Source organism: Larus michahellis, chromosome 9 (genome assembly GCF_964199755.1).
Source record: "Larus michahellis chromosome 9, bLarMic1.1, whole genome shotgun sequence".
In the NCBI taxonomy this organism is placed as follows: Eukaryota; Metazoa; Chordata; class Aves; order Charadriiformes; family Laridae; genus Larus; species Larus michahellis.
Window position 1 is genome coordinate 21,583,786 of NC_133904.1, and position 69,319 is coordinate 21,653,104.

The window sequence follows — 69,319 nt, forward strand, 5'->3', positions numbered from 1 at the left end:
CCTGATCCAGAGTCCCTCCCCAGCTTTCCTGGAGCCCCTTTAGGGCTCTGGGGTTCTGGGGTCTTTAGGGACTGGAAGGGGCTCTGAGGTCTCCCCAGAGACCATCTGAATGTTGTGGAGAGAGAGTCATGCCGCAAGTGCAACTGACTGACCTAGTTCGTCTGTCTAAAATACCTTAGGAAGCGACAAATTTCTTCGTAGAACCACTTGGTACTCTGTAATGGATACAAAAGGGACACAATGAGTAACTTAGAAACTTCTAAACTGTGGCATGTAAAAACCTGTCTACTGAGCTGGTGTTGATAATTACACGTTCAAAATTAAATAGTCTTGAACCCAATGTTCATGTTGAGTGCAAGAAAAACTGGCATGGCATGTGGTGATTGTCCCATAGCTTGAATCACAATCAGCATCAAATGTGTTCTTCAGGATGCAGTTGTCTGTGGGAAGAAGACATTGTGAGGAATCAGGGTGTGTTGCACCTTCAGGCTTTTCAGGAAGTCAGTTTGTGTTGGGGGGTTCAGTCCCCTTCAACCACTGTGATGCCTACTCCACACGGTGATGAACAGTTGTACAAGAACATCTGTGTTTTCATTTCAGTGTCAGGTGACCCCCCTTCTTTGATGTCTTTTGAATGCTGCATTTTGTCTTCCTCTGCTCCTTTGTTGCTGGTTAATCAAACCACACAGCAATTGTCGTAAATTAAAAATAGCATTGCTAGCATCACCTGCTTGGTAGAGTAAGGTAATAATAAAGCTTTCTTACTGAAACATTGCCCGTACCCAGTGACACTGAATATGGATCAATTTGGATTGTAAGAGGACTTTTAACTCAAATTACTTGATTCCAGATGTATTTTTAATAAACTTCTGGAAGCCATCTGATCCAACCCCCTCACTCAAGCAGGGCCACCTAGAGCCAGTTGCCGAGGACCATGTCCAGGTGGCTTTTGAGTATCTCCAAGGAGGGAGGCTCCACAGCCTTTCTGGGCAACCTGTGCCAGTGCTTGGTTACCCTCACAGTAAAAAAGTGTTTCCTTAAGTTCAGAGGGATCTTCCTGTGTTTCTGTTTGTGGCCTCTGGTCCTGTCACTGGAGACGATTGGAAAGACCCTGGCTCTGTCCTCTTTACGCTTGCCCTCCAGGTATTTATGTATTGATAAGGTCACCCCTGAGCCTTCTCCTCTTCAGGATGAACAGTCCCAGCTCTCTTAGCCTTTCCGTACAGGAGAGATGCTGCAATCCCGTAATCATCTTTGTGTCCCTTTGCTGGAGTCTCTCCAGTATGTCCATGTCTCTCTTCTACTGGGGAGCCCAGAACTGGACACAGCTCTCCAGGTGTGGTCCCACCGGTGCTGAGCAGAGGGGAAAGACCCCCCTCCCTTGACCTCCTGGGAATGCTTTGCCTAATGCAGCCCAGGATGCCATTTGCCTTCTTTGACTTCTTCATTCCTCTTCTCCACCACCTCTGTGCCCTCAGAGGCACCTCCGTCTCCTGATGGTCCCTTGCTTGCAGGCTCCTCTCACCCAAAAAGCCCCATCAGCCCCAAAGCCTTTCCCCTTGTGCAGTGAGGTTTCAGCCGTGCTGCTGCACACTGGTGCTGCTCAGGCTCCCCCCAGGTCCAGCATGTGACGAAGCACCCATCCACCCCGCCATGCCCAGAGCTGGGAGGGCACCCACCCTCCAGGGGTGCAGCCCCCTTCTTTGCAGGTAGATTTGGGCGGCACAGAGAAGGAGCCATGTGCTCTCTTGCGGCCCCTACCCTGGCTCCACAGCATCTCTGCCCAGAGAGATGCCCTGAGGTCGTCCCTCTGCCCAACTTCTCCTGGGACTGAAGGAGCACCAGGGTAGCTGTGAGGAAGAGGAGGTGATGGTAGCTTGTGAGGAAGTCAGTGAATGCAGGTGTGTGAAGGGTTGGGGGACTGACCCGCCCATGGGACTTATTCACACGCGGAATTTTATTTCTAACTAACTGCCATTATAAATGTCGAATTTTACTGCAAATTCAGTTGCCCATGGGTAGATTTGGAGTTCCAACATCTGTTAACCCCAAACCTCGTTGGTGTTTCCCAGAGCAAGCACAGGCAGCTGCCATTTCGAGAAAGGGCCCTGTCACCACCGCCCTTTTTGTGCTGCCTCTCCCTCCGTCAGCGTCACTGTGTGCTGCCTGGCGCAGAAGTAGGTGGCTGTGTCTGAGGCTCTCAGAGCACCCAGCCGCAGGGAGACCTTGCCTTTGTCTTTATCTGCAGAGATGGTGACTCGGCCTTGGAAGGCTGGGGCGTAGCCTGTGTTATTCCCAAAAGGATAGATCCAGCCTAAAAACTGCAGCTCCCCTCCTGGGGCCTGTCGGACACAATTCCAGTCGTATCGAGGGCTATACAGAGGTGTTCCCGTTACAGTACAGGTGAGCGGGAGTGATCCGGAGACCCTCCCCTCCTTGGGACCAGACGCCACCATCTTTATGGGGGAAAGGGTACCTGGAAAGACACGGGGCAGGTGTGAGATTTGAGTGTTTATGAGAAAGTTCATGGGTGCAGTAGTCCATCCCGGGGCTGTAGGGTGCACAAAACCAGAACTTTGGCCTTTAGTTCCAGGAGTTATCCCTGGAGGCAGTGGCACCGCGGACCCATATTTCTTTGTACTGCCCAAAGGACACCCAGGAGAATCTGGGTAACTGCTTGTAAACATGCCATATCTTTAAATATGAATCCAGAAGTTTTGCAGAAAGAGAGCATGGAGTCCCCAGCCCTTCCCAGTCTTCCTGGTCCCTTCGCCAGCTATGCCTGGACTCACACCCCCATGCACAGAGAGGGCAGAGAACAGGCCGGGCATGGACACATGGAGAGCTGCTTTGTCAGTTGCACGTGAGCCCCAGAGGGACAAGAGGTTCTTAAACCTCCCTAGAAAATCCCAAGGCTGCTCAGAGTGGGACTTTGCGCAGCAGTTAGTGACTTCGACTAGGAATATCTTCCCCTTGCTCCACGCTCAGAAAAATCTCTGAAAACTTCCTGCAGCTGCACTGCATCAGCATCCCACCCCTCCTGACAAGGGAAGATGATTTCCGTGTGAGGATTCATCTTATGTAGTAGCATTTAGAGTTGGGCAGTAGCGAGCCGAGGTGTACAGGGGCAGCCTCAGCCTACTCAGTGCCAGTCTCTTTCCTCGTCCCTCACGGCTCTTACCTCCCAGCAGTGCCGTGCAGGACAAGGTCAGGAGTCAAGGACCCATCCTCTACGGGATCGTGGCCTTCTGTTCTGGGGCAGGGATAAGAGAAACTAAACCCCAAAGGGACACAGAGAGGAGCAGAGCCCAACTCTTGACTCCCAGCTGGGAGAGGCAAGACCTGAGCTGGGCAGACAGAGCCTGTGACCCTTCTGGCCCCACCACACACCCCCCAGAAACACTGGGAACACCAGCCCAGGGGACAGACCAGTCCCAGCCACTGCATGGGTAGAGGTGGGCTGAGCATGCTGGGCTCATCTTTGGTGCTCATCTGCACCCTTTGTGGGACTATGGTCCAAGTGTGCCCTGCAGCTCTGCAGGAGCACGAGTCAGAGCTGGGACTCCCCTGGGCCCTGCTGGGCTCTTCCAGCCTGGGCTCAGCAGAACGAGAGGCATCCCCTGCTTCACTCCCTTTTCCCCAGCAGTACCCCTCCTCTTCCTCCTCTTGCATCCACAGGAGTGTTTAGCTCTCTTTCCATCGTCTTTCCTGCGGTGCTTCACAATGGCCCTTGTGTAGGGGAGATCAGTGCCCTGGGGTGGAAACTGGAGGGGCTGGAGGTGGAGCGCAGACAGGAGCTCACTGGACCTGATAGTCCCAGGGTGAGCAGAGACCCAGGGAGGATCTTGCCTGGTCCCTGCCTGGCTCCTGCAAGCTGTGCTAAGTCACCACATGCAGAAGTAGTTGGTAGGGTTCTGAGGATGCAGGATGTGCAAGACCATAGATCTGCCCTGGGAGGTGCTCCTAGAGGTGGTAGCTTGCCTGTCCATGGCAGCCCCATATTGCGATGTGGAAGCACTGTGGTTGATGTAGGAGGCAGACTTGGTGCCTCCACACAAGGCATCTGTTGGTACAAGTGAAACCCAAAGGTCAGAGCCCTGGCAGGAGAGACACATTGAGCGGCTGGGTGCTGTCAGCCCCTCTCCACCTACCACCAGCCACACCTGAGGGCTCACATCTGCCAAGACACACGGCCACCATCACAGCAACAAGAGGATAGGTGCAAGGTGCCCAGAGGCTCCCTATCGCTTCCACCTGTTGTGCCCCTCACTCAGGGTTGCTCCCCACCACTGACAGACTGTCCATTCAGCCAGGGCATGGTGTTTGGCAGGGGGGGAGGAGAATGCTGGGGGGCTACAACCTGCTCCTATCCCTTTTATGGACGGAAGTTAAACCTTCAAAGCTGTCCCTGTTCCCCCACACAACCTTTCTCTCTCCATGAGCTGGATACCTCAACGTGTGGATAAGTGAGATGTGACAGAGCAGGAATGTGTGGGATAGGCATTACAGTGGGGAATGGAAATACCCAGGCACAGAAATGGCCCTGTGCTCCTGGGACCCCTCTTGGGACCTGCCTTACCTCCTACAGTTGCTGCCAAGAGGAGACATGACAGCCCCAGGACCATCCTGCCCCTGCTCCTTCTTCTCCAGCCAGAGCCAAGCCCAGAGCCAGCCTGGCTCCTCCCATTCCCACCCACATCAGGACAGTGCAGGGCTGAGCAATGCTCTGGGGATCTGGAGAGAGGGGTCAAGATAGCGTGGGAGGACAGAATTCAGATCTGCCTAGGTCAGGAAGAGCCAGATGGGGTTCCCATTCCTTCCAGCCCCGGGGCTGGTGACCATCTCTTCTATGCCTGGCAGTGGGGTACTGCAGGGCTATGTCAGATTTCCATCCTTCTATCAGTCCTCCAACCTCCACACATCCTATGGGAGGGCAGGAACTATACAGGTCCCTGGTGGAGGAAAAAAAAAAACCCACGTCCATGTTCTCTTCCCAGGAAAGGGGGGTGCTCACCTTTAAGGGCTGCAGCAAAGGTGATGACCAGCATCCAGAGGAGCATTGCAGGCTTCCCCAGAGGAATTTGCATGGTGCACCGTGAAGTGGGAAAGTAAAATTATGGGGCTGAGAAGGGCTCAGACCTTCCTCTGAGTCAGCAAAGAAAAGCCCTGTCCTTCCAGCGCTGAAGGCCCAGACTTCCTCGCCACTCCAAGCAGATTTGCAGCCTTTTCTGAGCAACACCTTTGCAGTTGCAGGTACTTCATACATGGGGGAGTCGGATCTGTTCGTCACTGCTGGCCTGGGTGGGGACAGGAAACCACATTCATTTTTTCGTACTGCTCAGCCCGCACAGGAAACACAGGGACCTCTCGTCTCCCCAGGGCCCCTCATACCGGTGCCTCTGAACCTCCTGGCAGATGCTGTGGCCCTGTAGATGGCTGTGGGCATGTAGACGGCTGGGAGGGGCCAGGCATGGTAATGTGGAGAGGATCATCTCCCGGGAAGTGATATCCTCCCGCCCTCAGCGTGGCCCAAACCAGTTGTCCCAACCCCAGCCAAGGCCCACAGCTGCCAGATCTGGGAGGGAGCAGGAGGATTTTCATTTCTGGCTCCTCCATGTCCGTATCACTGTGAGCTGTGTGTGAAACACTGGAACAGAGCAGACAGTCTTCCTGTGTGGTAAAGAGCAGGATCCCCACCTGGGAAGAATACCTGCCCTGGGCAAAATGGCCCATGTGGCTGTTGGAGAATCCTGTCCCCCGCCACGTATTGTGGGGGCCCACAGGGATGCTCTGGTACCGATGCTGATAAACGGGAGAGGGCTCAGAGCTGTAAGTCCATCAGAGAGCTCCTCAGACTCCTCAGAACTCCTCAGCTCCTCCACCAGCTCAGCGTGCGGCCTGACTCGAGTTCCATTTGGAAACAAAGCAGGGCTGTCTCTGCTGCCCCGCTCCATCCAGCACAGAGGGGCTGGCTGGGGAGCCAGAGGAACAGGGAGAGCTGCTCCGGGTCTTTTAAACACCCAAAAGGATTTTGGGGCAGCAAGGAGAGGTGTTAGAGGGGCTGGAGGCAAGCTCTACCCTGGGTTAGCACAGAGCACTCAAAGGTCTTTTGGGACACGAAAAACGTTGAGGCTTAAATCCTGCTCTTGGAGAGGGTCCAGAGGAGATCTGCTAAGACAGGGTTGGGGGCCATGTATGGAAAGGCTGAGAGACCTGGGCTTCTTAGGCCTGTTGAAGCAGAGGCTCGGGGTAGTGCAGTGGTAGGTTGAGGAAGCTTGAAAGTTGCTGGCAGAGATGACCGCATGTTCCTCTGGCTGTGGGAGAGAGTATGAGTAACGAAACCCAACAGAAACTGCAGCTTTGGAGGTCCAGACTGAACAGGAGAAGGAATAAATGTCTTTCAAAAGGTAGTGCTGTGCTGCTACAGGTGACGGAGAGGGCATCTGTGATCAGCCCATAGCTTTGTATTTCAAGGAACAGGCAGTGAGGACGGAGAGATATCAGTGAAATAAGGACATGCTGCGGTGAGAACAAGGTGGGGAAGTGGGAGAATGTCTGCAGCTTGCAGTGAAACCAGTGCAGGTGTAGAACAGTGTAGGAAAGCTTGCAGTGGAGATGGCTGAGGGTGCTGGCGAGGCTGGAAGGCTCCGACAGAACTGAGGTCTTTGTCCCCTTGGCTATGGCTGATGTCTCTGCCACCGCGGCCTACGATGAAACACATTGTCCTCATGGCACTGTGTCCTCATTTCCTCCTTGAATCCCCCAGGGAGGCTGGGGGGTATCATGCCTTTGACCTTTACTTGACATCACAAAGCCCATATCTTACTGCCCCAGGAAGAGCCCTGAGCCATGCCTGAGGGACAGGGTGTCCCTTCCCCGATCGGGTTGGTGGTCAGGGCTTGGTGCTTGGCTTGATGAACACATCAAGGCTTTACTCAGCATCAGAGCCACCTGCACAGTGCCTCTGCCTGCCTCTCATCACTGCCTCCAATTTTCTGCACTAACGAGGCCATGAGGAGGCTTTGTCAGTAATGGCCCTCTGTGGGGCCAATTAATACTCTAAGAAACTTCAGCATTTCCTTCTGACTTTGCCTTCTTGAGCAGTTTGTTCCATCTCCTCTCAGTATCTGATTTAGGACCAAATACACCATGGGGCTCATTACAATCCTGTAATTTTCTTCAAGACTTGTACAGCTAATTGGAGAGGTTTCAGGAGAGTAGTGAGCGATGAAGAGTTCAATGACCATTTAATAAGAAAGGACTTTTGCTTTCTAAAGCTATTTTTATAATTTTTCACTTTACAGGAGAAATGACAGCAGCATGATCCAACTGATCACCTAAGGAGCTCTGGGCAGGCAGGAAAAGCAGTGTCCTTGAGGCCGGACACTATATCAACAAACTTCCTCCTCACCTTCCCAAGCTTGCTGTTTCTGTCATCTGCCCCGTGGGACTTGCATCCCTCTTCCTTACATCAGATTTTTCCACTGAAGTCTGCGGCTTCAGCGTGATGTTAGAGCTCCTTTGCACAAACTCCCACCTGCTTTCCTCAGAGAGCTGCCTGCACACTGCCACAGAAGATTTCATTGTCAACAAACAAAAGTTACACACAGCGAAATTTAATGAACGGTAACGCTCCTTAACTGTACGCTAAGCCCAAGCTGCATGTAATGATGTCCATCTTCCACAAGGGATAGCCACGCACGAACTTTTTCAGGCAAGGAGGTGGGAAAGGCTAGATATACACACAGTGCAGTAAATTAAAGAGTAAATTAGGCTTCTGAGAGGTAGGGCAAGCTTCTAACTGCCTGAAGCTCAAAGCAGCAACTAGTTGGGAGGTGTCTAAATGAACAAAATGGAAGGGGAAGAGTGTCTCTGGAGAGCAATGGGAAGGGCACGTGTCCAGATAGTCTGCTGAAAAGATGCCCTCTTAAACATGCTCCTTTAATCTGGACAGGTGGGAACACCTGGAAGACGAGGTAGATTAAATATGCAGCGTAACAGCAGAGTACTGGTGGTGCAAGTGCAGGGGGAGATCAATATTTCTTCTCCTATGATTAATACACTTCCTGGAAATTCCCATTCTGGCATGGTGGAAAAACATTGCCATTTTATTAAAAGTACTCAATTGTTTCAGCTGATGAAAGTGTATCAGAATTTTTTTAAACGTCAAAAAAGTTGTTCAGCTTTCTAAGCAGACCTCATTTGTCTCACCAGTGCTGCTTTTGAGGGCCCCAGTGTGCCTTAGGTGTTTTCCTGGGACTGGAAACTATGACGGAGGACCTGTGGGACAGCAGAGCCCCTCAGGAGCTGCAGGTGGAGCCTGGGCAGAGGGTCTCAGGGCATCAATGCTGGCACCACGTGTCTGAGTTCCTGTAAGTGAAGAGATTTGTGTCGCACATCCAAACCCAGCTCTGAGCATCTTTCTTTTTCAAAGAAAGAAAAAGCACACACCATCCCCACAAAGACCAGCACATTTAACCAACAGAAAACAAAACCAAGAATAATTTTAAAAGCTTTGATTCAGATCTTAGTCTTCAGTTCTTCTTTGTTTCATTTTTATTGACATTAATTAGTATATGTCAGGCTAATAGCATTAAGAAAAGATTATTTTTTGTGTTACACAGAGTCCCATGCCCTCGAAACAGGCCTGGCCCAGGACTGTCCATGACAGTCTTTGCAGAGAGCAAGTCACACTGAGGTGTCGACCTCTCTTCACCGTTTTAGGTGTTGTTTTAGATGGTCACATACAACATAGGAAGATTCATGCCCCATAAACGTCTGCTCTGTACCCATCAGAAAAAGGGTCTGAGGGTCATAAGATAGCTCAGGTTGGAAAGGACGTCGTCAGGTTTGTAATCCAACCTGCCAGGAACACGGTCAGACCAGGTCATTCAAGAATTGATCCAGGCGGATTTTGAAACCCCCCAAGGACAGGGAGTGCACAGCCTCTCTTGGTGACCTGTACCAAAGCTTGGCTGAGCTCATGGGGAAAATTTTTTCCTTATATCCAGAATTAACTTCTGCTTTTTTACCTTCCAGCCATTGTCTTTTATCCTCCCAACATGCACCATGGTGAAGGGCCTGGCCCTTCATAAACTCTTCAAAGGTATTGGCAGGCTGCGATGAGGTACCCCTCAGCCTTCCCTTCTCCAGGCTGGATGAGCTCAGCTCCCTCAAACTCAGACCAAGTGCTCCAGCCCTCTACTGTCTTGGGCCCTTAACTAAACCCACTCCAGCTTCCTGATGTCTTTCCCGTATTTGGGATCTGAAATCTGGATGCAGTAACCTGGATAATCCCCTCCCTCAATCTCCTGGCTGTTCTCCTGGTCATACAGCCCAGGATGCTGCTGGCCTCCCTTGCTGCCAGGGCACATGACTACCTCCTGTCCCACATGAGTCTTCGAAGACAGCCGTGCTCCACGATCTGCTGTGGTCTGGGCCAAGAGAGGGGCTGGGCAGGTCTGGCCGTTCTCCTGATACGGAACCTGGCAGAAGGATGGAGGTGGCCTCACAGCAAGACTCACCTAAAAACCTGGGGTGAGTGAACACAGATGGAAAGTACTAGCGTGAGAGGCTGGAGTTGCAAAATGCCCTGGACCAACTTCCCAGACTATCCATGTGTCCAAGGGCACAGACTGGCCTCCTCTCTTCTGCACCTGCATGTCTCAGCTCCCTTCCATGAGCTCTGGCTCTGCCCTGCAAACCCACTGGTGCATGCCCTCACCTTGTGTGGTCACACAACGTGGCTGCCTTTGCTGTTTTCCTCTCCTGGGAACTTTCCAGCCTGTCTCACTCCTTACCTTGCTCTGCCCCCCTTCCCCTGCCCTCTGCCCAGCCTAGCACGGCAGCGCAGCCTGGGCTGGCTCCATGGCAATGCCCACTGTAGGGTGCTTCAGGGCTCTGGGCATTCACGCCAGAGACCCAGCCCCTCTGAAGGGCACAGCAGCACCTGAGGGGCAGAGAGGGGTGTCATTCCCACATCAGCCCAAGCTGAGGAATGGCCGTGATATGTGGAGACGGAGGCCAATGTCTCTCTGTGTCTCCTGGATCCAAGAAATCCTTATTGCCCAGTGCTGGCAGCTCTTCGCTGCCAGCCCGTCTCACCAGCACAAGGCTCCTGGCCTTGGGGCTCCTAAGGCTGCTCATGCTGCCCCAGCAACGGAGCAGTCTGCCCTGAGCTGGTGCATGCGTAAATAGGTTTATCTTTGTCATTTATTTCCTTGTGGAAGCACAGAATTGTTCCTATGCTCTTCCCCAGGGTTGTCCCTGCCACCAGAGAGCCTTTCCACAGGGAAGCGTGTCCATGCTGCCCTGGATGGCCTCTCCTGCCCCATCCCTGTGCTCACTGCAGGGCCCCAGGCTGGTGGTGCTGCTCATCAGGGCGAGCGGTTTTGTGGTGCCAAAAGGAGACAATCATAGGCAGATGCCTTGTGATCATCCACCTTCTCCAGCTGCACTGGGCACCCACATGTGAAGGCTCAGTCCAGGCCTCCTTCCCCACCACGTCGCCCCTGCCCTCCTCTCCTGAGCCCATGGAGAACCCAAACACAGCAACACAGCCTCATGGGGGACGATTTCTTCAGCCTTTTTTTCACTTCAGCTTCGGAAGAAAAGCCAGACACTATCACTGAGGAAATCCCTTTTATTACAGAGTTGTGATGTGGGAGGCCAGCTATACCATCGTACCAGACACGTGTGTACAAGGGCTGCTGTGTCAGGCCAACCTGGCTCATGCCTCTGGAGAAGTGCGGTAAATGCAGACATTGCTAGAAAGACAGGATTATTACAGCCAAAACGTGAAAAGCACGGGAGGTTCCCAAGAGAAGTTGGAAATCACTTCAGAAGAGACAGGGACATCTTATTGCTGCTGAAAGACAACCAATTGAATCAGCTTCTTCAGTGCATGTTTGAGCTCCTGGTTCCTCATGCTGTAGATGAGGGGGTTCACTGCTGGAGGCACCACTGAGTACAGGACTGTCACCACCAGGTCCAGGGATGGGGAGGAGATGGAGGGGGGCTTCAGGTAGGCAACCATGGCAGTGCTAGCAAACAGTGAGACGACGGCCAGGTGAGGGAGGCACGTGGAAAAGGCTTTGTGCCGTCCCTGCTCAGAGGGGATCCTCAGCACGGCCCTGAAGATCTGCACATAGGACAGCACGATGAAAACAAAACACCCTAAAGCTACAGAAAGACTAACCACAAGAAGCCCAACTTCCCTGAGGTAGGAGTCTGAGCAGGAGAGCTTGAGGATCTGGGGGACTTCACAGAAGAACTGGCCCACAGCATTGCCATGGCAGAGGGGTAGGGAAAATGTATTGGCTGTGTGCAGCAGAGCATTGAGAAACCCACTGCCCCAGGCAGCTGCTGCCATGTGGACACAAGCTTTGCTGCCCAGGAGGGTCTCGTAGTGCAGGGGTTTGCAGATGGCAATGAGGCGGTCGTAGGCCATGACGGTGAGAAGACAATACTCCCCTACAATCAAGAAGAGAAAGCAAAAGACCTGGACAGCACATCCTGAGTAAGAGATGGCTCTTGTTTCCCAGAGGGAACTGGCCATGGATTTGGGGACAATGGTGGAGATGGAGCCCAGATCAAGGAGGGAGAGGTTGAGGAGAAAGAAGTACATGGGGGTGTGGAGGCGGTCATCACAGGCTATGGCAGTGATGATGAGGCCGTTGCCCAGGAGGGCAGCCAGGTAGATGCTCAGGAAAAGCCAGAAGTGCAACAGCTGCATCTCCCGCGTGTCTGCAAATGCCAGTAGGAGGAACTGGGTGATGGAGCTGCCGTTGGACATTTGGTCCCTCCAGAACCCAGGTGCTGTCCAAGGAGGAAAAGACATTGACAGTTTAGCGCAAGCTTCTCTGAGAAAATCTCTTCTGATTCTTACAGAAAACTTCCATACCACGTCTCTTCTTCTCAAGACTCCCTTCATGTTTCTTTCTCTCTTAAGTTCTGATTTGCTCAGGCTGAATGTTGCATGAGGAGCAGGGGCCTCAACTGATGAGCTCCTTAGGAGTAAGACCTGCTCTACAGCAGTTTGTACACTGAAGTGGTAAAAAGCCCCACATATGAAGGAGTTCAAGGAGGATGGACACCCTGGGCTGAGTGCAGGAGCCTGGATGCAGTGACCCTGTGGGAATAGTCTTCACGTCCTGCAAGGGAGAGATTAAATTAGCACTTGAGCCACCTGCCTCTGGAAAAGTGCCCTGGGAGGGATTTATCTTTTCGAGTTTTACTTTTCTAAGCAGTGGTGTTTGTCCGGGTCTTATTCAGCCACCACTGAGACATACCCTGCCTGCCCATCAGTTTACCACCCTGCATCTGCAGGTGGGATCACAAGAGAGCAGCAGGTGAGCAGGGATGGACTATGTGCACATCCTCGCTCGGGAGGGGGCACCCATTACAGAGGAAGGCTGCTCAGCATCTTCCCACCCCGTGCTCGAGATCATGGGCTGTAGCACCGCAATTTAGTGATACACTTCCTTCATTTTTAGATGCCCTTGTCACATTGGGGGAGCATTCGTTGAAGGGACAGAAATCCTCAGCTTCTGGATTGCTCTCGGCATGAGCTCTAATGAGCTGTGAGAGGCAAAAGGATTCCCTGTGCAGAGTCAGGAGAGCTGGTGTCTCTGCCAGTCTTGTTCCCAGCTGCCCCATTCTGCCTCTCTCAGGTGGAGGGTGATCACATTCAGAAGTTACTCCAAAAAAAGAACTGGAGAGAGCGGGGTTTTCCACATCCAAAGGGCAGCTCTCCAAACTCCTCTCTATCATTTTCAGCCTAGATGAGCAGGGAGTGACACAGAAGGTATGGCTCCTCACTCAGATGACCAGACCAAGCACTCTGGGGTGTTGCGTCCACACCTGACTGAGGTCTCAACACTCCCTCTCTAGCCAAGGGCATGCAGGGCTCATGTCATCTGACCAAGTACCCACGCTGGAAAAGGCCCAGCAGTATTTCCACAGCCTCAGTATCTTCACTGCTTCACTTGTTGGGCTCTTAGCACAAAGATGCTATGGGAGCACTGCACCCTTGTGTTGAACAGCTGGACATGACACTACAGGGAGACAGTAAAGTCTCCTGAGGTGGTGCGGCTTTCAGAGAGAGTCTGCTTGTTTCCTAAACCCCATTGACTGCACTGCCCCAGTGAGGATGGGTTAAAAGACGGCGAGGCAGCAAAAGAAGGGATCTTCTGAAGGACCAGTTGGTGCATTCCCCAACCCCCCAGGTGGACTTGCCTGGGGTCCCAGAAGTCAGAAGGGGGCTGGGACACCTCATTCCCATGCAGACACAGCTGTGTCAGGATGGTCAGGGTCAGCGTCTGAGCTGCAGCTGAAACCCCCATCCCAGCGTGCCTGAAAAAAGAAACAGCAGCAGCACGGGCAGGTGGAGAAACACGGAGAAATACCATCATTCTCGTGCCAAGGCAAGCAAAGAGGCAAACACTCTGGAGTGTCATGCTCTCACCCAGCTGTGCACAGTTCCCCAGACATCGGCACATCGACTGCTCCGAGCCCTCTGTTACACAGGAGGAAACGGGCACGTGTAAGGAGAGAGGCAGCTCTCCTCTGCTAAAGCTCTGGCTGCAGAGGAGGTGGCTCATGCTCTGGCTGCCCCCGTCTTCATGGTAGAAGCTGTTGCGGGTGAGAGAGGGGACCAAGGGCCTTCCTCAGAGGAGGAACCGGCAGGGAGTTGCCCAAATCCACCCACCACAGCACTTTTGACAGCAGTTTCTTCTCCTCCCCTGACATATCTCCTCCACCTGGAGCTGTTTCTCTGTCTTTCCCCATCCCACTCACTCTGCACTCAGCTCTGCCCTGCAGAAACCTGCCAGGGGCACGATGCTGCCCAGGGGTGCCTCTGTGTCTGTAGGAGCTAAGGAGCAGGTTGCAGAAACCCTGGTGTGTCTGTAAAAGGGAGGTTGTGGCTGGGGGGCAGCTGGGTGCTTTGAGGTGCTTCTCCCAGATTTGCTCATCTCTCAGTGTAGAGATTGGGATTCTCCAGCTCAAAACTCAGACAACCAGGCAGAGAGTCAGGAAAGCTTCTTCTCTTCCCAGTTGCCCTTACCTGGATGTGCTTCTTGGAAAGTTGCCTCAGAAATGTCCTGGGGGTGATCTGGAGCCGTGAGCAGCCCTGATTCCATGCAGAACCCTCCTGAAAGCAGAAGGACCGTGCCATCCTCCCATGGCTTCTCCCCACAGCCGGGTGGGGAGCTGCCTGGGCAGGCTGAGAGCTGACCCCAGCAGGCAGCAGAGCCCCTGCCCCAGCACAACCCCCCCCTGGGGTGCAGGGACCCTGCTCTCAAGGACAGCCCTGGGCACCCCTGGCTCCACACCTAACTGCCATGCCCGGGAGAAGGGAGCCGTTGTGCCCAGTCCCTCTGACAGCGCGGAAGGGACACCCTGCTCTGGAGCATGTCCTCCTCCACACTAAGGAAACCCTGACAGCCGTCCTGACGGATCATATCTGTCTGGGGATATGCCACCTCTAGGACACCCTTCCGGGTTACTCGCGTGCCTTGCCCTGCTGCCAGAGACTGAGATTTCTCCCCCAGTGATCTCTCCTCTGCTGTTCCACCCCAGACTGCCTTACCTCTGCCCCACTCGTCTCTCCTTGGCAGCACCCATTCAGTTCCCTCAGCCCTGCTGCCCTTTGCAGAGGAGATGCTCCTGGGCAGAGCTGTCTCTCTACAGCACTGCCAAGTTGCCACGAACTCCTTCCATCCCAGGAGTCTGTTCCCAGCTCAGGAGCACCAGCCCAGGGCAGCACTTTCTCTGCCTCCTCTGGGCTCCCTTGAGGTGTCCCTGGGGGTCCAGGGGAAGCTGATGTAAAAGAGACTGCAGTGATCGCTGATGTTCCCTCCCTCAGCTGAGGAGAGACACTTATTTCCAGCAGTGTCATTACTCCTATCAGAGACAGAGTTAGGTCCAAGTATCAGCTTTTCCTGTCTTATTATTAGACAAGACACCCAGACACTGACGAGGAGGGATCTCCTTTACCTGTGCTGAGGGAAGGGATTCAGCTGAGTCAATCAAGGACTGGAGAAGAGAAGGCTCTGGGGAGACCTTAGAGCCCCTTCCAGTCCCTAAAGGGGCTCCAGGGAAGCTGGGGAGGGACTCTGGATCAGGGAGGGGAGCCATGGGACAAGGGGGAACGGTTTTACACTGCAAGAGGGGAGATTTAGATGAGATGTGAGGAAGAAATTGTTTGCTGTGAGGGCAGTGAGCCCCTGGCCCAGGTTGCCCAGAGAAGCTGTGGCTGCCCCATCCCGGGAGGTGTTAAAGGCCAGGCTGGATGGGGCTTGGAGCAACGTGTTGTGGTGGGAGGTGTCCCTGCCCAGGGCAGGGGGTAGCACTGGAGAAGAGAAGGCTCCAGGGAGACCTTAGAGCCCCTTCCAGTCCCTAAAGCCAGGGGGTGGCTTTAGCGTCCCTTCCAACCCAAACCATTCTGGGATTCTATGATTCTAAGGTATCTCATCTTGGGTTTGTAGTCCTGGGGCTGGAAGGGCAGTCAGCTCCCTCCAGAGCCTGCCACAAACACACAGGATGCAAGATTCCTCTTCCCTCACCTGTGCACAAAATGGGCACCTGCTTGTGAACTGCTTGTCTCAGCTCCCATGCTAGTGAATGGATGTGGAGGTCAGGAGTGAGTTGTTGAGGTGCAAACACTTGGTAACATTTGAGGGGCAGGAAGCAGTCCAAAATATGTGCAGGCAACTGCAAGCTCTAATGGAGCAATTCTGAGGGACGAGGCATGGAGGCTGGAGAGAAACCCCTTTGGCCCAGTGAAAACACAGCAGATGCCCACATTTAGTACAAGCTAACGTGTCCCTAACCCTTATTATGAACATAATCCATATGTTCAGGGCAGCTGATAGAGGTCTTCATCTGACCAAATAATGTGCCAGAGAGAAAGAGTGCTCAGTCCCTCCCTTTCTCTCCTCCATTAACTGTATTTACTAGATGTCCAGTGACTATAACAACAGTAGTCTCATGGATGACTACGGTGCTTCACCTAATCCAGTCCAGCAGCTGAATATATTAGCCAAATACAGGCCTGTAGTGCTAATTCACATACGAAAACCATCCACCACAAGCGGAGCACACAGCCGACAAGGGAAGCACAGGACCTATGGACAGCTGTCCCCATTCAGAACTCAACAGATACCACGGGTCGTCTCAGACAGATTTGGTCCTTATGAGCAAGTGATTGGTTCCCACCACTGCCGTGAGACAGGGCCTCTCCCATCCCTTTCCAGTAGGTGCTGGCAGTGCTTCTCCCACATGCTTTAGTCATCCCCTGGGTGATACAGTCAAGGAACAGGTCAATGATTTTCACAATGTTCCTGGGTCATAGGATCTCTGTACCCAAGGGTGTTTTCGGCAGCACCTTGTCCTTCCTGGAGACCATCTTCACCTCCCTCCATCACATGCCCCCTAGGCCATCACAGAGCGCAAAACCTATTTCTCTCTGTCCTAGTGGACAGCAGGGTTTGGTCTTTCTGTGCACACCCTATTTCAGCCGTACATTGCCATCTGCCATCTATGCCAGCATGTCTCTGCTCTGAAGTGAAGTCTTTGTTTATGCATGGTATTGAGTGAGGGAGAGCTATGATTTTGTTTTAAATGCTGACCCAGGAGCTGCCTTCACCTGATATTTGTCCCACAGGTTCCCTGGACACATCAGGGACGCAACAGGGTGCTGTGAAGGTGCTTGTGTTATTGTGAGCCTTGGACGGGGCTGCATAACTGGCAGGCTGGCTCTGGAGTCCCTGCCTGCCACTGCAAGTGCTGCGGGGCACACTTTCCGGTGCCCCCACACCTCCCTCCTCCCTCCATTGTCACCCGCTGCTGTTAAACCCCAGCAGAGCCCTTCCTAAGTCCCTTGGTCTGTGTCAGCCACACACACAGATCTAGAAGGCGTCTCAGTTCTGGGCATCTCAGATCATGGGAAGTAACTGCATGGGGATGGGCAGCTGTGCTGAAACGGGCCTTTCCACTGCACACAGCAGCGACCAGCGTGACTGGCTGGCACGCAGACTTCTGCAAGGGATGGAGATCACCTTTCATCAACATTCCCCTTATTCCGTTCACAGAAAGAAAACTGAGAACATTTCCACTGTACATAAATAAGGAAACACCAACTGGCTTAAAAGAAAGAAGCAAGACATTAAAGAAAGGAGCGTAGTTTACCCAGGTAATGCCTGCCCCCTTTTCAAAGGAAATCTCTTCCCCTTGGCCCTTCCCATCCCACAGACATGCTCAGTACTGCACGCTCCCAAAGCAATGGCTGGGGCGTTGGACACCACATGCCTGTCAAAGTCCTACCTACTTACACAAACCAAAAGAACAAATGATGCATTCCTGAAGATGAAACATGCACCGTGCACCCTGTGTGCTGGCCATGGCTTTCTTGAGCACTTTCCTCAGGGCCTCCCTGACCTACCTGTTTCTCAGGCTATAGATGAGGGGATTGACCAGAGGCGTCAGGACGGTGTAGAAAAAGGAGAACACTTTGTTGAGCTGCCTCAGTGGAGCTGTTGTGGGCAGCAGGTAGACAATGAAGAGGGTGACATAGAAAATAGTGACAACAATGAGGTGAGAGGAGCAGGTGGAGAAGGCCTTCTTCCTGCTCACACTGGACGGGATCCTCAGGATGGTAGCTACGATGCACACGTAGGAGACCAGCGTGGACAAGAAGGGGAAGATAATGCTCAGGAAACAGACGATGAAAGATACGAGTGTTACCACACTGGTGTCACTGCAGGAAAGCTCCAGCAGAGGGGTGAAGTCACAGAAAAAGTGGTCAATTGTCTTAGGGCCACAGAAATTAATCTGTGATAAAAAGGCTGTGACTGTTGCAGACACAAACACACCCACTAGCCAAGATGCAGCCACCAGCTGTAGACAGACCTTCCAGGTCATGCGTCTTACATAGAGCAGGGGCTGGCATATGGCCAAGTACTGGTCATAGGACATGGCCCCCAGCAGGTAGCACTCAGTAGCTACAAAAGAGCTGAAGAAGTAGAACTGAGCCATACAGCCATGGACAGAGATGGCCCTGTCCCCAGTTAGGAAGCTGGCCAGCAGCCGGGGCAGGGTGGTGGAGCTGTACCAGGTCTCCAAGGAGGACAGAGTGCCCAGGAAAGTGTACATGGGGGTGTGCAGGTGCTGCTCTAACACCACCAGCACAACTATGAGGATATTCCCAACCACAGTCACCAAATAAATGATGAGCAATAGGAGGAAGAGAGGAATCTGGAGTGTGGGCATATCCCCCATTCCCAGCAGCAGGAACTCCGTGGGTGATGTATGGTTGTCCCTTTCATGTTTTTCCATACAGCTTTGTTTATCTTTCTTTTCACACTTGCCAGGAAGGAGGCCTGTGAGAAAACACATTTATTTCTGCATTAAGTTGAAGAAAAGCCATGAGGGACATTGCTGCTAAAAAACCCCAAACAAACCGACATCTCATATCCTTTGCCTTTGTTCATAGTTCTTTTTTGCTTCCCTCCGCATCAAGAGGAGACAAGAGGGCAAACCTGCTTGTCCGAAGAGCACTCCCTCTGACCGCAGGAGTGACTTGCCCCATGGGGCTGCCTCTTCCTCACACTGGAATAAAAACATCATATGCATTTGCTCACATTTTGACCCGCGTTCTTGTGCTCAGTAGTTTTCCCGGCATAACCAGAATAAACTGCTGAGAACTGAGATCCTTTGTTCTCAAGGAAAACCAGTGCCATGACTTGAAACACATTGTTTCTGTCAAAATATCAAGGCATGTAAGCTGTCTTCAACTAGGAGAAAGCTGAGTACAGCAGCGGGTGAGTGGTTTCAGCTGTCTGAAACGCTGCTCTTCAGAGATTATTCCTGCCCTGCACGGGCCAATTTCTTACATTGACAAAGAGCAGGTCAAGAATTTCCAGCTTAGATGAAGAAGGGCTTTTCAATGAGTTTATGACAGAGGTCACTTGAACCCACATTATGTGTGAAACAGTAGAGGAAAAGGTGAGAAAGAAGGAAAAAGTAAATTAAGGAACAACTGTAACTGTGCATCAATCAGGCAGCATGGAAGAGACAGGGCAGGGGAGAAGGGAAAAGATAGGGAGGACCGTTCACTTCCCATACCCCTCTCTTCAGCAGTGGTTCCTGGGGCTTTGGGGCTGGCCCTGCCCATGAAGCCGAGCAGCAAGACCTCAGCATGGCCAGCTGTACTCATGGTGCTCCGCGCTCAGCACGGTTGGCCTCCGGGAGGAGTGTCCCTGGGGTGGCTGGGCATGAGGTGGGAGAGGAGCAGGGTCAGAGGCATGGGCCATGCCCAGGACATGCCTGATTTAATGGCTAGGGAAAGTCCGTGCCTGTGATACCCCTGGGCGGTGCTCCTTGAAATAATTTTTACTCTAAACATTGTCAAACTCACCTCCTGAGCTGGGATGGTTTGCTTCTGGAAGTGATGAAGACAACTGGCTTTAGCAGAGCTGACTAGGATTAGCAAAGCCCTCCCCGCTGGATGGCCTGAGCCCAGTGGGAGGAGACGGGAAGGGCTCAGGAAATCTGGTCTCAAACACCCTGCCCAGACTCATCCCTCATGCCTGCCAAGGTGAGTGAGTGTCCCCAGCTCCAACACGCCCCAGCCCAGCTGCGACTCAGCAACCCCAGCAGCGCCGGGGCTCGGGGTGTCTGGGGGAAAGCGGGAGCTGCGGTGGGGACACGTGCAGCAAAGGACAGGGCTAAGACTCAGCTTGTACTCACAAACATTCAATGCACAAACATACAGGAGCAAAATCCTGACTCAGCCCACCCAGCACCCACCTGCAGCCCTTAGCACGAAGGGGTGACCTCTGGGCTCATGGCGCCTAGGTACAAAGACCAAGGTCGGGCTCTCACCATCTGCCTCTTCCCAACCATGTCCTTCCCTTTCCTGGGCTTTCTCCAACCCCTGGGACAGGGCTAAGGCATTTCTCTGACCTTGCCGCCTTCTCCCTGCAGCTCCTTCAGTGATTGCACAACGGCGTGGGGTTGATAGCACCAACGATTCCTTTAAGGACCAACCCACAGGTCTGCTCTCCTCAGGGACTGCAAAGAGCCTCGCTTAATTTGCTCTCAAAGGAGGCTGCAACTTCTGAACTCCTGGAAACTTGTTAAACTCCTCTGGCAAGCCCTGCCTTTTCCCTTAGCACTGTCTCCTTCAACTCTGTGTCCGGCTGCTCTAGAAAGCAGACTGAGGTAGGGCAACCATCAGGACTATCCTAACTCACTACATAGTCATAGAATCATAGAATCATTTAGGTTGGAAAAGATCCTTAAGGTCACCAAGTTGAACTGTTAAGCTAGCACTACCAAGTCCACCACTAAACCATGTCCCTGGCATTTGCCACAGCTACACAACTTTTAATTACCTCCAGGGATGGTGATTCAAACACTTCCCTGGAAAGCCTCTTCCAATGCCTGACAACACTTTTGGTGAAGAAATTTTTCCTAATATCCAATCTGCAGCTCTACTGGCACAGCTTGAGGCCATTTCCTCATGCTATTGCTTGTTACTTCACAATAGAGACCGACCCCCCCGGCTACACCCTCCTTTCAGGGAATTGTAGAGAGCGAGAAGGTCTCCCCTCAGCCTCCTTTTCTCCAGGCTGAACACCCCCAGCTCCCTCAGCTGCTGCTCATAACATTTGTGCTCTAGACCCTTCATCAGCTCCATTGCCCTTCTCTGGATCCGCTCCAGCATCTCAGTGTCTTTCCTGTAGTGAGGGGCCCAAAACTGGACACAGCACTCGAGATGGGGCCTCACCAGTGCCGAGCACAGGGGGACGGTCACTGCCCCAGTCCTGCTGGCCACACTATTCCTGATACAGGCCAGGGTGCTGCTGGCCTTCTTGGCCACCTGGGCACACTGCTGGCTCATATTCAGCCGGCTGTCAACCAACACCCCCAGGTCCTTTTCTGCCGGGCAGCTCTCCAGCCGCTCTGCCCCAAGCCTGGAGCATCCATGGGATTGGTGTGACCCAAGTGCAGGACCCAGCACTTGGCCTTGTTGAACCTCATGCCATTGGCCTTGGCCCATTGATTCAGGCTGTCCAGATCCCTCTGCAAAGCCTTCCTACCTTCAAGCAGGTCAACACTCCCGCCCAACTTGGTGTCATCTGCAAACTTACTGAGGGTGCAACTCAATTCCTTCATCCAGATAATTAATAAAAATATTAAAGAAAACTGTCCCCAATACAGAGCCCTGGGGAATACCACTTGTGACTGGCCACCAACTGGATTTAACTCCATTCATCACAAGTCTCTGGGCCGGGCCATACAGCCATTTTTTTACCCAGTGAAGAGTACTCCTGTCTAAGCCATAGGCAGCCAGTTTCTCCAGGAGAATGCTGTGGGAAATGGTGTCAAAGTCTTTATTGAAGTCCAGGTAAACAACATCCACAGCCTCTCCCTCATCCACTAAGCCGGTCACCTTGTCATAGAAGGGGATCAGGTTAATCAGGCAGGACCTGCCTTTCTTAAATCCATGCTGACTGGGCCTGATCGCCTGGTTGTCCTCTATGTGCCGTCTAATGGCACTCAAGATGATCTGTTCCGTAACCTTCACCGGCACTAAGGTCAGACTGCCAGGCCTGTAGTTCCCTGGATCATCCTTCCGGCCTTTCTTGTAGATGGACATCACATTTGCTAACCTCCAGTCAACTGATGTTGAACTGTGATGTTCTCCTGTGAGGGAGTTATCATCCCAACCCTTCCAAATAACAAATCCCTTTGATGCCCCAGGTATAGCTGTGGTGAGTCCCATTTGTATAATATACATCCCACTGTTTTCAGTGTCCCGTAGTTAAATCATCTTGGAGGTAACACCATTCTGGGATAGCAACAGCTGCACATTTTGTACGTAAATCCTCAGCCAATGTCAATATTTTCCAAGTGTTAGGTCTATTCCACAATGGTTACCTTGGAACCAGAGACCAGAAACTCCCATTTATGGACCAAGTTATTGTTCTTTCCCAATGATATAAATATATGTGCTTGCCATTTCAACCCTGAATTGAGTAATCATTTTTTTCCCCTTGTATAAAGTTTCTTCGAAAAAGTCCTGGAGGTCCCCACCCAACAGGGAGTATGGGTAGATGATAGCCATGTGATGGAGGGGCTTTTGTGCTATAGGGATTTTGGGTAGTCATACTTGTAGTGTTTAGGGTAGGGTGTGGGGTAGTTTCTGGGACCAGAGGTAGTGGTACACAGTAGGGTCCAACTTCTCCCTAAGCAGAATCTCAAAGGAAAATTTCATAGACCTTCCTGGAGCTATTTAGACCATATGTCCCTCCTTGCCACTAAGGGATGTATTTCTTTTTCCAAATAGTCCATGTCTGTACTTTTTCAAAGTTTACAATTGCTGGTCTGGTCTACACCTTTATTTCATTTGGGATGTTATTAAATAATCCCTCGTAAATTCATGCTACTGATCTTGGCATCAGTCGTCCATCAGTTAGGATGATCTTATAGAGGAGACTAAACAAATAGATCCATTTAAACATGTCGAGTCGATCTGATCCTCTAACAATGTTAAAAAAATCTAATGCATTAGGTGTTATGATTGGCTTTGGGTCTGGTCCAAGACATGTTTTAACCTGTGACACTAATGTCATCCACTGCCCTCTAACCTCACTTCCACTCTCTTCTCATAGAATCACAGAACGTGTTGGGTTGGAAGGGACCTCTAAAGGCCATCTAGTCCAACCCCCCTGCAGTCAGCAGGGACATCTTCAACTAGATCAGGTTGCTCAGAGCCTCATCCAGCCTGGCCTGGAATGTCTCCAGGGATGGGGCCTCCACCACCTCTCTGGGCAACCTGGGCCAGTGTCTCACCACCCTCAGTGTAAAGAACTTCTTCCTAATGTCTAATCTAAACCTGCCCTGCTCTAGTTTATAACCATTGCCCCTCGTCCTGTTGCTACATGCCCTTGCAAACAGTCCCTCTTGATGGTCTTAATATCAGAGGACGTGAGGCTGGCCTCAGCTCTCTCCTTCCTTACGAACAAGGAAAACTTCCCAAGCTGGAGTCAGACATGGTGAGAGCTGCCCTCCTGGGGCACATGACACCTCCATCCCCAGCTCTCTTGCCACCCACAGTTTTACAGAACGCTCCTGGCTGAGGAAGACAGACGAACACTCACTTTTTCCACATTTCACTTTCAGGCCAATAAGTGGAATAATCAAGGTCCTTACTCTCATCAAAGCTTATGGAGTTGCTGGATTTGTTGCAGGGAATGACATCTGGAAAAGAGGAAAAGCAGCTTCCACTCCCAAAGGATGGGGAACCAGGAGGCCAAGGGGAGGAACGGGGCATGGTGGAATCTGCTGCTCGTCCCAGAGCTGCTCCGGCAGGAGGGAATGGTCCTGAGCAGGGAGTTGGCTGGGGGAAGGAGAAGCCAATGTTTGGGGTGGGCAGGGATAGGCCGGCAAATTGATGGCTGTATAAAATCTCGAGGACAAAGAAAAAGCAGGGAGACAAAATAATAAATTCTGCTCCTGCCCAGACAGCTGATGGCAACGCATGCCTTGACATGTCCAAGATTCCTTGTTCTGCTCCTTAACTACATGTTCTGATTATCAGGGTAATGAGACACAAGCCAAAGAGATTTGACAGTTTGGTCTTGTTACAGCATGCTTTGGGTATCAAACACAGAGACTAGTTAATGAATGCACTGTGAAAACTGAAGAACAAAAGCCCTCTTATTATATGTAGCCTGCACCCTTCCACCTTGAAATAAACCCCTGGATGACAGCAGTACTTGTCCCACCCCCATTCCAGAGGCAGCCCGGGCACAAGAAGGCAGGGGTTCATCTCACCTGCGCCATGTCACATCCCCTTGACTGGCCCGTGGAGAATCTCACTGAGGGGTTTGCAGGAGGAATGCCTACAATTGCTCCCAACTGCCACACAGCCACTTCTGTTCCTTTTCACCATTTCCCACCTGTGCAGTGCCTGCCTTCTGCTTCAGCAAACTGCAGATGCCACGAATGCGCTGCTGCTCTCCAGCTTCACTGGTCACCCTCGGAGCCGAAAGGGACCCCTCCGGAAGAGCCCACATCCAAGCTGCCTGCAGCGTCACCAGTCCTGCAGCCACTGTCCCCGAGACCTGCTCACAAAAAGCTGGGCGTTTTCTGCAGCTGGGGAAGCTCTGCTGCCCCAACTGCGGGCTGGCAATGCGGAGACAAAAGCTGAGCACTCTGTCTCTTTCCTCCGTAACTGTTTCGCTGAGAGGCCTTTCCAGCATGCTGCAAGATACAGCAAGAATATCGTAAGATAACATATACGTGTGTGCACTATGTGTATATGCAATACAGTATAGAAAATGTATGTTATCAGCTCTTTAGAGAATCCCACGAGGGTCCAAAACTAAATGCAGTAATATTGGTGGGGACCGGTAATTCTGAATGATCTCTCTACCCATAATCCACTTTCTTGCTTCAGTCAAGGAGTTGCAGGAGAGACTTGCAGAGGTCCCTTCCCGCTGATGGGATTCTGTGTTTCTGTAACACCTTTCCCACGACTCATTCCCTCTGTCACAGGCATAAGAACCAGGACACAATCACACCTGCTTTGGGGCTGCTCCATTATGACCATTTCTTTCAAGATCACTTTTTTGGTTGACTTTTACTGTGCACCAAGAGATGCTGCAGGCAGGTTGCAGATAACTGCTGTGTACACGGAAATTGGCTATTGCACTCACTGGATAGCAAAAAGTAACGAGGCTAAGCGTTGATGTGCTCACTGCCCCAGTAAGACAACCAAAGTCTTTGTCTGTGAGATGGAGGAAAGTCAGCCTCCAGTGCTCATGGAGAGAGATTTCCATTTTCTTCACTCTTTTCTCTTAATATTTTATAGCTCTTCAAGCCAGTGGATTTTCTCTGGCATCCTTGAGCTATTAATTGTTACCATCTCAAAAAAACTTACCTCCCCAGGTGCAGGACTTTGCATTTCCCGGGGCTGAATTTCATGAGGTTCCTCTCAGCCCATTTCTCCAGCCTGTTGATGTCACTCTGGGTGGCAGCAGGGTGGCAGCATGTGAACAACAGGCAACCAATGTGTCAACTGATCCTTCCATCTGTGTATCATCTGCAAACTCGTGGCTGCACCCCATCTGATCATGCAGATCATTCACGAAGATGTTAAATAATACTGGCCTCAGATTCAGGTGCACCACTGCTGACTGGCCTGCAGCTGGACTTCACGCTACCGATCACAATATTGTAAGCTTGGCCATTCAGCCAGTTTGCACTCTACCTCACTGTCCACTGGTCTAGCCTGTACTTCATCAATTCATCAGTGAAGATGTTGCTGGAGACAGTGCTGAAACCTTTCCTGAAGGCATGGTAAACAGTATCCACCCCCCTCCTCTCATTCACCAAGGCAGCCAGCTCCTTGCAGAAGGCTATCAGCTGCAGGAGTCATGATTTCCCCCTTCGTAAATCCATACTGGCCACTCCCTAAATACAGAATCATAGAATGTGTTGGGTGTGAAAGGACCTCTAAAGGCCATCTAGTCCAACCCTCCTGCAGTCAGCAGGGACATCTTCAACTAGATCAGGTTGCTCAGAGCCTCATCAATCCTGGCCTTGAATGTCTCCAGGGATGGGGCCTCCACCACCTCTCTGGGCAACCTGGGCCAGTGTCTCACCACCCTCATTGGAAAGAGCTTCATCCTAATGTCTCATCTAAACCTGCCCTGCTCTAGTTTATAACCATTGCCCATTGTCCTATCGCTACATGCCCTTGCAAATAGCCCCTCCCCAGCTTTCCTGTAGGCCCCCTTCAGGTACTGGAAGGGGCTCTAAGGTCTCCCCAGAGCCTTCTCTTCTCCAGGCTGAACAACCCCAACTCTCTCAGCCTGTCCTCATAGGAGAGGGGCTCCAGCCCTTGGAGCATCTTCGTGGCCTCCTCTGGCCCCGCTCCAACAGGTCCGTGTCCTTCTTGTGCTGAGGGTTGCAGAGCTGGACACAGTACTCCAGTACTCTAAATACAGAGAATCATATATATATATATATGCTAATATATAACAACTGCCGAAACCAGTTGGCAGCTACCCACAGCATAGGAGGGGTTTTGGTGTTCGCTCATGTGCTGGGGAAAGAGCTGCTGCTCCGTGGCTCATGGGCACTGATGCCTGCAACCAACCCTTCAGCATGTGAACCACACCTAGTCACTGGCCCAGATGGCAATCCACCAGACTGTGAGGACTGGCTGATTAACTCTGATATTCAAAGCCATGAATGAACATTACCTGCATAGCTGTGACAAATACGCAGAACGTAGTGCTTTATGCCTAATGCTAATAACCAAATAAAAGAATCAGTGACATGAGTCTGATTAAAGCAAACAGATAAGCAAAGAATAATCAAAATGTGGTGAGCACCTAATAGTTTATTGACAAGTGGTGTTAGAGAAAGAAAAGCTTTTGAGATGGGGTACTCAAATTCTGAAATGCAGTTAATAAATTCATGCTTCTGGCAAGAAAGGAAGTTATTTACCAGAAATTTAATTATGCATTAAGCACTAACAGATGGCAATTAGTGACTCCCAAATAATTAACATAAAAACGATCTGATGCCAATGCTACTTACTGAATGATGACCCTCTACTGGGACGGGGTGGAAAAGAGGAGGCGGCATATTTTTCATCCTCAGAGTCTCTAGGTTTGCACCAGAAGATCCCAGAATGGGTAACAACAGCAGCAGAAACCATGTTCTTTAGGGCCTGTTTTGCTTTATCTTTGACTGACCCTTAGCACTGCCCCAGATGCAGCTGCAGCACGCCGTGGAAGTGCATATCCACGTAGTAAGAGAACTCTTTGGGCATAATGTGTGCCCTGCTGTTGGGAAGCACATTGTCATAGTAATGATGGGGCAGGGAATGGCCATCAGGATGCACGGAGAAGGGCCAGAAGCCGTAGAGTGTAATGCGTTCGCACAACTCCAGAGCAGCATTCACTAGCATGAAACCTGAGGAGAGGCGACGAACATGAAAACCATGATCATGCCAGTACTTGCTTAGAGCACTCAGGTACCGAGGGTGGAAGAAGATGGCATGTGACTGGGAGGCAGAGCCCTGCAAGGCATAGAATGCTCGGTAAGAAGGCTCAGTATTGCTGGAGTAGGAGAAAGCCGGGAGGAGGAACCAAGTCTTTCCATAGGAAGCTGCTGCCTTTACAAATGGCAGGCGCCGACGATTCAGACCATTAAATCTGCAAAGTAAGAGATGTGGGACCATCACCCTCTGCCAACCCCATCCTCATTCCCCCCTGCCCTTCTTATGCTACTCTGCCCCAGAGCAGTGAAAAACCCGTCTGACTCTTCATCTCTGTGTTCCCCTTTTCTGTGCCTTGTGGGTGATCTGAGTTCAAAATTCCCAGGTGCAGCTTAACACAGGCCAGAGGAGCTGCTTGAAAATATCCAGAAGTTTTGCTAGTGACTAGTTGGTTAAAACGCTGGGAAGAAGTCTTCAAATGTAAAACCTTAGTGGCCCCACAGCTCACAATTCATGGAGAATTAATAATGGTGGAGCAGAGGGCTGGGAGAGAACTCATGCCATCTGCCTTTAGAGATCTACTACAGAGATATCTACATCTGAGCTAATTGTCTAACCGTCCTTTGCACTCAGTGGAGGGAAACAAGCACAGCTGGGTCATAGCTGATCTGTCTTATTTTAGATGTCTGGTGCAGGACAAGGAGCACCTATTTTCTACACTGAACGTAAAGATCATTTATGCAGCTAGGATCACAATGAGATCAAATCGTTCCCATCAGAGCTCCTCCTGACAGCAGCAGTACAGAGTACAGCTGAGCCTCCCTGCCTGTCTTAATATGACCCTTGAGAGGATCAGGCCACTGGAAAGACTGAAAATGCTATGAATTTCTAGTGGTAAGATAAAAAAAACCCCAGCAACCAAGTCTTGTACAAATTCTGCCCCAAACAACTCCAAGACTTGCAGTCTTCCCCTGTGTACCTCTGCACAGAGGGCAGTAAGTGCCAATAGCTTTTTTTTTGGATGGGCCTTTGGTAGCAAAGGCCTGTCTGTTTCCTGGGGCCCAGAGCAGAGGCAAAAGAGATTGCCTCTTCAAGAACACAATAATGGGGGAGAAACAAGTCAGAAGCATTTCTTTCCATTTTCATTACCACACCTATTACCTATGCTGAAGGATACTAGGATTCACAGTGACGATGCTTGACTTTCTGCCCACATCCTCAGGGAAGTCCACAGAAGGCAGGTTAAATCTGATTGAGGTGATAAACAAAGGAAGTCTATGAGAAATAATGCTCCATGATATCCTCAGAGCTTACCCATCCCTCTGTGACACCCCTCATTTCCCCAGCCCCTCACCTTCAACCCCAGAACATTTCCTCTGTCTCCATTTTCTCTGTCCTCACCCTACTGCCATCAAAACCCCCTCCTCCTGCTGGTCTCCTACATCTCTCCTGGACAGGCTGGCAGCAATTACCTGATTACAAACTGGTGCCTATCAATTTCAGAGCCACAGCTGCTGTTCCTGAGGATTCCTCCATTTCCCACTACAGCACAGGTTTTGTAGAGAGGGTCCCGAAAGGGGGATTTCTATAAAGAACAACATGTAGAAATTCACTCACCTTTAGAGAATTATAGTAAAGACCTACCATAGATCGTCCAGCTAGACATATTCCAGGGCATATGAGAGAAAACATGCAGGCTGTGAGTCGTATTCCCCATCAAAGAGCCCTCTGACCTCTGGTAGCATCTCCAGCAAGTTTCTGTTGACTGTCAATCTCTTTGAAAGCTGCCCATCATAGACAAGCTCAGATCCCAACGGCGTGTTGTCTCGTGTTGCAACCAGCCAGGCTGAGGCATTGCAGCAGCTCCCGAGCTTTTCCCTGTAAAGGGGAGAGAGGGGAAGAGAGCGAGCAGAGTCCTGAGGACGGGGCGGAGGGGATCTGTAACGGAACAACAAAGGAGGGAGGGATGAGAACGAGAAGAGAGAGCTTGGCAAGGTGCTACCTTAGAAGCAGAAGTGAAGGATTAGGTAAGCAAGTATCGCAGCGTAAAGGGAAAGTGAGCTTGGGAAAGCACAGGGAACACAAAGAAAGCATTGTGTCAGTTGGAGTATGCACTCATCATGCACGTGTCATACACTCTGTTCATCCATCTCCACACATTCTTCATTTTCTTCTTCCTCATCCACATGCATTTCCAGCCATTTTCTATGTGTTCTTCACTCTTTAGCCTAGCCACTACTCCAAAGCCCTTCCTGCTTGCTTCAGCCTCAGCTTCACCCCCGACCCATGTGCGCCTTCATCCCTCCCCACATAAACTCGCCAATGGGCGAGATCACAGGTCAGCACAAGGGATGCCGCAGGGCAACGCGAACCGATGTTATGCGAGGGTGGTGGGTGTGGGTGTGCCTGCATGTCCCACCCATACAACCTGACCTGGAGAACAACATCGCTTTAGATATGATTCTGAGTGTAGAGTGTGTGTGAGGATCGACCCAATAAACAGCCAGTGGGCTGTCAGTACTGGGTGCAGCAGGCAGGGACCCCCAGCACGGGTGGCGTGCTTATGTGGATTCATGGGGTACTTCTTCGCAGGCTTGGGGCTCAGCAAGTCATAAGGGGTTCCCACGAATCTAGAGCACATGCACATCCTGTGAAGAGAAGCCTGTGCGTGTAACGGTGTGTGTGGCTCTGCGTGATTAGAATTCCTTGGGCTTATTTGTAGAAGGGTGTTTAGAAATGTATAGTTGCGTATTGACATTTTGTAAGTGTCTAAAATTCTGGTTTATCTGCTTTGTTATTGATATTTGATCCTGAATGTCTAGTTCACCCAATGTGGATTAAGCATGTGTCATCAATAAATTAATAAACCACTTTGGTTGAGATTTTATTGGAAATAGGTGAACTGAGTAGTTTCCCCCTGTGAATTGTGGACATCACCTGTACTGGGCCAAGGCAGTAGCATTGAACTTCCAGCGGCAGCTTTGCATTAACTTCACATGTGTCAGGCTCCAGTCTTCATTCACCCTAGGGCAGAAAGAGCTCTTAAGCAGCTTGAATGCTCTCACAAACACTTACTGTAAACAAATGACTCTCTGTTGCATCCCTGCCTACCCCTTGGACCTTCACTGAGGCCACCAGGTGACCCAGTGTAGCCAGTTGCCTGTCTTCCCCTGCCCAGCACAATTGTGGCCACGACTCTCACATCTGAGGTTGTGTTATGTTGCTCAACAGTTCTTGACACACTTCTGCTTCTGGAACCTTGATGTCAGGTCTGCGAAAAAACCCAAAGGGTTAAACTGAGACAGAATATGATGTCCTCCCACAGCTTTCCTCCATCACTCCACCCCAGCAATCCCATACCCCAATGTCTCCCCTTGGCCATCTCATGGCCTAGCCTTCAACCACTCCCACCCTGGGCTTTCCACCTGAAACTCATTGCATCCATTCTCTATGCTATCTCCATTCCTACCCTATTAATTCCTGCCCTGGAGACCTTCTGGAGTGATCCTCCATGTTCCCATTTCCTTTCCAGGACTGAGGGGACACAGTTCCTCCATCCTGTCCCTCACTCACCTGTCATTCAACGCCAGAAAGCACATGGAAGCGAGTGAGATTACAGCTATAGCCAGCAACATGACCCATAGCTTGTACGTCTTCAGTAGTCCTGGCTTCACATATTCCTCCCTGCTGATGCTGTTTGGCATTTTGGAGAATGCCTGAGAGAGGAGAAGAAATGAGGAAGCTCCATACCTGGGTGTAAACACCCAGCCCAGGGCTTCTCTGGCACTGGCCCTCATTGGAAGTTTGCCTTAACTCTCTGAAAACCAAGGGAGAGTAGGGAACTCATTTCTCTTGGGCTATGCTGAAGCATGCCATGGGGTTATCGCAGGATCCTACTGGACCCTGTTGGAAGGCATCATGGGCCAATACCAATCTGTAGGATTCATTCCCCTGTAAAGCTGTCCTCAGCTATTCCAGGGCAATGGTTCCACTGGTATTATTCCACAGTCTTGGCTCCAGTCCCTGACACCTTCGCCTTCTCTCTAGCAGTTATCTAAAAATGTCTGCACACAAGTTCCTCATCATCTATGTTGGAAAGAAAAGGGCAGGAGGGTTTTTCTCCTCATTTGCTTTACCCCTCTGCACACCAGGGGCCATGACCAGCCCCAGTGATCAGCGGCATAGAACTGCAGTGCATCCTGCTCATCTCAACGGTGAGCCTTTGTCCTGGAACGCTGTGGTTTTGCCTGTTTGCAAGCAGCCACCCCAATCATGCCAATTCTACATCAAAAGAGACATGTCATTGGATTGTCATGTTTCTTCAGAGGCACACCTTTATATGCTGTGGGTAAGAGAAACAGCTTTGCAGAATTTTCCAAACCACATCATTGGTTTCCACATGTCCTTTACCACCTTCTGATCCTTGGTTGAGGAATAATTGTTCTGGCTCTCTCCAAAGAGCAGCATAATCGCAAGGTGCAGCAGAGAAGGGAAGGAGGAAGCAGAGCTTTGTTGACATTCCTTTTGAAATTCTGCCTCTGAGTTTGCTGTTTTTCAGGATGTTTCATCTCTGTTTACAGGATGTTGAATTAGCCTAATCCAAATCTTTCCAGTGGAAATTTTGAACCCCCGCAACATTCCGGCTGCTAAATTGGAGAGATATGGCTTTGATGGATAAGGAACTGTCTGGATGGCTGAATCCAAAGAGTTACAGTCAATGGCTTAATGTCCAAGTGAAAACCTCTGATGAGTGGTGTCCCTCACAGATCCGTCCTGGGATCAGTACTACTTAATATCTTCATCATTGACATAGCATGATTGAGTGCACTCTCAGCAAGCTTGCGGATGACATCAAGCTGAGTGGCGTGGTTGACATGCCTGAGGGACAGGATGCCATCCAGAGGGACCTTGACAGGCTTGAGAAGCAGGCCCATGTGAACAAGTTCAACAGGACCAAGTGCAAGCTCCTGCACCTGGGTTGGGGCAATCCCCCATATCAATACAGACTGGGGGATGAAGGGATTGAGGGCAGACCATCAGAAAAGGACCTGGGGAAACTGGTGGGTGAAAAATTGGACATGAGCTGGCAATGTTCACTTGCAGCTGAGAAAGCCAGTTGTATGCTGGGCTGCATAAAAAGAAGGATGGCCAGTGGGTCAAGGAAGATGATTCTCTCCACTCTTGTGAGAATCCACCTGGAGAACTGCATCCAGTTCTGGGGTCGCTAGCACAAGAAAGACATGGACCTGACGGATGGGGTCCAGAGGAGCACCCCAAAAATGGTCAGAGGGTTGGAACACCTCTTCTGTGAAAAAGGGCTGAGAGAGTTGGGGTTGCTCAGACTGGAGAAGAGAAGGCACCGGGGAGACCTTATTACAGCATGTTAATGCTTAAAGGAGGCTTGTAAGAACAATGGAGAAAGATTTTTTACCAGGGCCTGTAGTAACAAGACAAGGGGCAATGGTTTTAAACCGGAAGACAGTTGATTTAGATTGGACATAAGGAAGAAATGTTTTACGATGAGGGTGATGAGACACTGGAAGAGATGCCCAGAGAAGTTGGGGATGCCCCGTCATTGGAAGCACTCAAGTTCAGGTTGGATGGGGCTTTGAGTGGTCTGATCTATGCCCATGCCCATAGCAGAGGGGTGGAACAAGATGATCTTTGACAGTCCCTTCCAACCCAAACCATTCTATGATTCTATGAATCTTTGATTTTATGATTCTATAATTCTATGAAGATGGAAACTTTAGATTTATCAGGATTGTGATCACCAAGTGGCCTTTTCACAAGGAAAACAAAAGCTTCTTCTTACCAGTATTGCTTAGCAACGGACTTTTCCTCCAAAAGCTGGAACCTGACTAATCCAGCCCCAGGCAAAATGAAGGTAATCAGAATGCTGATTTTATTGCTGTTAGTGAACAAGTGCACTTCCTGTTACCTCGGTTTTTTTGGTTTGGGGGTTTTATTGAGCTAGGTTTCTTCAGTTTGTTTGTTTGTTTTTTTTTTCCTAAGTAACAGCTCTTTTCAGGGGAGAGTAATATTCTCTGTAGGGCCCTGTGTCTGGGCAAGCATATTGTCAGCTCTCAGAAGGGATAGTTGCTGAAACTCAATAACTTAATACAAGCACTGCACTAATTTTTAGCACCAATTATATAACAACAGCCTAGAAAATGAGAATCCATGGTTCAGTTTCCAACCCCAAAACTACGAGGCTAAATCGACTATTTCAATAAAATAAAAAGGCATGGAATCTAAACCCAAGAAAGTTAAAGCTCACATACCTTTTAGACCAAGGCAGCTATGAGGCACACCTGTTTGATCCTGAAGCTGGATTCAAGTGCACCGTTACCTGGGATGATGCAGTTTTGCCACACCTCAAACCTCCAATCGATCTGGAACTGCCCCCTCAGGGGGAGGAGATGTAGTGATTTCTTTCTGTCGGCGTGACTCATGCGTTTCTTCAGGATCGCAACTAACTTTGAACTGTGTAAAGTCCTTCTAATAGTGCTCAGTGCATTTTCATCCAGATTAAAGGCCTTTCTTGGCCTTGTTTTTATACATTGCGCCTCCTGTGGTACATATGAAGGTGTCTTGTCTGATTGTTGGAGCATTTTGCAAACAGCTGCTGTACAAGATGATGTGGACATAAGAAGACAAGGGTCTTGAGTGTATACAGCCAAGACCTCAGAATACTCCTGCAGAGCTGGGAGAGGAGCTAGCTGCTGGGCTTAGTGCAGAGGCTGACTGCAGTAAACCATGCTTAGACCTACAACTCCCAAAACTGCTCAAAAGATTGTGGAGCCTGAAATATCCCCACAAAATCAAGCTCCACTAGGTGTGCAAGCCCTTGCACTTACAAAGCCTCCCTCACTGCTGCTTCCTGTGACTGACACTATCAAACAAAAAACCCAGCAAAGTGGTGGGATTCACAAAGGCTTTCTCCATCAGCTAGGTGAACCTCCTCATCCATGTATCCCCAAGCGCACTGACACAACAGCTTCTGGAGCTGTGGTCCCCTGCACAGCTGTCAGAGTGCCATGGGTACAGTGACCTTGCGTTATAATCCACACAGGCAGCTGCACACATCTGCACATCCCCTTACTGCAGGAGCTCATGGTCTTCAGCAAAATGGATCCAAACTTGTCAGTCAGAAACCACATGCTTATCAATCCGTGGAAAAGCTGCTCTTTAGACACCTTTTAGAAAATCCTAGGCACATGAGATTCAAGCCACATTGCGGCAGATCTACGAGCAGAGGCCTGCGTACGGCCAAAGGCACAGTGAGCAGAGCACACAGAAACAGGAACGCAGCTGTCGATACAGATGGAACGAAGAGGAACTTGTCCAATATAAACACGGAACAGAAAACAGCTTTGCGACGTAAACGTGGAACAAGAAAACAGCTTAACGTGCTTATCTTAGTGGGAACTGAATAAGGTGACTGGGTTAGTGATCTGAAATATGTGTCTACTTGCCTAGCAGGTGCATGGCAAGTTTTAGGGCTCGGGTGTAAACGCCAAGGCTCGAGAAGCAATAAATGATTTCGTGCATATCACAGGCTGAGTCCGTGCCCTCATACACCACACCACATGACTCAAGGCCTGGCAGTGGCAATCTCAGGTGATGGTATTGCTGCTGTGAGCCACTGTAGCCACCCTGTCACCTTCCAGGGTTGGTGCTTACCATGAATATGTCTTTAGAAGAGACAACCCTTATTTCTGGTGCCTGAGGTTGTCCTATGCCTGACAAGGCAGGCCAGAACCCTGGAATTGATGCTGTCAGGTGGGGTGTGGGGAGAGTGGAGACAAAGAATCCCACACACATGCCAGGGACCATGTCTGGTGCCCAAAACCAGATTTCCCACCACTCCAGACCCCACCTCTCCCAGTGGTCACCAGTGCCCAGCTCCTGGCATTGCCCCAGCTCTGCTCTGCGACCTGACTGCACGTAGGGCAGAAGGAGAACACACTTCCCAACACCAGGCTGTGACCTGACTCTTGTCCATTCTGTGGACACCACCATTCTGTGGTGATGGAGGGACCCTGGAACACTTGGTCACCGGGCAGGGAGCCCAGCAGGCTTTCCTGGCTCTGCCCAGTACATGGCTACAAACAGCAGGGACAGTCCAATCCCCTGGACACAGGGACTGCATCAGGGCCACCACCCCAAAGACCTTCTTCCTCCCACCGATGCTGGGTAGAGGGGTGGCAGCGGGGGCTGTGGTGTGGCCCCAGGCCTACGTGTCACAGTATTACCCCCAGCAACACAGCCCCAGTGTCCCGGGCAGTGTGAAAGGGGAGTCCTCCCATGCCCAACCGTCATGTTAAAGCCTGTCTGAGCAAGGAAAAGGGCAACCTTCTCTAGGAAGTGCCCCAGGATGCCATGATGGGGTTGGCGAGAGACAGCTCTTTGGGAAGCTGTTCCTTCAGGAGGAGGAAGAGAGCTTTGCCACAGTGGAGAAAGACCTTTTTGGCCTGGAGAACTGAAGAAAACCACCATTGAGAATACAGGCAGTATGGGACCCAGGGAGGCCTCTTTATCAAGGAGAGCAGGACAATGGGCCTGGCAAAGCAAGGAGATGCTACTCTTCAGTGTGCTTGTGTCAGGAGGAAGATGTGGCAGCCCCAAAGCAATTGTGGTCATAGAATCATAGAATTGTCATGGTTGGAAAGGACCTTTGAGATCATCGAGTCCAACCAAACAACCTACAATCTCTGCCACTAGAGCATGCCCTGAAGTGCCACATCTAGATGTTTCTTAAACTAGTCCTGAGCAGCTGGCCTCCACCTCCCACCAGGATGGCTCTGCAGGACACTGACCACCCCCATGTCAGCCTTACTAGTGTCCCTGTGCAGAAAAGCAGCCCCTGCGATGCTCTGGCTCAGCACCTTCTGCCCATGTCGCTTCTCTGCCATTCAACAGCCTCCCCTCCTTGCGTACTTATGGACCCTTGGTTTTAGTGACTGCTAGGGTTATGGGCCCCTGGGGTTAATACCACAAAGGGTTATGGGCCCCTAGGCCTATGGGCCCTCATGGTTAGTGTCCCCTAGAGTTAGAACCATGTTGGCTTAATGACCCTTAGGTTTATTGGCCTGTATGGCTATATGCTCCCATGATTATGGTCCCCTTAGGTTAGCCTCCCCCTAGGGAAAGTACCCCCAGGTGTTATGGGCCCCTAGTTATCGATGCAAGCCTTAGGGTTATGGCCCTCTTAGGTTATGGGTCCCTCTGGTTAGCAGCCCCTAGGTTGATAGCACTACAAGGGTTATGGGACTTGAGGCTTAGGGACCCTAGCTCCTTTGAAGCTCCTGGGGTCTATGGGAACCTGGAGGCCTCTGAGGCACACAGGAAGGCACTCAGAGAGGTCTGAGCTGCACAGAAAGTCACCCAGAGGTGACTGGGCTATGCAGAAACATAGTCAGTGGCCCCTTGGGCACACAGAAATGTGGTTGGAGGATTCATAATTGTAGGGGCTGAGAACCTCAGGGGCTCATACTTATAGGAGTCAATAACTCCAGGGCCTGTAACCATAGGGACCCGTAATCGCAAAAATGCTAATCATAGGGGCCCAGAAATCTAGGATGTGCTCTTCTTTAGTGACACTCCTGCTCCCCAGAGAGTCTTTTTGCAGGTAAAAACGAAACCATGTTTCTGGATCCCCTCTTCTGTGCAGGACCCCAAGCTGGCAATGGTGCTCAGCAGAGTGAATGGGGTTGCGGTCCAATTCTCTCCCCTGCTCCAGGTCCAGAGTTGCATTTCTCTGGGGCTGTGGGGTGATTCCACACTGGTCATGTTGGTCAGGGAGGGAAGTGGACCTAGCCAGATAGAGCCACTGCCTATTATCGCTCATTTTTAGGTGTCTGTGGCCATGAAACATGCTCTGAGGAATCATGAGGCATTTCCAATGGCATGAGATGCACTCAGGTATGCTGCTAGATCCAGCCTAAGGTGTTTAACTGAAAATGGTATGAATTGGTCTCCATTCTGCATTCACAGGGAGTGCTAGGACTCTGTGCTTGTCACCCTGAGCTCATGGAGAACCCAAGGAAAGCAGCGGGTCCTTTAGGGTGCAATGCTTTGAAGCATGTTCTTGCCAGCAGTGTTGTAAGAAAAGCTAAGGCTTCAGGCACTACGCTGAAACCCCATTACTGTGGAGATGCTGTAATAGGGAGGCCAGAAGAGGCCAGGCTTTCTTTAGCATTGGTAGGATATGTGTGTAGTCACGGGAGTGCTCATGCAGGCACCTCAGTGCCAGCACCAGCTTACAAGGGCAGTTAGACCATATACATGAGAGGGGCACAACAGGACAGAAAAGAAGTGAAAAGAGATCATTTCTGAAGAGACCAGGTTTCAGCGAACGCAGGCCCAGGAAAGCAGGAGTCCTGACTGCAGCAAGGAGATGACTGCTATGGCTGTGAAAGCAACGCAGTGGCTGGAAGAGGGGCTGCCCCTGCATGATGTGTCTGGACCTAGAACAAGCCTAGCAGAGCAGCTGATCTAAGCACTGAGCTGTCCCTGGATTTCCTCTGCCAACTTCGTCGTTGCCCCCTGAAAAGATCCCAGCTGCAAAGGAGTAGGGATGCAATAAAGACAGCATGGGAATGAGAGCATGAAGTGAAAAAACAAGCGATACTGCCTGCTCCTACAGACACAACTGATTTCTACAGTGTGAGGATTGTGGAAAGGGGTACCTGCTCCTTTAAGGGTATCTGGTCAAGGACATTTTCAATGCAAAAATGAATAATAAGAAAAGGAGGAAGCTATAAACAAGAACATAAAGAGATATGGACTAGACGAAGAAACCGTAAGGGAGGAAGTGATGAGAAAGAATGTCGTCAGTCACGCTAATTGATACATTCAGCGAAATTATCTAAGAAAGAACTTTGTCACATGTGATACTAAGGAAAAGGATGCAGCCATAAACAAATTAGACAGAGAAACAAACCTGACAGTTAAACATAATGAGGAAAAAGATACATAAGAAATCTTGTCAGTCACACTAATTGATGGGCTATCAAGAAATTGCAGGCAAACATGGAGTTTGCAACCAATAAAGATTCAAACCTGAGGGTGCAGGATGTTGGAGGTGGTTGGTGGGACTGTGCAAACTGAGGAGGGAATGTGCAGGGGCAGGAAACTGAGGGGGAACAAAGGAGGAATAGACAGAAACAGGTGTAAATGAGTGTTGTAAGTTGCGTGTAGAATGGAACCGATCAGTATGCTTGTGTGGCCATGAGGACAGGCTGAGAGAGCTGGGGGGGTTCAGCCTGGAGAAGAGAAGGCTCCGGGGAGACCTTAGAGCCCCCTCCAGCCCCTAAAAGGGCTCCAGGGAAGCTGGGGAGGGACTCTGGATCAGGGAGGGGAGCCATAGGATGTAGGGGGAAGGGGTACAGTTTTACACTGCAAGAGGGGAGATTTAGATGAGAAATCAGGAAAAAATTCTTTGCTGTGAGGGCGGTGAGACCCCGGCCCAGGTTGCCCAGAGAAGCTGTGGCTGCCCCATCCCTGGAGGTGGCTGGATGGGACTTTGAACAACCTGGTCTGGTGGGAGGTGTCCCTGCCCATGGCAGGGAGGTTGGAACTAGGTGATCTTTAAGGTCCCTTCTAACCATTCTATGATCCTATGATTCTATGAACAAGGCCTCCACCTGATCATTGCAGTCTGTCCTATTTTCTTATTACATCTCTTCTTAACTATCTGTCTGCGTAATCTCACCCTCTGCCCCATGTGTGGGGGTGCTGCAAGGACTGGGTGTCACCTACTGGGGGACCAGCATGAGTGGACTGGGTGCCAGTTACTGGCATCAGACCAGGGGTGTAGGCACCCCCAGCCTGTGGTGTCAGCTACTGGTGTGAGTAGGGGTCTCGGCCACCAGCTGGTGGGGCAGGAACCCAAAAAACATCTACTGGGGGTGACTGGGGTGAGGGAGGTGAGGGGGGGACTCCAAGCTGGTGGCTGGCCACAGCCCATGTGCCTGGTGCTACCTGCTGTGGGGGGGGTGAGTGTCTATATCTTCCCCAAGCCAGCCATGCGTGGGGTGTGCATGTGTGTTCACCAGCAAGCTTCAGGTTGGACCAGGTGGTGCGTAGAAGGACCTGGGTCTTCGCAGGAGGAGGAACTTCTTTCCTGTGAGGGTGTCAGAGCCCTGGCACAGGCTGCCCAGAGAGGTGGTGGGGTCTCCGTCTCTGGAGACGTTCCAAACCCGCCTGGATGCGTTCCTGTGCCACCTGCTCTGGGTGACCCTGCTCTGGCAGGGGGTTGGACTACATGATCTCCAGAGGTCCCTTCCAACCCCACCATTCTGTGATTCTGTGATTCTGTATTAGGTGGACAGAGGGTCCGTGCTGGTCCCCAGGAGGACCCGTGAGTGTGGAGAACCTCTGGGAGCAGTGCGTGAGCATTTCCTCTTTGCGGCAAGCATCAAGCTGGACCAGTCAGTGAGTAGGGGACCCATGGGGCAGGTAAGAAGGTTAGAGGAGGGGTACTGGGCGGCAGACCGGCCGTGCTGCTGCTCAGGGGACCTGCAAGAGTGTGTGTGTGTGCAGACTCCAGCAGCCAGGCAGGAGGGAGTCTTGGGTCCAAAGCTGTGGCAAGTGACAGCCACTCTTAACATCCCTTAACATATAGGACAGGTTGCTCTTTTATAGCTCCATGCTTTAAGTTGCATTTATTTGAAAAGTACAGTTTAGAGGTAGTTACACGGATTGCGAAACTTGAATTTTCCCTAACATTCTGCCCAAAGCCGTTTTCACGTCATTATTTTTCAGGCTATAGATGATGGGGTTTAGCATGGGGGTTAAAATGCTGTACTGGATGGAAAACAGTTGATCTAGAACGAATGACGAGACTGAACTGGGTTTTGTGTACTGGAACAGAGCAGTTGCGTATAGCAAAACCACTATGATGAGATGGGAGCTGCAAGTGGAGAAAGCTTTGTGCCTCCCCTTTGCAGACTGTATCTTCAGGACAGTAGAGATGATGTAGATATAGGAGATGAGAGTGAGCAGAAAGGAGCTTGACCCAAAGATCGCAGCAGAAGACAGAAGAACAAGTTTATTGAGGAAGGTCCCACCGCAAGCTGCAGCTAAGAGAGGGGGCAACTCACAGCTGAAGTGCTTAATTTCTGTGTACTTGCAGAATTGAACGTTTAGCATTGGCAGTGTGTTTATGATGGAGTGTAAGACCCCCATTGCCCACGCGCCCCCCACCAGCTGGCTACAGACAAGTCTGTTCATAACTTCTTGGTAGTGCAGTGGTTTGCAGATGGCAACGTATCGGTCGTATGCCATTGCTGAGAGCATGAAAATTTCACTCCCAGCTGAGAGAAGGATTAAGGACATCTGGATAATACAGGTACTGAATTCAATGGTTTTCTGCTTCACTAGGAAATTCACCAGCATATAAGGAACAATGGTGGTGGCATAACAGATGTCTGTGAGGGCTAAGTGAAAAAGGAAGAAGTACATAGGGGAGTGAAGGTGGGTATCAGTACTTATAACAATCATGATCACCATATTTCCAAACAGAGTGATGAAATAAATAACTGAAAACACAAAGAAGAGGAAGCTTTGAAGGTGTGGGTCACTTGTAAGTCCCAAGAGAACAAACTCACTTGCACTTGTTTGGTTTTCCATTCACAGTACCATACCTGTAAGAGGAGGAAAAAACATCATGTCGGCAAGTGGCGTGGGGACGTACTGAAGTTGCAGTAGCTGACTCCCAGGTACCAGAGACAGGCAAGCAACCAGCCTTGTGCAGCATTCGAAGTCAGGAGCAAGGGCTGGGGTGCAGTCAATTTCAGTCCTAGCTGAGAAGCAGGTTTTGCAACAAAGCAAATGCTGCGGAGACAGCATTAGATGTGAGCTGTGCTCCCCACAGAGCCCAACAGGCATCTCCTCCTCCTCCTTCATCTCCTCTTACAAATGCCTTTCAAACTCCACACAAGGGGGAGGCCTGGGAAAGAAGTCCTTACAATCCTCTGACTTCTCTAAAATACCTTTTTTCCTGACAAACAGGCTTAAGTCCCAGAAGTGCCCATCACCAAACATGGGAGGATGACAGCAATTCTGCCAGGACCGGTCTGTCCCTCTGCACTTATGACCTTAACCTTGAACTAGATGCCAGGTGCCAGGTTGCCCCAGTTGTTAGGAAGTCTGTTCTGTGTTTCTGGTTTGGCTCAGGACCAAAATGTGATATATCCACAGGCTGTGACTGCAGAACACCCCCACAGGCTCCGTGTTCTGGACATATAGACACAAACATGTTTAAGGTCTCCGCTCTAAGCCAGGGATAAGTGGAATTTTGGGGAATTACACATTCCGATGTTTACTGACAGCAGGTTGACGACAAAACAGATAATTGTATTGTAAAGCAGAGAACTTCCAAGGAATATTTCCCACACACATACACTTTCCTAGAAGAAGTTTCCTGTTACACTCTCCAATACATGAGTGGGGATTAATCAGGAAAAGTAGTAGTCCAAAATATAATATTTTCCTCATTGTTGTGGTGTTAGTCACACAACTGAGAGGTGTCACAAGATGCACAAACATACGATGCATCTCATCTAAGTAGGTGTTTCCAACTCAGAAAGCAGTGTAGACGGCTGTCTTGGCCAATAATTGAGATGGATCGTATTCACCTTTCCTTTGGTAGTTTGTAGAGTTCAGGCTCGAGTTCTCAGAACCAAGTATCTCCACCCAGTTTGCACCTTCAGCATCTCAAGAAACAGATCTACACTATGAGGCAGCTCCCACGTCTTCCTCCCCCACCCTTTCCTTTGGTTGCCTCTCATAAAAGCCAGCTGGTCCACTCCTGAGCTCCAGCAGAACCAAGCCATACTTTTGGCACTCAGGGAGATTAGATGCAAGCGTGAGTTTGATCTCTGAGCTATCATGACGCTAGGAGAAGCTCAAAGGCCTTAATGGTGTGTCACACAATGTCCTACAACACAGCAATGAATTCTTTGGCTTAAATCATTACCAACATCTTGTTTTCTTTCATTTAGGCACTTGACTCTGGAAATGGGAAACTCATTACTTCTCAGAAAATTCTTGTTATCAACAAGTTCTTAGGTAACAACTGGTGGGAAACTGTCTCACTATTGGATTTATCTAAAAGATATTCACAAAAATCAAAACTAGTTGCTTAGATCCCTCCATTATTTCATCAGGAAAAAAAAAAAAAGGAATGTCTAGAAGATGATACTTAAGAATGAGAAATAAGTACACGTTTTATAACTTTTCTCCCCTTTCCATTTACAGAAGAGAGACTCCTTGATGTTTAAAAGAAAGTGAAGTAAAAAAAAATCCTCAATGGAGAAGATTTTATGATGACTTCTAAAAACTGTACTATGCATTTAAATGAATACAAACTAGTTCTGTGGAGGGAAAAACATCCAGCAGTTATTAAAGAATCATTTTTTTTTTCCAAATGTCAAATTAAAACTATATTTTGCTCAACAATTCTAGTTTGGAAAGCCAAAATGAAAAAATAGATAAGAAGATGGGCTGAGATAGAGACTCGAGTCATTAGAGTGCAATTGATTGTGGAATTTGATATTAAAGGTGGAATGCCTTTTACCCTTTTAGTCTCCTACACCACTGATGACACTAGTCTTTGCAGACTGACATTCTAAACCCATTGGGAGAAGATTTTTAGTGCTCTTCACTAGTCTTATAATGAATTTAATAGCATTATTCTTACATTTGTATTATACCCACATTTATGAAGGAATGCAACAAAAATCATAGTACTATGAAAGTTTCAATTTTTTTTTCCCCATGAATTTTTAAAATGAGCACAGAGCTCAGTTGTAGCAGATAGCAGATAAAATAATTAGTGGAGACTAGCACCGTTAATGGCAGATTCATTCTGCCTGTCTCAGACACATGTGGCCAAATTGTTTCCTTTGGCCATTCAAAGAGCCTAGATCATGAACATGAGCATGAACGCTAACTCATGATACTTCAAAAAACTCCATACATTCACTGAATTACTTGGTCTGGTATTTGTGTACTCATCAAAGAAAAAAATCTGCTTCTTTTCTTGAGATGTCATTTACCTATTTGCAATTCTTGTATCCTCTTCCTGAAAAAAGGTACTAAAATGTATTGAATGAGTTTGTTAGTAGAAAATACTGTCATGAAATAATAATAAACTAACATTCATGCATGCATACTCTCAAATCCCTATAAGAGAGCAAAATAACAGTGAACTGACAGAAAATATAAGTCAACATTTCCCAAAATACAAGATAAAGCTTTCTTGAAGTTCTCTCATTTGTCATCTACATCTCTTGTCTTTTTCATCCTCACTCTCAATCTCTGCATCTTTTAGTCAAACATTATATGTAACAACATTCAATACAGTTTACCCAAGGAAAAGAGATGCTTCTCTGTGTTTGTCCTGGTGATGTACGGGGGAAGAGTCTACAGCACACCGCTTCCTTTGCAGCTCATCTCTTTTCATATTCCTAACTCTAAATTCTCAGCCTTACTTTTGAGGCCTAAATATTTCCTGGCTGCCTCTGGGACAATTATCTTCTGTGTATGAAACCCTGAATATTTTGAGCCAGGAGCTAATAAGAAAAATAAAATAAATAAATAAATAAAGCTATTAGTTAGTTTCTTATATTCCCAGTGCTGCACCTTATAATTCCTTTCATTAGCCATTCTGTTTTGAAGACTGCTGTGTAACTCTGGCCTCTGTGATACTGCAAACACAAACTGTCTACTAAGTAATGCTAAGACCAAGTAAAATAAATCATCATAGCTTGGATATGTTGGTTGAAATGAAGAGATTAATTCAAAGCAGTGATCCTTAATATTACAGGCATCCCTCCCTCCCTCCCTCCCAAAATCTTCTGAGAGAAGCTTCACATTGTGGATTGCTTATCTCTTGTCTAAATGATGGACTTTATTCTACTAATCTTTGGTGCCTACGATGCGAATAACAACTGAGATAGATAGCTACTTAATGGACCCGTACCTTAATGTCCCTATAGCTCATATAGAAATATGGTGTCTGTAATCTGGATGTCTAAATGGGAGCAGATGCATCCCATCTGAAAGAACTACCACACACCATCAGTACAAAGGGATGACATAGCTTCTCTTTTTTTTTCCTGTGCATCCTTTCTTTGCAGTTTACTGAAAGCCTTTTTGCCTGAGCTTGACTTTCTGTAATTGTGTGCATTTTGCCTAGTGTGCCAAAGAAAGAAGCTATTAATGATTTATCCCCCTTCGGCATCTTTGCAGCTGTGGCGTGGCAGTCATCCGTGGGTTTACCACAGTTTTACAAAAATACAACTGAGATGACGTTTGTGATGGACATTCAGGACTGATGTTGTTCAGTAGTCTTCATCTCCTATTAAGCACGCTGCAAAAAAAAGAATTTGCATCATGAGCATCCTAGCCAGAAGAAGAAACTTGGTGCATGAGCACCCATTCAACCATGGTTTTCTCTGAAATTTTTCATTTCCATGTAGGTCCTATGATGCCACTACTATGTGACCAAAGAAATCAACAAGATTCTCTGTCATCCTGTATTTATCTTTATTGTCAGCCTTAACCTGATTCAAAAATTCAAAAATTTCAGTAAACAGGAAAAAAAAAAATCTTCATTCCTAAATTAGAAGAATTAGAATTCCTAAATTAGAAGAAATCTTAAATATTACTTCACTGGACTTTGAATAAACTTTAGGTAAACAAATATTCAAATATGTAGGTGGATAGACAGAAGAGGGAAATGGGAGATTTTTTTTTTTCCCTTTACTGTGTTTAAAGTCTCTCATCCAACACTGTCCCTCCCGACACCACTTCACTTGCACAGATGCCCACACACACACAGGTCCACCCCTAGAGACTCCCAGACCCTGCAGTCCCTCTGGCAGCTGGATGGGACTCCCCTGGTCCCTCTGGGAATAAGGTCTTCAACTGGGATGGAGTTCATTTACCTACATGTGAGATAATGTTCTATGCTCCCACTCCTGCAAGGGGGAAAAAGAGACACATCTGAGGTGCAGCTTATTTCGTCGTTCATAGCAGTCTCACTGCCAAGATGAAGTTCAGGATTCAATATGTGCGTGGTTCCTTCTTTTACTGCAACATGCACCCCTTGTTTTAGCAGCACGGGAATGACAGATCTCTTCAAGGATCCTGTCTGGCCCCTTCCCAAATAAGATTTGAATATATTTTAGTGGTATCATAATTCTTGTGACCTCTTTTGATCAGCAAGGGTGGGACCAGACGCCGTCTTTCCCATCTTGGTTTTATCTTCTGATATTATACCTCAACGCTTTGTGCTTTCATGGCACACTTCCTTTCACAGAGCACACATCCACGATATCAAACCTGGACAGGACAGAAGAATATTTGACACTGACAGAGGTTCTGTAGTCACCCATTAATTTTTTGCTAGCAAATTAGTCTTTCACGGACAGGATACCGTGGTATTATGGAATCAACTGAACACAGATATCCTGATAACATTCGTAAGAAAATGATGGAGAGAATCATTGCTGGCATATTGAGAGGGTAAGAATCTGACAGACACATTTCTGGATTTTTCTGCGATAGACTAGCCTGGCTGTGGGAGACAAGATCATGGCTATTTATCTACATAAGGACATTATGATCTGGCTGGGTGGATAATAAGACACGTCAAAAAACCTGCTTGGAAGACTGGGGTCAGAGGGTAGTTGTTAATGGGTGATATTGTGCCGGGAGGCTGGTGACAAGTGGAACACCTCAGGGACGCATCTTGGGACCTGTTGTGTACAACACCTTTATCAATGAACGAGAGGTGGTTCACTTTTCTCAAGGCTACCGATGACACCATGCCGCAGGGACCAGTCAGTATACTTGAGGACAGGTTTACTGGTTTTGCCTGGGATAGAGTTAATTTTCTTCACAGTAGCTTGTATGGTGCTATGTTTTGGACTTGTGATCAAAACTGTCGGTAGCACGGGGATGTTTGAGCTATTGCTGAACAGTGCTTGCGCGGCATCAAAGCCTTTTTCTGTTTCTCACTCTGTCCCTCCCGCAACGCGTAGGCTGGGCTGGGGTGCAGAAGAAGTTGGGAGGGGGGACAGCCAGGACAGCTTACCCCCAATGACCACAGGGATATCCCATACCCTATGACACCACGCTCAGTAATAAAAGCTGGCGGCAGGAGGAAGGAGGGCCATTCAGTGTCGCCATGTTTGTCTTCCCAAGTAACCATTACACAAGATGAAGCCCTGCTTTCCTGGAAATGACTAAACGTCTGCCTGCTGATGGGAAGTAGTGAATAAATTCCTTTGCTTGTGTGCACAGCTGTGCTTTACCAACCTGTCACGCCCCACTCAGAAAAGAGAGGAGGCAAGTGACTCAGATTCGCAAACCCGCAGCAGCGCGGGCTAAGGTGAGACAACTCTCAAGGTCCATATACAAACATTTATTAAATTCCCATAGTGATTAATATATGTCTTGACTAAGTCTAACTAATGATAATTGGTTAGGTATACAAGAATTTATGGTGAGCGGTACTTAACAACAGATATACCATGAATTATGGCGAGTGGTAAGGTATGCCTTGCATTACATACTTAACAACTTTAAAAGAAAAGAGAAAAGAAAGAGAACCAGAAGGATAGAGAAGGAGGGAGAGAGCGAGACAGAGAGATAAGGAGACCACTGGTCCTGGTTCCACGGCTGTTCCTGCCAATGGTGGGGTAAAAGCACTCTTCTGTGTATCCCCCAGTGGCACTTATTTTCCCCTTTTATGTTCACCACTACGGGGCAGTTTCAGCTCAGGTTTCTGCTTCCCCCCCAGGTGACATGTAGCATGATTTGGGTGGAGAAACGAGTGCTGTAGTCATATATGTTTAGCATGATTTCGATAACTTTCATTAGCATATACAGGGGTGTCAACTTTAATATGCATTTCACGAATAATGAGGCAAAGGTCATTCATCGGGCACAGTAGCCTTTTGAAGAAACAAAGCACTACAAGAAACAACAAACTACGCAGATTCCTGTTATATTGTCCTTGCCTAAAAGCAAGGGCTTGTCCTAAAAGCAGGGCTGTCCTGTCACACCTCTGGGCCCATCCTGCGCTCTCAGGCCTCCCCATGAGTCATACAAGAGATAAGCAGGTTTTAGCCTTATCAGTTCTTCGAGCAGAAGGCCTGCATTGTCCAGACTCCACATTATCCATCTAGACTTGCTAGTGTTTGAGACATTCCTCAGGAAGGCTCAAGGGCCTCCTCCCCCTCCCCTTCATCTCTCACCATCTGTTTCATGCTTCCCTCCAACTGCTTCTCTCAGTCTTTGTTTAGGGGAAATTACGAGTCTCTTACACAACCCACGAGCTTTTACACTTTTACCCTTCCAATTCTCTCCCACATCCCACCAGCGGAGAGTGAGCAAGTGGCTGTGTGGGGCTGAACTGCCTGCCGGGGTTAAACCACAACAACAGGACTGTCAGTCATTAGGATCTAGACAAACTGGAACAATGGGCCAACAGGAGCCTCATGAATTCAACAAGGACAAATGGAAAGTCATGCACTACAGGGGGAAGAACACCCATGCAGTGATACATGTTGGGGACTGAGTGGCTGCAGAACATGTCAGATGAAAGGCCCCGAAGTTCCTAGCAGTCATTAAGATCATAGGGCCAGGTTCTTCACAACGGGCAAGGCACAACAGGCATAAGTTGAAGCAAAGTGGTTCAGGCTGGCTACAAGGGAGAAGTTTTTCATGACAAGGACAGTCAAGCAGGGGTTGCTCAGAGTGGCCGTCTCCATCCTGGGAGGTTCTCAAGACTGGACTGGAAAAGCTCTGGGCAATCTGCTCTGATGTCCTAGGCAGAGATCAGGTACTTCTAGTGTGGCATTGGACTAGAGACCGTCTGAGGTGCCTTTCAACCCGAACTATCCTATAAACAAATGTATAATACATAAATTGGCTTTATATATCACCTAGGAGAAGATACCTTTTGCTTAACAGCAGTTACTTATGAGCCAGAAGTGTAGTCTCAGTTGAACACTTCAGATCCCTCTTATAGTCAGTACAGAAGGATAAGAATATCTGTCATGCGTTTCATGTCACCCTCACAGATGAGTCAAGCTCAGAAAGGTGTATCTTCCTCAATGACAACTTAAAGAACCAATAAAATCTCAGATCATGATATATCTTACAGAGCATGAAAGAAAATTAGGTCTTTACAACAAAGCCAGTCACCAGCGTTTCTGTTATAATCAACAGAAAGAAACAGTAATTTCTGTAAGGCAATTCAATTTACCTGTTTTGGACCATGGTGTACCTTGGTGATTAGCCCCAATGCAGAAGTTAACAGATCCTACACAACTAAAAGCAGGGATCTGCTTTGGAGCATGATCCCTTGCTCCCTGTCCTGGTGTACAGTCACTCATGTCTACCCATGCTGACGGCTAACCTCCTAACGTTGTGTCCACGCTGCATAACTCTTGGCCCAAGTGTCATTTAGGCACTGTGTGATATTTCTGCTTCTCAGGCATAATGCTTCTGCATGTACTTATTTTTCATTCAAAATGCTGAAAACAAAATGAATGGTAGACTGCAGCCCGTCAAAGTACCGTTTTTATATATAATCTGATGCTGAGGATGTGTGTGTCATTCCCAAGGCCATGCCAGGGGGTTTTGTGCAGGTGTTGGAGGGCAAATGACTGATGAAGTAGTTGTGGAAGACTGGTTTTAGTGAAAAGAGTGAAATCTGGCCTGATGTCATCCACTCTGCTAACTCATAAGTAGTTCTTTAAGTGAGCTATTTGTAGAATCACACCCAGATTTCATTTCAGAGGATAATATTTCATTCTTTCTATCTATCAGGGCAATCAAAAATGGACTAGCATTTTTGTGATTTCAATGGCTATAATACAATAACCTCAGAGAAACCTTGGGGTTAAGTTATTTAGCAATGGAGACGCACCCAAAGTCTAAGCTTGTTTCTCTGTATGCACCGGAGTTGGTCTCATCACCTAGCTGTCATGAATCCTGATTTAGATGACTTCTCATAGTGTTAAATTATTGTAAAGTAACAATAAAATGTGGTTTGGGGATACATTTTCTTCATAAAAGGCAAATACACTTTTTGTCAAGGCATTAGTTTCACATGCCCCAAGTGAAGTATAAGAAAAACGGAATGGCGTTTAATCTGAATCAGTGAATTCAGAAAACTGACCAGGCAAACCAAGACAGAAATCTACAAGGAAGGAAACATATAAATATTTTGTAAATTTAAAATTAAATATTAGCCTTTGAATGTTCATGTGTATTTGTGTCTGTGCACTAACAAGAAGAAAAGGGCAATTCAGATAGTAATTATAATAGTAATGAAAAGTAAATGAAATGGTGTGCAAAGAAAGAAGGGAAGAGGAAAAAGAAGAAAAAGAGGAAAGTAAAACATTGTATAGTCCGGGAGACATTTCAGTTTACAGTAATAACTGTTCTGTAATCAAAATACAACAAAGAACCTGAACATCAACAACAGTCAGTCTTGAAGTGTTCCCAGCTACAAAGAATGAAGACGATGGTGTCTGATGACAACTTGTCCCAGGGCCTTCTTGAATGCCTTGTTTCTCAAGCTGTAGATCACTGGGTTCAGGAGGGGTGTGACCACTGTGTAGAGCACAGATGCAGCCTTGTTGAGCTCTGAGGACAGGTTGTAGGTGGGACGGACATACATGGAAATCATTGTACCATAGTATATAGTCACTACCATGAGATGTGAGCTGCAGGTGGAGAAGGTAACTCTTTTTCCAGAAGCAGAGGGTATCTTCAGGATGTTGAGAATTATAAGTAGGTATGAGACAAGAGTCAACAGAAAGCAGCTGGAAAGGACCAGGAGAGAGAGGATGAAGATGACAGCTTCTGTGACAGTGGTGTCTGAGCATGAGAGCTTCAACAGTGGAGAGATATCACAGAAAAAGTGATCAATGAGGTTGTAACGGCAGAAATGCAATCTGGAGACCATCAGACAGGGCAGAAAACCAGTAAAACCACCAGTGACCCAGGAGCCCACAGCCAGACAGGTGTAAGACTCAGCAGTCATGGCTACACCATAGTGCAGGGGTTCACAGACCGCAAGGAATCGGTCATATGCCATCGCCGACAAGAGGTAGCACTCAGTGGCTCCAAGGGAAACGAAGTAATAAAGCTGTGCCATGCATCCTGAGAAAGAGATGGTCTTCCTCTGTGCCAGTAGATCGGCCAACATCTTGGGTACAATTGTGGTGGTGTAACAGACTTCTAGGAAAGAGAGGTTCTTGAGAAATTTGTACATGGGCGAATGAAGTCGTGGCTCAAGTGTCACCACTGAAATAATAATCATGTTTCCCAGGATGGTGAGAATATAAATAACCAAAAACAGGGTGAATAGCAGGATCTGGCAGCGTGGGTTGCTACTGAAGCCCAGTAGCCTGAATTCCAGTACTGCTGTGACATTTGTCATCTCTTGGAAAGAGCTAGGAATTGTCTGCTAAGGAAATAATCAATATCAGAATATGTTAACTTTCAGGGGTGAAAGCACTATCTATAAAGGTTATGGCTCGCAAATAAACCTTTGGGAACAGCATCAAAGTCACTACCAGTCTGTCTTTCTTCTCTCCCTCCCTCCCTCTGTTCCTCCCTCTTTCCCTCTTCCCTGCCTCCCATCTTGCTCTTTCTCCCTCCTGAAATGTAAGTTTTAACATGTATTTCATGAAATTCACATAAACAATTATAGAATGAATTGCAAATAGTCCAGTAGACAGCCACTCTCCACGCTTGCACACAGGGATAAGTGTAAGAAAGTATATAAATATATAAAGGTATCACTTACACTAATCCATAGTAAAAATGTATACATAAACTTACATGTATATAGCACGTGAACTCAGACACAAACACACCAAAGATCTGCTTTTCATTGAAAGAAATATAAAAAATTATATACATAATCAACAGTGATTATTGCATTGAAGAACCCCACTCGTTAATACACACGTGATTTTTTTATAAAAATGTAATACTCATTTGCATGGTCCTGAACATACACATACAAGGGCACATGTAAGAACTCTCTCAAAATGCTCTGTCATGGAGGAGTACAAACTTGCACACTGATTCACCATCAATCTTATAATTTCTTGTTAAATACCATGAGTAAAAATATAATTTCTACCCCAAGAATGGAAACCATAGAGAATAATCTGTTACTAGAAATTGATTAAGAGCAATGTAGTTCATAAGAATAAACTCCATTTCCCACATCCATAATAGAGCTGATGCACACAGCAATGGTATCTAGTTACTTACATACGAACCAATATGCATAATATTGAGTATATGCCCAATTTTTACAGCTCTGTTTTCCAAGGTGTGAGCACACTAGGTAGTGCGAGGTTTCAGTCTGCATTCAGGTCCTTGTCTCGGACTGGATACTTCAGCCACTTACGTTTTTCTGGTTGAGGCGCAGTTAATGTCAGTATCAGAAAAACAGTTACCTGGTGAATTTAATCATCCTTTACTCTGTAGTTTGAGTCTCATTACTAAACTATTGCAGTGACTACAACATCATATTGGATAGAAACCCTTTTAGACTGAACTACCACCTGGTCAGTCTTGACTTTCATAAAAATGGATAAAGATAAAGCCTGAACTGTACCAAGCATTGATTTCAATTGTTGTTGAGGATCTCTGGGGAGTAATCCCATGGGTGGAGACTCACCATGGGGCACCCTAGCAACATGAACTGATGACATATCTGCAAGGAAGAGCTTCTTCATAAGAGAAGAAACCGTCTGGAAAACCTGCATCCAAATTTCACCAAAAAACATTATAGAACTTTCAGCTAACGTCCCCTCCTCCTCTGAGGCTGGCAGAGACAGGAGGTCACTAGCGCAGGCACAAGCTTACACACATTCACAGGTCCCCTTTGCATCGGCATAGCCTCTCTGCTGGCCAGGACCCCTGCCTGGGCACCAGCCCTCTTCCCCACCCTATGGGTGCCCCATACACCAGCTGGTCCAGCTTGAAGCACACTGCAAACACCCAGCGCATCCCAATGTCACCCCACACTCCCAGGTCCCGCCAGACCCCTTGGAGCCCAGCCAAGGCTCGAGTCTTGTCTCTTTCATGTTCTAAAAGAAAGCCTCTAATTCCCACTCCAGTGCCTCAGGGAAGGAGATTTCTATCCATCTTTGTGGGGCTCCCCTGTTAAGTCAAGTAATGCAGAGCTCCTTGGCTTACCTTTTCCTCTAGGGTCCCATTCTCAGGGCAGAAATTGCAGTGTTTGCCCTCCAGCCTGCTCAAGAATACCCCCAAGAGCAGAGGTCCCCACCCGGCTCGTTGATCTGGAGGAAGGATTCTGTGTTCAGTTTCAAGGTGACCTGGATTCAAAAAGAAAAAGGGACAGTCTTCCCCCCGTTTCCTGTCTGTGTGAACAGCACAGCAGGGGTGTCCAAGATGCTGTGGTAACTAAATGCTTCACTGGGAGATAGGGCCACAGGAAATACACATTTCTCACATCCCTGGTCATGTTGGCGGTGTAAACTCACCCTTGAATAGAGGCACAGTTCATTCCTACAGGAACAATTTCAGGCCAGGAACAGAGCCTCGTACTACTGGCTTCTTCCAGGAGTCAAACAAGAGCACAAGGGAAGCCAGTCTCCTTTGTAGAAGACTATGTGGAAATTGTGCTGATGATCTATAGCTCAGGGACAGAGGCAAACAACTCAGGTGCCAACACTGAAGAAAGGTGATCAGAGAAGTACCAGCTCATCAGGCAATAGTGGGAAAGAGGAAATACTCCTGTCTCCTGCCTCCGTCCTCGTTGTAGCCCCTACCCAGTTTGTGTTGCTTGTTTGTGTTGTTGCTCAAGAAGGGCTTGTCCTATGCGCTAGCGTGACATGAGAAGGGGGAGAAGATGCATTGGCATGCCTTAGTTGCACTTTCTCCTCTGATAATGAAGACAACAGAAGCTGAGACAGAAGAGGTAAGATCAGGGAAGACAAGTGTGTTTGTATGAAGAGAAGTCAATCTAATGCCTTCTAAGACTGATAGGGACAAGGTTTAGTGGTGGCTTTGTCAGTGTTAGGTTGATGGTTGGACTCGATGATCTGAAAGGTCCCTTCCAACCTAGATAATTCTATGATTCCAAGATGGAAGTGAGGAAACATGCCTAAGACAAAAAAAAAAAAACAAACCCCAAATCAACAAACCAAACAAAAAAGTTTGAAATGGCTTCTATGCCTGAAAGACTGTTGACGCTTCCAGTCAGACAGCCTGACTCAGAGTCCAAGGGTCTCCCTGTTTTTCCCATGACCTGCTGATGGAGACATTCCTGCCCTGGGATGGGTAGGATGCAAAAGGTCATGCTGGCCTTGGGTCTTTACTGCTTTTCTCATCTCAAAGCACCTGTCGTCTTCTCAGCCTCAGAAGGTGATAATGGGGAGCTAGGAACCAAGATGCCTTATGTCTGTCACGTGTCCAGAAAGGCAAGTGGCGTAGAGCAGAGGATGACAAATGGCAAGAGGAACTCAGAAGGGCCCATTTCCCCACGCTGTTTGAGGAATGAAGAGCTGTAAGTCAGGATGGAGTGACCAGAGGGAGTCATTTTGCCACACCCTCTCAAGAAGCCTTCTCCAACACACAGCTGGGGCTGCTACCTGTGTAGCATAAGCACTTTTTTTCTCAGTAGGGAGCAGCGTTTGGGTGCAAATGAGCGATGGCCCAGAGTGAACAGTGGCCTTGAGCCTACACACTTGGACTGAAAAAAAAATCAAACCATTATTTTTCTGGCCACAGAGGAACCAACCATGTCATTCCTAAGCCTCTTTTTCCTTCATTCCAAGCATGGAGCTGTGGATTGTTCCAGGCCATGTTGAAAGATTTTTTACATCCTTGGCAGACTATAAGTCAAAAGGACACACTGAGGGCTTTGCTCTTTGTGTATCCTTCTTTCCTCTTATCCTCCACAGAGCCTTCAACCTAAAAATGCTATGGGATTTGACAGTTTGACACAGAAATGCTTCTCATTAACAGACTTCACTGCCCCAGTGTTCTGGAGTTCAGGAGTTTGGAGTACCTGGAGATCCATGCTTTCAACAGCCAAACAATGGAGAGACAAATTGTGTTCTGAGATGGGCAGTAAATCCCAGTTTATCTCCCATCTCAGCTTAATCACACAGGTCTCAGGAGAGGTTGCTGCAGAGCTCAGGTGTTGACCATGTGCCTTTTCTGTGATTTCATCTTAGAGAGCACCTGTAAGGCAACAAGGACCATGTCTCTAGGGCTGCTGAGGAAACATCAAATACTACAGTTCCCCCCTGATTTAGTAGATGGAGCACAGAAACAAGAGAAGGACTGCAGAGGTAGGTAAAAAATGTCTTGGCTTGACTGGAATTTCTCCCATAGTCATGGAGTTACCGTAAGCAAGCTGAGTTCAACTGAGTCTGAACAGTTTCTGTTGTTCCTTGAACTCAAATATCACCAAATTTCTGTTAAGGGCTTAGGACACAAGTTTACCATTCAGCATCACAAGCTAATGTCAACGTTGTTTTTATTTTTCTCAGATACAGCATGTTCCCTTCAGAAAATATCATTAAGGTCAGTTTAATCTTATTTATTATAAGAAATTACAGTCATGCCTGAGAACTTGTGATATGCTATGTTATGTTAAAGTGCCTTTTCTTATTGGTTAGTGGTGGTGGGGCAGTGTTGTCATTTATAGTGATTTTTTTTTTTTACGTATGGAAAATGTTTTCATAGTTACTTCAGTTTAAGAGAAAAAGAAGACATCCTGTGTGTTAAAATTTGATAGGATGTTTTAGAAATGGCCATCTGCATTCTCAAGGCAGAATTTTGAGGGAAGTTAAAAAGAAAATGTACAACTGACATGAATTAGAGAGTGCTTACCCATCAATTGTAAAAACATGAAACACGTGAATGCAGAATGCAGAGATTCTTTTGAAAATGCATAAACAGCAATCCATATTTTTGTTAGAAATATAACCTAGAAGTGAAGGAGTGCTCACTTGAAAAGAAATTACCAGAGGGAGTAGAGGCAAGACAGAGGTGTGCCAAAGGGTAGAATGGAAGCTCTGGAAAAGAGTTTGGAAAAGTAAAGGTGAAGGGGTCAGAGGCAATGAGGAAGGGATGACTCCCGCAGCACTCAACCTGAGGACTTATATTGGGATCCTGAGCTCTGTGGCCTCCCTCTACAAACAATGAAGAAAAATGGAGTAGAGAGTCACCAGAGAGGCCAAATCAGAAGTGATAAACCAGAAACCTATCTGCACAGTAGTCTGAATCATGCCTTGGATGTACCTTACCTCTGCAAGCTCACCTAAGAGTGGGATCCATCTTACCAAATGGGATCACCTGAAAGCTAATCATTCTGTCTCAGACAGTCATCGAGGTTTCCTTTATGGTCAGTGGAAAGAGGAACGTGCCTTTCAAAGCCTCCTGAAGGAGACCTTGGCTACCTAAGTTTGGGTACCAAAGATAAAGCGTTGCCTTTTCCTTTCTAAAGGCCTTATCTGTCTTTCCTGCCTTCCCAAAGACTATATTCGCTTCTTCTAGAGGTCTTGCTTCCCTGAGTAAACCAGGTCCCAACTTAAAGTACAGGTTGTACCATACTGTGCTGTACTGTAAAGTAACTGACTCAGTATTAGCGATAACTGTCTAATAATTCTACTTCTGATAATGCACATACACAAAATCACACAACCATGGCATTTGTGCTTTCTTTTCAACATACATATTCCAGGAGACATCTGATACAACTGATTTTACCTCATTTTAGCCACTGATAAGCATATGTACCTGAACTGACTATTGAAATACCTGTGGCGGTTGATGGAGAGAAATACATTCTTTTAATGGGCAACTTCTCAGGTCCATTTTAGGCTTTTACCTCAGAACGAGGCAAATTTGTCTTCTGGCAGTTCCTATCTCCACCACTGGAGAATCATTTTCTCCTCGATTTACCTCTGCGTAAATCAGTCGAGGCAATCTCCAATCCTGAACAAGCTTTTAAAAAGCTACACATTCTTTGGGCCATTTTCTCTTTCAACTCCGGAGGCTGGTATGAAGCCTCTCTTTCCTCTACTGAGGACAGACTAATGTAAAGGCTTATAGGCATGATCATGATGAAGTGCCCTGAGAGGTTACAGCGTCTTTCTTGAGCCATTTTATCTGGTTGTGACTGGTAATCAGGTTTACCCTGAATTCTGTGGCTCGGAGTTAGGAGGTGTCTAAATGCAGATACTCGGTTTCATTGTACAGATCCATGAGGTTCTTGGCAGATGACTTCCAGGAGAGTAGAGTGAGACTGGCTCTCAATCCTAATGAAAATCTGCAAACCCTGTGCTTGGATAACGGAGTCATACAAAACGGCATGGGACACCTATGTATAAGCACCTAAATGTCCATGCATACATTTGTCATGCAATGCTTCCTAAGCTTTCAACAAAGAGAGTGCACCATGACAGGTCATCTCTTCCATTTTAAGATTTGTAATTATCATGTGTCCAAGCTCCAATGCGAGGTGACTGAGAGTAGAATGAAACTATTAATTTAAACTAAAATCCTCTGGAGGTCAACTATTGTTCTAACAGAACATGCACATAACTAACACAGACATCATAGCACGTTAACATGAAATAGGTGGGAGGGTGGAAAAACAGACTTATAGGCTGCTGGACACATTGGGTGGGATTTATCCTCACAGTTTATCAAGACATCTAAGCTTTCAGCATCTGAAACACAGGCATCTCAGAAATGATTGAGAAGCCTAAGCCCAGCTCTCTAGATTTAGATGTCATGGGCTGTCCAGCATATCCACATGGGGCTCACAAACGTGATACGAGATCCACAGGAGTGCACCCTGCCTTCCCTGCATGGCAGATGGTGGCCAGGGTGTGCACCACGTCTTCTCCGAGAGCAGCAGATGCCTCACTTTAGGACTGGAATTGACGCTGAATTTCATGTAAGCGGCTGCTAACAACAGAGGGCTATTTGGCTTGACTTAAGAAATGTACCATGCTGTTTCATTGTTGTCACTGTGTTTTTATTGTTCCAAGATGAAATCCTATGAAGAAGGGACCACTGAAAATAAAACTTCTGCAATCGTATTTGTTATCCTGGGTTTTTCTTATCGCCCAGATATGAAAGTCATCTTCTTCATCCTATTTCTATGTATTTACATCATCACGGTGCTGGGAAACCTGATTATTCTTCTTGTAATTAACATGGACCCTGTCCTGCACACTCCCATGTACTTCTTCCTCACAAACTTGTCATTCCTGGAGATCTGCTACACCTCTGTGACCCTGCCCAGAGTGCTGGTCAGTCTTCTTTCAAGTGATACGTCCATCTCTTTTGCAGGTTGTGCTGCACAGATGTATTTCTTTCTGTTCTTTGGGGCGACTGAGTGCTGCCTCTTAGCTGCTATGGCATATGACCGCTACCTAGCCATATGCAGCCCCCTGCATTACATGGATATCATGAATAAGAAGGTATGCATGCAGCTGGCTGCTTCCTCATGGATATGTGGCAACCTCGTGGCCCTTGGGCACACTACATTTATCTTCTCTTTGCCCTTCTGTGGCTCCAAAGTGATCAACCATTTCTTCTGTGAGATCCAGCCAGTGCTGATGCTGGTGTGTGGAGACACTTATTGGAATGAGCTACAGATCATTCTGGCTGCTGCCTTTGTCATCCTGATGCCTTTTCTGCTCATTTTGGTGTCCTACAGCCTCATCATTTCCTCCATCCTCAAAATCAGGTCTGCCAGAGGAAGGTATAAAGCATTCTCCACTTGCTTCTCACATCTCACTGTAGTGACGTTGTTTTATGGGACAGCTGTGTTCATCTATATACGTCCCAAATCCAGCTATTCACTGGATGTGGACAAGGTGCTCTCTCTGTTCTATTCTGTATTGACCCCTATATTGAACCCTATTATCTACAGCCTCAGGAACAGGGAGGTGAAAGGGGCTCTCTTTAAAATGAGAAGGAAGCTATTTCACCCCAGCTCCTAGGCCAGTTCCCCTTGGCTGAACAACCACCCACAAATACCTCACCTCTTGCACCTGCACGTTGCCAGAGGGATATAGGAAAGACCAGTGACCGACATATCAAATCCCACCCTCGCATTGTAGAGACTTACATGCAGATGAAATGAACTCCACCCGTGTGACAGGGACACTAAACCCACCTTCAAGGCAACATTTCATGCCATCAGACTCCACCTCACCAATCTCACCTTCTGGTGAGAGTTCCTCTGTCAACGCCGTTCTTGTTTAAAAATGTTATGTAAATGTTGTGTGACATAACTATAGACAGCGTTGGTCTCCACCAAAATTTTTACGGAGATAGCTACCATGTCTTGTGCCTGCATAACATTTTAAAGACTGCTTTAAAGGACAAAGGAATCGAAAGAGGAAAGACGACGTTTCCTTCCTGTTTTATACAGCTAACATTTTTGTTACAGACGTCAACAGAATTGTTTCAGAGTTGATAAGCAATTCTAAAGACATGCATTTGAATTGTGGCTTATTTATATTTTCAGTGTGCTCTTATGCAATAATAATAATCTTGATGATTTAAAGGTGTTTTAATTGTCTGGATTTTGTTTTTTTTCCAAATAACTTTTGCAAATTAGTATCAGTGAAAAAGTGTAACAAACAAAACTTGTTTGGCTGACTGCCTTTGAATATTGTGTATTTCCACACTCCTCCCTCTCTATGATTTAGCTGTAACTACTTGAGAAACATTTCAGATTTTTAAGACAAAAGAGGATCTTTCGTTCTATTAAAAGTATAAAACTTCAAAACAGTGGAGCAGTTCAATCTACAGATTTCAGTCTTTCCGTATATGTCGTACATAATGTATAAAAATGAAAACACAGGATGTCAACCAGTAAATTTTCATTATACAACCAGTAAATTTTCAAAATACAAATATTTTCAGTTTTCTTTTTTGAAGGAAGGCTATTATTTTCTGAGAATCTAAATCTTTTCACATGTGTTTTGTTCAATGAATTCCATAAGGATTTGTGTAGAGACACATATGTATGCAGACACACGGCTGGGCATATGCAGATGGACATGTATACGCCTCTGTATGTCTCTTACCCGTGGGCAGGTGCCCCTGGCGCAGCCCATGGTCAGCAGTTCCCAGAGACAAGCTACAGGCTGGCGGGATGCTCTCAGAGGGAAAGAAAAGGCCTCCCTGGATGGCCAAAGGTGTTTCGCTCTCACTTGTATTTACGCTATTTCAGCACAGGATGGGGTTTTGAGCATTCAACTGGAAAATCAGACATACGGGAAGGTGCAAGGCAGGTGCTGTTTCTGGAACGCACACCAACTTTGCACGTTCCCCAGGGCTAAGGACTTCAGCCTGGTTTACTCAGAAAACGAGCAGAACATCACAATGAAATAGAAACGCTTTAGAAACTATTTTCCCATGGTGCTTTTAGGGGCTTTTGGCTTGGCTTGGTTTGGCGTCGTTTGCTTTGGTTCGGTTTTGTGGGGTGGGTGGGAGAAGAGCAAGGAAGTGGTTTTCTGCTTCAGGCATCAGGATGTCCCTCAAAGTAGGGGTGGTGAGAGTCTTGTAAAGGAAAATCTTGTGGGTTGAGATAATGAGAGTTTAGTAAGACAGAAAAGGAAAGGAAAACAACAACAGCAACAACAATAACAATAACAGCAACAATACTAACAACAATAATAATGATTAAAGAACATACAAAACAAGTGATGCACAGTGCAATTGCTCACCATCCGCCGACCAATGCCCAGCCAATCCCCGAGCAGCGGCCGCTGCACCCCCCCAGACAACTCCCTCCAGTTCTATTGGTGTGCGATGCCATATGGTATGGAGTATCTTTTGGGCCAGTTTGGGTCAGCTGGCCTGTCTGTGTCTCCTCCCAGCTTCTCGTGCACCCCCCGCCTCCTCACTGCCAAGGCAGCACGAGAAGCTGAAGAGTCCTTGACTTAGTGTAAACACCGCTAGCAACAACTAAAACATCAGTTGTTATCAGCATTATTCTCACCCTAAATCCAAAACACAGCACTATACCAGCGACCGGGAAGGAAATTAACTCTATGCCAGCTGAAACCAGGGCGCTCAGGCTCTGCAAGATCCTGGTTAAAGTACCGGTTATGGGGGATAGCACAAGAAGGAGAAAGGGATAGCGCAGGTAGTCACGCGTTTTCTCACGTTCTTGTGCAGCCTCATCAGTGGCACACCGTGCGTGAACACCTTTCAAGTGACAGAAACGCGGGCCCATTTTGTCAGGGGTGAAAGTGTTTCTGCCAACGGAAGCAGGAAGGAAGAAGCAGCAGGGCCAGTGTCCAGACTGGGGACGGAAATGAGGACTGGGCCTTCGCGAACGAGTTCTCTGTTGGAGAGGATGAGACACAGCTGCAGAGCGCTTCACCTCCTCCCAGCCCCACTGGCAAGAGGACACAATCCCTGAGGTGTTTGACCCAGCAGCCTTCCGCGTACACAAAGTGCTGGCTCTTTTGGGAGCCCGGTGAGAAAGGCTTGAATGCTTTCAAGGGAGATAATTTTCTTCTGACTAGCACAGAAGCGGTGAGAGCCAGTCGTAGAATCCTTCATCCCATCTGATGCTGGGAAGCCCAGGACGGTGCAGCCATGGGTCAGGGCAGGGCATGCTGCGCAGGTGCCGCCTGTGGGGACGTTCACCAGCTCTGCATTCACTTGCGCTCCTGCGGAGCCTTCGTTACAGTACAACTTCAGTATGCTATCAGTTGCTGATAGCAATCGCGCCTGGAATGCGGACTTCGCTTTCAAGGCTCCCGTGGGTGACAGATCCTAATATTCTTAACGTACTAAGAAAGCTAGAGCTCCTAGCGCACAGAGCCGGTGCTAGAAGCCCTCGTCTGGGGAGCCTTGCAGCAGACATTGTGTTGGTGGAGTTTGTGACTTAACAGGCCACGTCTGCGCGGTCGGCCCTTGTGCTTCAGGCCCAACGCGTCAGCGAAGCGGCTGCCGTAAGGGAAGCAGCTGCAGTGCCCCGTGCCGGCCGGTGCCGTGCGCTGGGGGATGCTATGGCAGGGAGAGCACCCAGCCTGCCAGGAGAAGACACGTGATTCTATTTGCTACACAAAACCAAAGGCCCCATGGCATGGTAGGCAGGAGGAACCTCTCCACGGACAGGATCCACGCAGCATGCCGTGGCAAGATCCCCCCGGGGTCCGTCCCATGCTGCATGGCAGCAGGGTGCCCAGCATCTGAAGGGACGCAAGATTTACTTGCTATCTATATTCCTCTTCTTACCCGATCTTATTAAAACTGCTTTCTATTGGCCGGCTTCTTGTTGGGCCTTTCTTCCTGAGGCCCAGAAAAGAAGCCTGCGCCATTTCTTTCTCTGTCACATCCCTCCCCCATCCGCCTGGTGCAGAACGGCACAATCGTATTTCAAGTGGACAGAAGGAAACAGTGCACGCTTGCTTAGGATTAAACACACGCCGAGTCCTTGCTCAGCCCTGACCTCCCACAGGAGAGGGCACAGGGAACGAGGTCCAGCAGAGGTACGAGCTGGCAGGAGGACCCAGAGCAGCCTGCTGGGCATTGCATGAGCTGCCATCACCGCGAGCCTGCAGCCTGCGTGATGCTCTCGGGACAGATCAGTGACAGTGACACCTGTGAGTGGGCATCACCTTCCTCAGACGGTCACGGCGGCATCGCTGACATGGGCTGTTTCCCGGGCCCGGCTGTCCCTTTGCTGGCTCAATCAAAACTGCCTGCACGGGTTCTGTGCCCGGTGAACACAGAGCTGGGCACAGGGCGGGTGGACGGAGACAGAGGTGCCACCCTCTCCATCAGCATGCCTCCAAACGCCCCGCTCTGCCTTTCCCCAGTGGCCTCGCCGCTTCCATGCTCCGCTCACCAGGGACGCTTGGCGGGAGACCAAGTGAAATCCCGTCTCAAAGCGACTGCCCTGCACGTGGCCAGGGACGGGGCAAGGGCAGCGTGGAACGGCTGGGCAGGAGTCTGTGCATCGACCCGTAGAGAAAATCAGCAGCCCCACAGCGCGCGTGGCCCAGGGGCAGCTGCAGTGTCAGGAGAAAGGAAGACGAGGGCACTCGGGCTGGGATGCAGCATTTCTTTAATGAGAAGAGCAAGTGCGCATTTCTTCGGTGAGAACAGGAGGGGGAAGAGCACTGAGCGTGAGAGGTCGAGGGCTCCACAGGGCACGAGGACGTCGCCCCTCGCAGTGGGATACCAAGCGCCTGCAAGGCACTCCTTTCTCCCCGTTGCAGCTGCAGCCGGTGAGAGTCCTCTCCCATCTGCAGCACGGGCGAGTGAAGTGTGTTGCCTCGGTCAGCAGCAAAAGCTACGAAGCACGGGAGGGAGGATGAGGGGGCTACCTGGCGGTAGCAAGGAAAGCACAGGAAGAATAAGAGCAAGGCGGCACGCTGTCAAGGGGTGACACACGGTTCCCTTCCATTCAGGGGGAGAGGCAGGCGTCCCACGCACTGGGAAACCACTGGCCTCTCCCCGGTCCTGGATCCAGACGTCCTTTCTCCGTTCCTGGTGGTCCTCTCCAACGTGAGCCATGCCCTGGCCCTACAAGCACACGTTGCATGAACGCAGGGGCCCGCACAGACCGCTCCCGAGGCCTGTGAACCTCCCAAGGCCAAGGGAGCCCCCAGAGGAGACGGGGACCCCCCCGGCGCTGAGGGAGCTCCCCACAGCAGCCGACAGAGAGGATCCCACGGCTGTGCTCTGGGGGAAAGAGGTGAGGATGGGGCCCGGCAGGGTCACCACCACCGGGGAGGGCTCGATGACGGTGGTGGAGTCAGCGCAGCGCAGAACACAAGGCTCGTTGCAGCTGTTTGCAAGGGGGGCTGGTCCGCAGGAGAAAGGCAGGCAGGGTCTGGAGCAAGACATCTTGTGGCGAGGGAGACAGGGCTGAAACACAGAGCAGGGCATGAGCACGAGGCGGACGCCCAGGGAGAGGACGCGTGAGAACCACAAGCGCGCCTGCAGAAAGAGTGAACCCGGCTGGGTTCAGACTTACCCAGCTGACTGAGGAGACGGCAGCGAGGGCAGCGCATGGCAGGCCTGGGGATGCACGGACTTTTATACCCTGTCCCCAAGCCTCGGGGAACCCGAAGCGTTCTTTACGCATGAAGCGCTTTGCTAACTGCCACTATTTGCTGACAACGCGCTCCTGGATGGTTACACCTTTTCCCCTTTCATCTCAGAGGTTTTGCTCCCATCCAACACGTGCCCAAGACTGAAATGGGCCCTTTGAGGCGCAGCAGTCATTACGCTGCTCCCTAAGGCCACAGGACGCTGTTTTCCGTCTCCTCTCAGCTGCTCACAGAGATGCTTCAGTGGCTTGCTGGCCACGCACATTCCTGGCACGCAGCCGCTACCACCGCCCCTCCGCACCGCACACTGCCCTTCAGGCACTGAGGAATGCAGCACCTGGAGTCACCTCGCCATTGGCTCCAGCTCAGAGCCTTGGCCTGAACAGCAGAGACTCACACGCTTAGCAGCAATGGTTAGACATTCGGGCAACAGCTGGCAAACCTCTTTTGGGCTCCTCCTCTGCCCAGCTCTTGCAGTCCTCCACTTTCCTGGACCCAGGAAGGGAACTAATTCACTCTGACCCTGATCCCACCAAAGCACCTGGGAGCTCTCCTTCCCTGCCTTTACCACGTCCCACAGAGGCTGTTGGGCTCCAGGATGAGCAGGAGGAGAAAAACAAATGCATTTTGTCTTGGATCACCCTTGGGCAAGGAGTCATAAGGCTCTTCTTTGAACATCTTTGAACACAGACTTGTTTTTCAGTAAACAGTAAACCCTCCGAGCTGAACTCATCTGCCCGGAGGGAAGAAGAAAAGCAGAGGTGAGGTGCTCTAGGAAGCACACCATCCACACCCAGGAGAGAAACAGCTGGACCTTCCTGATGAGAGTGTCCAGCTCAGCTCTTTGGCCTCCCCTTTGATGTAGGGCTGACGTCTGGATGACTTGGACAGAGGGTGAGCCACAAGGACTGCTGAACAGTGTCATCCCACAGGCTTCACTGAATGCATGTGTCCATAGGTGCACGTTCGTGCTGCACGCCCGGGGGGACACACAGAGCCCATTGTCTTTCTTGGAATCCAAACCCAACCTAACCAAACCTGACCCAACTCAGCTGCCTCCAACACAGCTCAGTGCAACCCAACCCAGCGTTCCCCAACACAAACTCAAACACCGCCATTCCAAATTAAACGTGATCAAATCAAGACATTAAGACAAACTGCATCTCCCCTTCGTAACTCTTTGCTGGCAGGAGGTATTCTGCATTTTGATGTAAAACTGCCAGGGTTTGAGTCCTGGGCGAGCCTCTGCCTTCCCCTGGGCCGTACGTATCATGCCCCAGTAGAATTCTCAGTCTCGATGGTTTCAGGACACATGTAAAGGAGAGTCCAGACCCTCTACCTCAGAAAGGCAACTTTTGGCTGCTTATGGTGCTGGGTGTCTGGTCCTCTTCCAGACAGAGCAGTTGTGTGGGGTGAAACCTGGGTGTCTAGCCGGCTGTTGCCCGAATGTCTAACCATTGCTGCTAAGCGTGTGAGTCTCTGCTGTTCAGGCCAAGGCTCTGAGCTGGAACCAATGGCGAGGTGACTCCAGGTGCTGCATTCCTCAGTGCCTGAAGGGCAGTGTGCGGTGCGGAGGGGCGGTGGTAGCGGCTGCGCGCCAGGAATGTGCGTGGCCAGCAAGCCACTGAAGCATCTCTGTGAGCAGCTGAGAGGAGACGGAAAACAGCGTCCTGTGGCCTTAGGGAGCAGCGTAATGACTGCTGCGCCTCAAAGGGCCCATTTCAGTCTTGGGCACGTGTTGGATGGGAGCAAAACCTCTGAGATGAAAGGGGAAAAGGTGTAACCATCCAGGAGCGCGTTGCCAGCAAATAGTGGCAGTTAGCAAAGCGCTTCATGCGTAAAGAACGCTTCGGGTTCCCCGAGGCTTGGGGACAGGGTATAAAAGTCCGTGCATCCCCAGGCCTGCCATGCGCTGCCCTCGCTGCCGTCTCCTCAGTCAGCTGGGTAAGTCTGAACCCAGCCGGGTTCACTCTTTCTGCAGGCGCGCTTGTGGTTCTCACGCGTCCTCTCCCTGGGCGTCCGCCTCGTGCTCATGCCCTGCTCTGTGTTTCAGCTCTGCCTCCCTCGCCACAAGATGTCTTGCTCCAGACCCTGCCTGCCTTTCTCCTGCGGACCAGCCCCCCTTGCAAACAGCTGCAACGAGCCTTGTGTTCTGCGCTGCGCTGACTCCACCACCGTCATCGAGCCCTCCCCGGTGGTGGTGACCCTGCCGGGCCCCATCCTCACCTCTTTCCCCCAGAGCACAGCCGTGGGATCCTCTCTGTCGGCTGCTGTGGGGAGCTCCCTCAGCGCCGGGGGGGTCCCCGTCTCCTCTGGGGGCTCCCTTGGCCTTGGGAGGTTCACAGGCCTCGGGAGCGGTCTGTGCGGGCCCCTGCGTTCATGCAACGTGTGCTTGTAGGGCCAGGGCATGGCTCACGTTGGAGAGGACCACCAGGAACGGAGAAAGGATGTCTGGATCCAGGACCGGGGAGAGGCCAGTGGTTTCCCAGTGCGTGGGACGCCTGCCTCTCCCCCTGAATGGAAGGGAACCGTGTGTCACCCCTTGACAGCGTGCCGCCTTGCTCTTATTCTTCCTGTGCTTTCCTTGCTACCGCCAGGTAGCCCCCTCATCCTCCCTCCCGTGCTTCGTAGCTTTTGCTGCTGACCGAGGCAACACACTTCACTCGCCCGTGCTGCAGATGGGAGAGGACTCTCACCGGCTGCAGCTGCAACGGGGAGAAAGGAGTGCCTTGCAGGCGCTTGGTATCCCACTGCGAGGGGCGACGTCCTCGTGCCCTGTGGAGCCCTCGACCTCTCACGCTCAGTGCTCTTCCCCCTCCTGTTCTCACTGAAGAAATGCGCACTTGCTCTTCTCATTAAAGAAATGCTGCATCCCAGCCCGAGTGCCCTCGTCTTCCTTTCTCCTGACACTGCAGCTGCCCCTGGGCCACGCGCGCTGTGGGGCTGCTGATTTTCTCTACGGGTCGATGCACAGACTCCTGCCCAGCCGTTCCACGCTGCCCTTGCCTCGTCCCTGGCCACGTGCAGGGCAGTCGCTTTGAGACGGGATTTCACTTGGTCTCCCGCCAAGCGTCCCTGGTGAGCGGAGCATGGAAGCGGCGAGGCCCCTGGGGAAAGGCATAGAGCCTTTGTCTGGTGGAAGAGGCAAATGAGAACATGTATCTTTATTTCCTTGCTTTATTCCACTTGATCATCTGGGGAAGGAGGTGCCCTCAGAACGTGTGGGCACATGGAGTTTTCCCCTTGTCAGATGAAATGGCTGGACTTGACCGCCTGGGGTGGCGGTTCCATGTTCCCTTCTTGGAAGCCACTGGGGTAATATGTCAGACTGCACATCTCTCTATCCAGTTGCCTGTTCTACACAGACTGAGCTCGGCATTGTCATTATGCCTCAGGCCAGGCATACATCTTGCCCAGAAGCCTGTGTCCGCTAGCACTGAATCTCCCCCCGCCCTCAGCCCTGTCTGTGTGCGTGACGCAATGTCTGTGCACCAGCAGCCCTGAAGAGCGGCCGGCTCCCCGGGGACCCCCATCAGCGGGTGGAGTTGGGGGAGGTTTAGAAGGTTCCTGCCACCTACACCCTGCCCAGCTGCCTCCTGAATGTTCACATTTAGGAGCTGACACTCTCCCAGCTGAGTGGCTCGGGCACCACGATGCGCATCCGAACCACGTGCAGAAGACAGCCGTAAAGACTGCAGCACTGCAGGCCCTTAGGGGAACACGTACAGCTGGAGGTTATGTACCAGGATAAGGAACGAATTTGGCCTTCAGTATACTTAAGGGAAACTCAATGGGAGACAGATACTCCATTTACTGCCCAGAAGGGACTTTTCAAAACCCAGATGGAAGCAAAACACACACGTGGTAACAAGTCAGGTACTACTCCCTGAACCCACATGCACACCTTTTGCGCACATGCTGAAGGAAAGGAGAAAGCAGGCATCCCCTGCTCCACAGCGGCCCAGCCAAGACATTGGCAGTTGTCAGCACAAACGGTAAGCAGCTGAGCTCCGAATGAAAAACATAGTGCGTAGTCTGGAAGATCAGGGCACATCTTGCCATCTGCACCACCTTTCAGAGGAAGCCAGGAGCACAGGCACGTGTGCTGGCCCTTTGCTGGACTCGATAGCTTCTCCAGGGCAAGCAGTGAAGTGGGACTGATGTGGCAGCACAAAGCTTTGCAAGCATTTTGTGAACAAGAACCCCAAACCCCCTAGAACACGAGCTCTCAGGACCTGACCGGGCTGGTGCAGCAGATGCGTGAGCCCCAGGGCTTTGCTTGCACACACTGCACTGGGACTAAATGCTGACAGAAGGGATTTGAAAGCCGCGGGTGCCTCAGGATCCAAGTCACACCTGCCTTGGAGCCAAAGGGCTGGCCAGCCTGCCTGCCTGCCCAGAAACTGACCTTTCCTCTTGCTGGAAAATGAACTCAGGCTGAGAACTGAGAGACCCAAATCCTGAGAGCTTTCTCCCTGCGCAGAGCGTGCTGAGGGTTGCTCTGGCTGGACCCACAATGAGGGCACAGGTCTGAGGCGCCTTAAAGAAGGATCTTCAGCACAACAGACTGAAACACCACCCACCACCAAGGGCACCTTGAAGGCCCTGATGTCCGGGTCAGGGCCCCAATGCCTAGGCCCAAGAAGTACCTCTTGCCAGGGCAGCATCACAATTACAGGCAAAGGGAGCCCCTCTTCTGGAGGGGAACTCAGTTTTCCTCTCAGGCATGTGAGAGCAGCCAACACTGCCATCCCACCAAGACGTGCTGGCTACTGCCTCTCCAAAGCCAGTGCTGTTGGAGCCTCCTGTGTGGTGGGCCTTGAGACTTTCCTCTGAGGACACAGGGCAGGGTTGGGGGGTGTGACGGTGTATGGCTAATGCAGGATGTCCTCACAGTAGGGGTGGTGAGAGCCTTGTAACGCATCAGTGCGCGGGGTCATTGTGGATGTGGTTAAGAGAGGCTCTCGGTGTCGTGGTTTAACCTGGCAGGCAGCTAAACACCACACAGCTGTTCGCTCGCTGCCCCGCATCGGGACGGGGGAAAGACTTGGAAAAAAAAGGTAAAAAGTTGTAGGCGGAGATAACGACAGCTTAGTAGGACAGAAAAGGAAGGAAAAACAATAACAGCAACAATAACAACAACAACAATAACAACAACAACAACAATAATAATGATTAAAGAACATACAAAACAAGTGATGCACAGTGCAATTGCTCACCATCCGCCGACCAATGCCCAGCCAATTCCCAAGCAGCGGCCGCTGCACCCCCCCAGACAACTCCCTCCAGTTCTATTGGTGTGCGATGCCATATGGTATGGAGTATCTTTTGGGCCAGTTTGGGTCAGCTGGCCTGTCTGTGTCTCCTCCCAGCTTCTCGTGCACCCCCCGCCTCCTCACTGCCAAGGCAGCACGAGAAGCTGAAGAGTCCTTGACTTAGTGTAAACACCGCTAGCAACAACTAAAACATCAGTTGTTATCAGCATTATTCTCACCCTAAATCCAAAACACAGCACTATACCAGCGACCAGGAAGGAAATTAACTCTATGCCAGCTGAAACCAGGGCGCTCAGGCTCTGCAAGATCCTGGTTAAAGTACCGGTTATGGGGGATAGCACAAGAAGGAGAAAGGGATAGCGCAGGTAGTCACGCGTTTTCTCACGTTCTTGTGCAGCCTCATCAGTTGCACACCATGTGCGAACACCTTTCAAGTGACAGAAACGCGGGCCCATTTTGTCAGGGGTGAAAGTGTTTCTGCCAACGGAAGCAGGAAGGAAGAAGCAGCAGGGCCAGTGTCCAGACTCGGGACGGAAATGAGGACTGGGCCTTCGCGAACGAGTTCTCTGTTGGAGAGGATGAGACACAGCTGCAGAGCGCTTCACCTCCTCCCAGCCCCACTGGCAAGAGGACACAATCCCTGAGGTGTTTGACCCAGCAGCCTTCCGCGTACACAAAGTGCTGGCTCTTTTGGGAGCCCGGTGAGAAAGGCTTGAATGCTTTCAAGGGAGATAATTTTCTTCTGACTAGCACAGAAGCGGTGAGAGCCAGTCGTAGAATCCTTCATCCCATCTGATGCTGGGAAGCCCAGGACGGTGCAGCCATGGGTCAGGGCAGGGCATGCTGCGCAGGTGCCGCCTGTGGGGACGTTCACCAGCTCTGCATTC

General features: G+C 49.4%; 6 protein-coding genes and 1 pseudogene across 8 annotated transcripts; 1 reads left to right on the forward strand and 6 right to left on the reverse strand.

The window, feature by feature from the left end:
* LOC141748266 (uncharacterized) overlaps positions 1 to 5,113 on the reverse strand; it is a 16,680-nt pseudogene extending 11,567 nt beyond the window's left edge.
* Positions 5,114 to 10,858: 5,745 nt separating this feature from the next.
* Positions 10,859 to 11,794, reverse strand: LOC141748267 (olfactory receptor 14J1-like). The gene has a single exon (XM_074600015.1). It carries the CDS (start codon positions 11,792 to 11,794, stop codon positions 10,859 to 10,861), a length of 936 nt encoding a protein of 311 aa, XP_074456116.1.
* A 5,645-nt stretch (positions 11,795 to 17,439) lies between these two features.
* On the reverse strand, positions 17,440 to 18,336 carry LOC141749005 (olfactory receptor 6B1-like). Its single transcript, XM_074601950.1, has one exon. It carries the CDS (start codon positions 18,334 to 18,336, stop codon positions 17,440 to 17,442), a length of 897 nt encoding a protein of 298 aa, XP_074458051.1.
* A 6,616-nt stretch (positions 18,337 to 24,952) lies between these two features.
* LOC141748907 (alpha-2,8-sialyltransferase 8F-like) lies at positions 24,953 to 33,400 on the reverse strand. Of its 3 annotated transcripts, XR_012589139.1 has the most exons (8): positions 33,307 to 33,400; positions 30,225 to 30,293; positions 29,960 to 30,046; positions 28,756 to 28,900; positions 28,495 to 28,607; positions 28,184 to 28,270; positions 26,620 to 27,239; positions 24,953 to 25,038 (listed from the first exon to the last, which is right to left on the reverse strand). XR_012589139.1 is itself a non-coding variant. In XM_074601606.1 (7 exons), coding segments are annotated over exons 2-7 (954 nt in total). In that variant the 5' UTR covers positions 30,227 to 30,293; positions 33,307 to 33,397; the 3' UTR covers positions 26,401 to 26,779. The 3 variants fall into 3 exon arrangements, 2 of the variants coding, with proteins under 2 accessions (XP_074457707.1, XP_074457706.1); XM_074601606.1 differs by lacking the exon at positions 24,953 to 25,038 and having other exon boundaries at positions 26,401 to 27,239; positions 28,756 to 28,960; positions 33,307 to 33,397; XM_074601605.1 differs by lacking the exons at positions 24,953 to 25,038; positions 33,307 to 33,400 and adding an exon at positions 30,596 to 30,732 and having other exon boundaries at positions 26,401 to 27,239.
* Positions 33,401 to 37,522: 4,122 nt separating this feature from the next.
* LOC141749068 (olfactory receptor 5V1-like) lies at positions 37,523 to 40,660 on the reverse strand. Its single transcript, XM_074602142.1, has 3 exons — positions 39,726 to 40,660; positions 38,090 to 38,162; positions 37,523 to 37,588 (listed from the first exon to the last, which is right to left on the reverse strand). Exons 1-3 carry the CDS (start codon positions 40,658 to 40,660, stop codon positions 37,523 to 37,525), a joined length of 1,074 nt encoding a protein of 357 aa, XP_074458243.1.
* An 8,899-nt stretch (positions 40,661 to 49,559) lies between these two features.
* On the reverse strand, positions 49,560 to 52,288 carry LOC141748276 (olfactory receptor 11L1-like). Its single transcript, XM_074600041.1, has 2 exons — positions 52,277 to 52,288; positions 49,560 to 50,525 (listed from the first exon to the last, which is right to left on the reverse strand). The coding sequence occupies exon 2, from the start codon at positions 50,496 to 50,498 to the stop codon at positions 49,560 to 49,562; it is 939 nt and encodes a 312-aa protein (XP_074456142.1). The 5' UTR covers positions 50,499 to 50,525; positions 52,277 to 52,288.
* Positions 50,003 to 58,071, forward strand: LOC141748277 (olfactory receptor 10C1-like). The gene is made up of 2 exons (XM_074600042.1): positions 50,003 to 50,025; positions 57,162 to 58,071. Exon 2 carries the CDS (start codon positions 57,196 to 57,198, stop codon positions 58,069 to 58,071), a length of 876 nt encoding a protein of 291 aa, XP_074456143.1. The 5' UTR covers positions 50,003 to 50,025; positions 57,162 to 57,195.
* The last annotated feature ends 11,248 nt before the right edge of the window (positions 58,072 to 69,319 follow it).

Bases quoted from the DNA above. Each gene is read 5' to 3' on its own strand.
- LOC141748267 (XM_074600015.1), bottom strand. From the start codon at position 11,794: ATGTCCAACGGCAGCTCCATCACCCAGTTCCTCCTACTGGCATTTGCA.
- LOC141749005 (XM_074601950.1), bottom strand. From the start codon at position 18,336: ATGGAAAAACATGAAAGGGACAACCATACATCACCCACGGAGTTCCTG.
- LOC141748907 (XM_074601605.1), bottom strand. From the start codon at position 30,726: ATGCCAAACAGCATCAGCAGGGAGGAATATGTGAAGCCAGGACTACTG. The intron at 28,901-29,959 runs GTGATGTCCACA...TCCCCTTTACAG, and splicing joins ACTGCCTTGGCCCAGTACAG to GGAAAAGCTCGGGAGCTGCT. The intron at 28,271-28,494 runs GTAATTGCTGCC...CACCTCAATCAG, and splicing joins AGGCACCAGTTTGTAATCAG to ATTTAACCTGCCTTCTGTGG.
- LOC141749068 (XM_074602142.1), bottom strand. From the start codon at position 40,660: ATGGAAAACCAAACAAGTGCAAGTGAGTTTGTTCTCTTGGGACTTACA. The intron at 38,163-39,725 runs GTAACTACCTCT...GTTCCCCCTCAG, and splicing joins ATTCAAGTTTCGCAATCCGT to TTTCCTGCCCCTGCACATTC. The intron at 37,589-38,089 runs GTTTGAATCTTT...ACTCCTTTGCAG, and splicing joins CCAACATCCTGCACCCTCAG to CTGGGATCTTTTCAGGGGGC.
- LOC141748276 (XM_074600041.1), bottom strand. From the start codon at position 50,498: ATGACAAATGTCACAGCAGTACTGGAATTCAGGCTACTGGGCTTCAGT.
- LOC141748277 (XM_074600042.1), top strand. From the start codon at position 57,196: ATGAAAGTCATCTTCTTCATCCTATTTCTATGTATTTACATCATCACG.